Here is a 57038-nt window from a genome sequence, read left to right on the forward strand (position 1 = left end):
TTCTTCTTTCTTGAAAACAATAAAGATGCAATAAATAAATGATCAAAAACTTTTGTATGAAATTAGAATTAAAAACTTGGGAAAAAACAGGCCTTTTCAGATGTGAAAATTCCCTAATCAAACACCTCTAAAGCAGTTTTAAGGATTAAGAATATCTATATAAATATAGTATTTATATGCCCATGGTCTTGTTTGCTCATTATAAGATACTGATTTTGATCTCAGTCTGTTTTATCCCCACATTATCTTAAGCTGCTCACTACACTGCTTGTTTCAACTAAGACATTTGACTGTAAATACAATTAAATGCTGAAGGACCGCTAAAGGAAAATGCAGACACTTTAATGTTATGTAAAATGCTTTTGTATTACAAGTCATTTAAACTGTCAGCTTGATGGCAGAAGATTTGTCCAAACGGAGAATTACAAGTACTGTAGAAGTCAAAAAATGTCACATTAGAAAAGGAAAAGGTCTAGTTAATACAGACATGGCTTGCCATTCACCGAACCAAAATCCTGCACAGTTTAAAGACACTCTGTTGTTCTTGTCGGGACTAGTACCTGGAGGAATCTGACCCTGAATCAGCAGGTCTGACACGAGCGAAGCTTCCTGACAACACAGCAGGAAGAGGCGCCTCACGCTTCGACACAGAATGAAAGTAGATACTGAAAACTGCTAAAAAAAAAAGTTCTGATTGCCATCAAGACGCACTGCAGAGGAAGAAGGGCTCATCAGTTGGCACAGTCACAGGAGTTTTTCTTGGGAAGGCACTTGACATGGGGTTGTGGCGTTCCCCATGCAGCGACAGCAATGCACTATGGTCCTTTTGTTTGTGCACACTGAGGGGAGGGGAGACACCTTCAGCTAAGTGCAAGATCCATGATAAATCCACTTTCCCACACCAGAACTCGAACAATATTCAGGACACCACCACAGTCCACGGCTTTCAACACAGTCTCAGTGGTGGGGTCTTTGAGGGGAGGGGGGTTGTGTTGATCAGATTTGTGTAACCTGTGCAAAGGCTTGAGTGGTGATTGATACTTTTAGGAGATTTTTAAGCACTTTTAAGTTTCCTGCTCTGTAATTTAAGCCATAAAGATCCCAAAAATGACCAATCCCAAAACCAGGACCACCCAAAGACAAGACTGACCCAGCCCAAAGGGTGTAACAGTAACAACTTAATAATTAAAAATAAAACCACCAAACTAACGTATACAAAAAGCAGATGTCTCTTAGGTTTCGTGATAAGACATTCCTATTGAGGCACATTTCCAGAGAAGTATACAAAGCTAAAAGAAAAATCCCAAAACATTCAAGTAACTTTGTCATGTAAACACTTTTTCCAGACTATTATACATGATAGAATGTTGTCATGGTCGATTTTATGTTTGTGTGCAACAATAAGACAACAGTGTGAGGAGAGAAGCCTGCAGGACAAGTAAGAAGCTCAAATCCAGCTGGGATGTGGACTCTGTGTTTGTTTTTAGAGCAGGACACATGAGCAGCACTGGTCTCCACCGCTGGGAACTGTTGTGTAGTTCATCTGTCTGACTATTTCTGCAAACAGTTCATCGACTGATCCTTTATTTTTGGCGGAAGTTTCCATAAACGGGCAGCTCCAGTCCTGAGCCAGCGCCTTGCCTTCCCCGGAAGACACCTCTCTTTCACCCTCCAGGTCCACCTTGTTCCCCACCAGGATCATGGGCACCCTCTCGTACCTCTTCACCCGGATGATCTGGTCTCTCATGGGCTTGATGTCCTGGAAGCTCTGCTGGTTGACCAGGCTGTAGACCAGGATGAAGCCCTGCCCGTTTTTGATGTACAGGTCTCGCATGGAGGCGAACTGCTCGGTCCCCGCCGTGTCCAGGATCTCCAGCACGGACGGAGACGAGTCCACCTCGATCTCCTTCCTGTAGAAATCTTCTATCGTGGGGTCGTACTTCTCGATGAAGGAGCCCGTCACGAACTGCACCGTCAGCGCGGATTTCCCCACCCCTCCTGACCCCAAAACAACCACTTTGTACTCCCTCATGGCCTGGGTGGGTGGTGGAAAGGGGGAGAAAAGAAAAAAAAAGGCAGACACCTCCTTTTTTTCCGCGACGAAGCCTCCTCTCTATCTGTCTTCCTCGCTGTCCCACCCGCTGACCAGCCCCGATGTTTTCACCGCGAGCAGGCTGGGAAGGCTGCTCCCTCGCTCGGCTAGCAGTCAAACCCCACGCCGGCAAATCCTCTGCGACGGCCACGGAGTCCGGATCCGACCGCTCCTGGACATCAGCGTGGCGGATTACAGCTCATTTTGATCGCACTGTATTGTGCAGAAGCTGTTGCTGCTGCTGGGAAGCGTGATCGTGTCTCTGCTTCGCTCTTGCACAGCGTTTCCTGCCCACCACATCCTCAGCACGTCAAACAGCGACGCTCAGTTCCGCTTTCTTAAAGGAGCCGTCAGCCGAAACTCCTCAGTCAGCTGACCAGACTGATACTGCAGCCGCGTGCGTGTCTGTGACCCAGTCTGCGTGGCCTCTGACCTCATACACTCACCCACGGTCAATGCTCGCAGTAAGGGGCTCCTGAGCTTCCCACTGTGCCTCTGTGCGATTGTACATTAGTATGCATACTAATGAGGTCATTCATTAAAACAATTTACATTCCCATGCACAAGTGGATAAAATATTTACATTCTTCACCTGATTAAACTCTGAATTAAATTCCCACAGAAACTATGTGTCTGACATTACCGCAAAGCAGTATCAATAAAATATGTTAAGAATGACAAAAAGTACTGCAAGACCCACACTGTAACATACTGTCATACATGACTTCACATTAAGAGGAAATGGTAACACTTAGATGTTATTTCACCTTAAAGACAGATCTTTCCAGATTACACTCATCAGAGACAAATACACTCACTTGTCTTTGGCACTCGTCCAGTTATTGCCTCAAATTTCAATGAATCACAAATGTGACCTAAATAGTTTCAGTCGGTCATAAATATTCAAGTTTTTCCTCCTTGGAAATTCCTCCTCCATTCAGTCACTCTTTATAATTTACAGCATTTATAATAATTACAGCCAATTAAGCACAACTTATCGCCTCAGATCATTTTTTCATTTAATCTGCGCTTAATTACACTGATGTTTCAGAGATGTATTTGCACATCACAGGTCCTGTATGAAAAAGTGTTGTCACTTAGAGTGCAGTTAGTGGTTAACACTGAAGTGATCATAGTATAACCTTGTTTAATGATGCAGTATGTTTTGTTTAGTAGAACTAACTTTGGTGTGTAATATGAATTATAGATAGATAGATAGATAGATAGATAGATAGATAGATAGATAGATAGATAGATAGATAGATAAAATACTTTACTAATCCCTAATATATATATATATATATATATATATATATATATATATATATATATATATATATATATATATATATATATATATATATATATATATATATATATATATATATAAGAAGCAAAGCATGATTTGAGGTCAGGATTTTGCACACATCACTGTGTCTATGACAAAGATGGTCTGTCTTCCCTAAATAACAGCAGAATGGGGCATGTAATTTTGTCTCAATAAGGTCATACTGAATGATTTGCCATCTTATTTGTGCTTCTTACTGACTCTTTGTCAGGTTGTCGCCGGCTGTAGCCTTCGGTGAAACGGTCAGATTCTATTTGTTGTTCCTGAAACTCGCTCTGTCTTTAGTCAAAGAGCTTTGAGTGTTTTTGCTCCTTCATCTTGGTCTAAGCTACAAGGCCATCAGGAACAGGACAATCTTGTTAGCTGCTGTTTTGGCCAGGACTTCCTTGAAAAAGAGATTTTGCATCTCAATGGGATTATTCCTGGTAAAGGTTAAACAAAATATTATAAAATTACCTGGATATTAAAAAAACCCGTTTTTTTTCTTATTACATTTTTCTTATCATTTTTTTTTTAAATTTTTAAGAATTTACCTAAAGGAGACGCCTATTTACAGAAGACGCCATCTAGTGCAGACAAACTAGTAATGTACACTTTTTTAGTGACTGATGTTTTAGATGTTGCTCCACCAAAGGCAGGGGGGAGCTTGGGAGTGTTTCAACCAGGACTTTGACTAGATACCTGAAAATATTCCAGTTCCTATACCATCATCTTTGACTCTGTATAATATCTGTCATCACTGTGTGGGAGTGAATGTCACACATTAAAATTTGGCTCTCCAAAATAATCTCAATGTTTCCTCAAAGGGACATTTATTGAGCTGTGAGAGTCTAAATCAATAAAGTTGTATTTTCTTTTTGCACCCCACAGCAGACAGGAACATTTTTTGTTATTGTTCTTTATGAAATACAACAGTTTTAGAGTCAACTGTAGTCATATTTGGTCTCAATCTGATATCAAAATATTTTCATCAGTAACATTTTTTTTTCATTAGTTTTCTTCAGTTACAGCCCAGAACTGGGTGAGTGTTGAGCTTGTTTATGGATTTGTGTTAATGTTCCTCAAACTAGACATTTGCAATGGGTTATGTGTTTGGGCAATGTGTTTTCACAGTGTTCTTTTGTTTGAGGCTTACCACCTAATGAGATGTCAAAATAAAACCCCAGAGGAAACCCCAGATTTGAATCTCAGTCTAGCCTTATATCCAATGAGACTGAAATTTTTTCTATTGAAGTAAAAAAAAAAAAAGATGTTTATATACATGCTGTTGGAAGAAAAATCACTCACGACCCAGATATTGTTCACAGTCTCAGGATGATTGCACAATCAGTTTGACCTTCCACCTCTGTCGGACACTGCATCAGTCTCTGTGGAGCTGCTCCCGTCTCCTGACTGAACCCTCGAGGCGACAATAATGTGTTCATGAGGCTGAAGTTCAGAAACATGTCACACCCTGACCTTGATGCATCTCTTCACATCTGAATTAAAAAAGACACTTCCATGCTAACCAGCAGGATGCAGCAGATGTATTTTCCAGAGAAAAAGTTTTAATATCAATTTATCCATGAATAAAATCACAACACAGAGACTACAAAGTTGTTGCATGAGCAAATCAAATATTGTTTTATTCAGATTTTTTTTTTCATCCATACAGCAAGAGTCAATTATGGCAACAATAAAATGTGCATAAACAAATCTGAAGTCAGAATAGTACATTATTGTGTGGCATCTGTTGGCAAATACATAACTGGTGGTTGCACTTACGAGTAAAAAGCAGTCAAAGCGTACATGTGCCCTCAGCAGGGAAGAAGAAGAAGAAGACGAAACCTTGGTTGCAGCCGGGCAGGCTGAACATCTGGTTTGGAGAAACGTGATGCTTTGGTTCTGTAGCGACTAAACAGCAGCCTCAAGTCACAAACATGTTGAATGGTGACTGTTACATTCATTTTAAAAGACTAAATATGCCAAATACGCATTTGGTGTGTTGAGCCTTCTCCTGCTGAGAGCACAGATATGATAGCACAAACATATTCCTGTGAGTCAGAGTGGACTGTTATAATATGGCTATGAGAAAGTATCCGGGGTGGACGAGTGCTAATATTTTATCATTCTTTAAAGAGCATGTTTGATAAAAAATTATCTTTTTTCACACAAGAGTAAGATGACTTGTTTCTGAAGTATTATTTCTCCCCACTGTGGATGTTATCTACTGTATGTATACTTGATAAAAAATAAACATATTACTGTGTGTACTCTGTACTCTGAATGTGTTATCTCTCTTTACATATCTACGCAGTATCTTTTGTTTACATGTTTGTACTTTTACATGCAGTCAAATCAAACTAGAATAGAATATAAATTTTGATAGTTGAATGTATAACCTGTACCATGGGAGCTGCAATACTGCATGACCAAGTCCAACAAAATGATAAATGGACTTCACTGAGTGTGTAATCCTACAGGAGGGGTGGAGTTAGCGTGACAAGGGGAAAGCTACTCCCCTGCGACATTCCCTGGCAAAACAAACCACTGAAAAATAAAACAAAAAAGCGCGTAGCTTTCTCTGAATGCGTTGGCCAAGAAACTAGTGCCCTTCTCTGCAAGCAATTTTTTTTAGCTGGTCTTCTAATTTAAGAATTTAAATTAATCTAGCAAAATTCCTTATAATTATAGATCTTTTTTTATTCAAAATAATATCTCAATATGATACACATTTTTTCTCTGTTCATTTGACTATATACAGAAGTGCAAAAAGTCAACCTTCGTCCCTTAGGTTAGAACTCATCGTCTGCAGCATTTCTGACTCCTCCTCTCCAGAGGGAGTCTTTGCTTTCTCGCTCCTAATCTCACTATCCACCCAACATCCAAACACCCGTCAAACTCACTGCTCGTTTTGGCCTGACATTCAGGGCAAACTTAAGAAATATTCAAACAAAAGTACATATCTTTTTTGAAATGGATACAGTAGAAAATAATTTTTACTCTAAAACATGGCAATCTATATATCATACAATATATTTTCAAACATGATCTTGACATGTTACAAGGAAACCTCACGGTTGGTTAAAACATTAGTTTTTTTGTCTTTTCAGAAGTGCTGCGGTGACAGCAGATTAACTGATCTCATTCCTTGTATCAAAAACAAACTCATCAACAAATCAACTGATAATGTAACATCAACTGAAAAAGACATCCAGCTATATGAATGAAGTGAATATTTAAAACTGACTCAACACATTATCATTTATATGGTTTGAAAAAGTTATGAATGTCATACTACCTCAAAATCTACAACGGCTATATCATTGTTGTCAAGTAATATATAGTAAGGCAAAAATAAAGAAAAATCTACAACTACATACCTCAAATAGATTCAAATCCTTAAGTAGTACATAACACATGAAATTTAAGAGAGTAATTGTTACTTTTACATAGAGAGAAAGAACAAAAAGAGATCGTAAGCGGCATGTGAGAGAACTATAAAACATCATTGGTGTTCTTTACCTGCATGGTGATTGAAAGTACATTGTTTGGGCTGTGACCCATTAATTGTAATCTAAGGCTTTATTAGGTACATTACAATCGGTAAAGATGAACTACACTCCTCTGTGGAAACAGAAAAAGAAGTGATGATGAAATGACAGATGAATGTAAGATGATTAACATGTTTCTGTAATTGTTAAAGCCTGCTGAGAGATGCTGCTGAACCCGACATGGAGAAAAACTGTGCTTTGGTTTGTCGTCAGATCTACGTGTGAATGAGGACTCATTCTTTCTCTTGGATACTGACACACACGTGATGTGCTGTATCTCCTCAGAAGTGAAAGCCGACTCAGGATGGCTTGTGTGGTGAAAACAGAGTGAGCGGACAAACAATCATTGAAGTGCACATGTGGTTTGAATGACCTAATAGACCTTTGGGTCCGTTCATTTCCATTCCCGAGGCAATGCTCAACAGTGCTTCTTGGAGAGACACAGTTTGAGAGTCGCTCCTCTTTGAAAGAGGGGAAGGGGGACACAGTAACACACCGTCAATCAAAGCTACACCCTCCACCAGGCTTTAGAGTCAATGGACTTTCTCAATCTCAACAAACAAAAACAACACTCGTCTATGAAAAGAGGTACGACAAACTTTAGAAAAAACACTCAATTTCTGATTTAAAAGAAAAAAAAGATTAAAAAAGGCAAAACCCCACTTCTAAAACTGATTAATTAGAGAAACAAACAAGTTAAAAAAAAACACTCACAATGGAGATTCTGAAACAGAACAATACAAAAAGAGCCATACAAAACTTGAACCTTCGGTAAACAAATAACACTGCTGAGATAACACTCTGGTTTTTTAGCTGTATGGCCTCAATGGCACATGACAAGGTGAGAAAAGAAAGCTAGCCTGGCTGTGCTTTCAAGGTACACAGGTATGTTGGTTTACCCAGAACATTCATATGTCCAAGACCCTCATTTCAATATCTAGTTTCACTAGTAGCCATAATAACACAATACTGTACATGCCTAATTCTTTTGGCGAATAAAATTCCTGTTTTAATCATTGTGCCTTTTAGAGTTCAAATTCAAGGTGCATGTTTGCATTTCACGTGTAAACTATGAGATATGGCTATCAATTTAAAAAAGAATAAAATAAAGCAGAACGAATAAAAAAGGAAAGAAAGAATCTTGGTCTACTAACGTACCAGCACGGGATGTTGCTTTGTGCAACCACACTCTTGACCTTGTGTGTGTGCAGTAATGATAATAATTAGAGCTAATCGAGTGCTTTGCTTTAGTCGGACACAGAGGTGTTATGTTTCACACACTAACCGCAGCACCAAGATTTCCTCCTCTCTTTCTCTCTCTTGGCTGAATGTTGAATTTGACGACAGATTCTTCTCGACGTTGATATGTGGGAAGATGGCACAGATCATGTGTTGCACCCTTGATGTTGACTCGTGTGATGAGACCATCGTCGTGGACCGGCTGAGAGATGGCAGACCCTCCTTTTCGTCCCGCTGCTCGACATTCTGAAGGTTATGTACATAAAGGCTGAACTCTTGGCTTGGACGGTGCCAGCACACATTCATTTGATCTGAAAGAAATCACAGGTTCGGCTTGTGAGAGATAACAAAAAGACGCGTTTAAGTGTGAACAATTTGTAACTGAACCAAACATTAAGGACATTTACGAGTCGTGTATAAAAAGCCCATAGATCAGCGTTAAACCAGAGCTAAAACAATTCATACATCAACTCAGGAATGAATAGAGAGAATGTGTGGATTGAAATAGGAACTCACTGTTCTCGAGAGGAACTACATTTGAGTCAAGTACTTGTGACTACTCAGATGATCTGCAGATATTATTGGAATCTGGGGGATAAGAAAACAGACCAAGGGATCAAAGAGAGAATCCCAAACTCAGAATACTCAAAGTGGAAGTTAGCCGGCAGCACAATCACATTTTTGCGACATCTTTTTATGGTAAGATGGGTTAATTTTCTGGAAAAAGCAAAGATGAAAAGGTTGAGAAAGCTTCTTAGCTACAGTTTCATTGCAATGTGAGATGACAATAAGAATTAACAGACACTCCTGGGCAGCAGTGAGAGGAGGAGAGGAGGAATGTAGGGAAGGAAGAGATGAGGGGATCAAAGGGAGACTGTCAGTGAGGTGGCTTCCCCATGCAAAACTAAGTCCTCCATGTTGTTGACCTGCACAGCTCGATGAAATGCAGAAAACTGGCCCTGGATCATGACTAGCAACACGATGAGTCATCCTCTACTCTCAGGAGCCTCTTGTGCAATGTAGCTTACAAAACACTATGACCAGAAGTGAAATCAGAGCTGTGAATCTCCAGTTTGAAAATCTTATCCTGACTTTGTTTTTGTTTTAATGAAGGTGTCTGTGTCTGCTTTACGTGCTGGAAGCAGCAGCGAAAAAAGGAAAACAAAAATGAAAAGCCAAGCACAAAAGGGCACAGATAGCGACTGTAGCACAAGCTGTGCGAATGGCTCTTTGAAAAATGTAAAAAAACCCAGCTACCTCATACATACCAATTGCATGTATTCGTTGGTAGTCAACTTTGATAAGGAAGAGTCCTCAAAATGGGAAAGGACAAGAATCGAGGTTACAATGAGGACAAACATTAAATGCAGTACAGTGTGAAAGATAGACTGAGAAACATTCTGTGTGTAAATGGTCTTTAGAGTTAAAACGGAGGCCAGAGCCTCAGGAGCTGTCACATGAAGAATTAAGTTAGTGTTGGACTCTAGTGTAGGCCAACAAGAGGGAGTACTGCCTTTAACCCCACCCACCCCTGGCTGTAAGACACAAGCACCCCCAGATCATTCAAGTGCATCACGAGGGACAGAGACAGAGAGAGTGAGGCGGTAGAGGTGCAAACCTGATTGGTGGAGGCAGTTGCGAAGGGAACGCTTGTGGCAGATGTGGTGGCTGCAGACACAGTGGCTGGAGTACCACCGTGCATCATGGGAACTTTTTTTGGAAGGAAAATCATGTAAGCCAAAAAATTCACAGAGGTGCAGTGTAGGCACATACACACACCAGGCAAATGAGGAGAGGAAGAGGAGGAGGAGGAGGAGGAGGGAGGAGGGAGGAGGGAGAGTGAGGGAGTTCAAGGGGGAATTCGATTAAACTGGTTCCCTTTTCTTCCTATGCTGTCACAGATAACAGGGTCATGTGACGGGAGAACTTGAAGTGTACACCATGGAGCTGTGGCAGCAGCAGAAGCAAAGGCTTACACGTTTATTTGAGTATAGGTCATAAAAATATTTATATTCTGCGCCCTCTCGGTGATGTGAACTTTGATGAAGTTCATCAAACTAGGTGTCATGAGGCCGTTTTCCACTAGCATGCCTTGGCCCTACTCTGCTCGACCCTACTTGATTTGCAGCGTGTTTCCACTGACCTGGTACCTCCTAAAACAAGCTAGTTTTAGTACCTACTCCGCTCTGGTTCCTGCCGGCTACTGATTGGTCAGACAATGTTATCATCAATGCCTCCAAGTCCTCCATTGTTTGCGATTTTTGTGTCGCGCTGAAAATGACATGGACGTGGTGTCGCCCACCTGTTTTATGTTTTATATTTTACTCTGCCCCCCAGTGGTCAAAGAACAGGGCTAGAGGAAAACCATCACAAAATGAGTCAGGCCAAGGTGTGCTAGTGCAAATGGGCCAATAGGGGTGGGTACCAAATTAGGTACTTTTAAAAGTACCGACCAAATTCTGTCTGTAGTACCGAGAACCGAGTACTGAAAAGTCAAAAGGTACCAATGTTTAGGTACCTAAAACCATCCTTGTGACTGTGAGAGACAGAAGGCGATTTTCCATAATGGACGCAAACACAGCACTGCTAGGTTATATGTTGAAGAATGAATATGTTATTCAAGAAACGCTGAGATTTTGTCAAGAAAAAAAATATATATATATACCAAAAACATATTATATATTACATATTGTTTCAAATGTGAAAGGTACCCATCCCTAAGGAGTCATCATGGCAGTGAAGATAAGGGGAGAGGTTATAATTGAACTCCCTCTATGTTATATGTTTTTAAAGGGGTTTCAGTGGGTGTCAGGTTAGATCAGCCAGAAGCCAAGTTTAGACTGAGCATGAGAACAAGAGGGGTCAAGCCTTATACACAGAAATGTACACAGATATCAAAACATTCAGAGGTCATTACAAACAATAACAGCTGTCATAGTCATAAACAACATTTAAAGTCAAAGATCTGTCTCTCTCCTGTGGATTCCTCTCTATGCTTCATAACAACATCAAATCTCTCAGGTCACCAAAACTACAAGTGAACTCAAAGAAAGTGTCTCTGAGAACCAGACAGCACATTTCATGGTTGAGTAATTGGATGGCGTGCGAGTCACAGACATGAAGTAACAGGTAACTGAAGAAGGAAAGCTTGAACCTACCAACGCTGGCTGCAGGTGTCATGCACAATATTGAGCCTGCCCATCATGCAGTGCAACAGGAAGTGGATTGGATAGGGGAGAGAAATCAAAACAGGCCCATCACAAGGTTTCGTTAGAGTGAGGGGAGAGATAAGGTTGGGAAAAAAAGGTTAATATCTCTTGGACACAGGAATAAAAGGCGAAGTGGTGAACTCATTATCACAAAGCAATCTGTTAATTGAATGAGAGTGTGAATCTGAACTTTTGTCTGAAGTGCAATGCATATAAATGTGTAATACAACAAGAGTGATAGCGTGTTTGTGGCTGGAACTATCAAGTATTAAACATTATACACACACTGGAGACAGAAGTGAGGAGAACAGCAGATGTACAGAAGCCAGACTTTGCAGCGTGCTGCCTGGTGCCAAACTGACGCATCTTGTGAGAAACCTTTACCATAAGACCCATCCTCTCAGCCCAAGCCAAAGCCCCTGCAGTGATGTCTGACCAGAATATGTTTGATCACACGGTAACAGAGCTTTCTGTATTCAGCTTTGAGGAACAAAGTCAGTGGCTCTGACACCATTTTCAGCTCTGAGGAATATTTTTTAGTAAAGTAACCTCTGACTAGAAAAGAAGATTTGCAATAAAGAAAGCTGACATGAAAAGGGGCAGATTTTCAATAGACATCAGTGCCAGGTTTTGTAAACAACTCTTAAAACTTCAAAAGACAAAGCCCAGACAGGGTTTAAACTAGTAGTGCAGCTTACTCCTCCTTACACTGATGGCTCTATTCTTCCCTTTGTTTTTCACATTGAGATTTTAACAGATCAGGTATTACATTCAAAACAGCATTAAATATTCAAACTGTTCTTGTTTTAAAATAGAGTATAACAGCTTAATATTTGAGATAAATGTGCCTTGTTACAGCCATATACTGAAAATGCGAATGTTAAAACTGTTACTTGTTTGACCTTACATTACTCTTTTTACTGAACTACTTTATGATATACTTTCTAAAATGAACTTTTATGAAATCTCACTTCCTAAAAACTTCCCCAGAAGTACGAGGAGTGCCTCATTTTTTGACTATTTTAGGAGGGATTTCACAGAAGCATACTGCATTCACTTGAGAAAGAAATCTGCTCTCTTCTTCCAAATTAATGAGAAACAGATCCTCAGTGGCACTCTGTGGGCTCCCTGTATTTACATTGTGTTTCTTATCGTCTTTAAATCTTCATGAAATCTGAATTCATTCCAGATGCATCAAGATCTTCTATCAGCTAAGCACACCAACATATTGAAAACCAGATTGGGCTTTACATTTAAGAAAAAATCAAAGAGCCCATGCAAAATCTGCAATCTCATACTTAGGGATAGGTACTGAATTAAGTACTTTTATAGGTACCAACCAAATTCTGTCAAAAGTATCCAGTACTGATTCATGTAAAATCAAAAAGTACCATGTTAGGTACCTAAACGCATCCTTGTGACTGTAAGGGAGTAGAAGAGTAGGAAATTTTCCATACTGGACATGAACACAGCATTGCAAGGTTATATATTGAGAAATAAATATCTTAAACTGAAAAAAAATCTTATACTTTATTATGAAACAAATCGATATTTTTTACCACATAAACACAAAAAAGTACCAAAAATTGGTACCCTTGAGTATCGGTACCCATTGCCAGGTACCAGGTGTCTAGTACCGTATCGTTTCAAATGTTAAAGGTACCCATCCCTCCTCACTAATACCTAACATTAACCATGTTACTGTAACCAAGCACTCAGGGCAGCTCTGCTTCCATTAGTCAGGATTATCTTGTCAATTTAGGAAAACAGATGAATCTATTGTCCTCAAGTGGATGCATTATATTTCTGTTTAGAAGTCATTACTACAGTGATAGCTGTTTTTAGGGGGTCCCTGCAAAAGTAATTGAGTAGTTATGTGAGGCATGTGGCGATAGAAAGACATTTTAACCCATCCTAACTCTTCATGGCCATGCAATGCCAAACAAAGCGTAATGCACACATTTGTTGAAACAGTCTTATCTATAAAATTGCTTCTAGAAACAGAAGTGTAATCCTCCCTGGCTTGAAACTGTATGTAATTTCACTCTATCTGTTATCAAATACTAATAAGTATCATGACTAGACTGCTCTGTACTGCAATCTACTACTCGGGCTAAGCTTGGGCCAGGTTAGACAGATCCTGGCCTCCTCTGGTGCTCAGAGCTCTAGTGGTGGTTTCTTTGGGATCCATACCTGAAGGGAGGAAAGCAGCCTGCTGCTGAAACTGCATGCTTGCCAGGGCCTGTTGGTACTGGAGCATGCCGGTGTTAAACATGGCAGAGGCCCCGTTGGCCTTCTCCAGGGCTGCCCGCTTGGGCAGGGGAGCCATGACACTAGGGGCGATGCCCTGCCCAGCCAGACAGAAGGGGGGTCAGTGAGAAAGAAAATAACAAAAACAGAGACAGGAAGAGGCAGAGAGGGAGAGAGAAAGAGAAGTGCGTGGAGAGGAGAGAAAGAGAGAAGGTGTGTTGGAAAGAAGCAAAATAAAAAATAGGAAAGAAAACAAAAAAAGTACATACGTTAGAGGACAAAGAAACAGCATCACGACAACCTTGTGTGTTCAACAACAACAACATCAACAATATCATCATATCATCAGTAGCAAGCAAGCAGCAGTCTGACACGAGTACTACACAAGCAGAAGCATGGTGCTTACTGGAGCAACTGGCTAACAAGCATTCATATATTCATTATTATCACAGGAAGCTGACTTGGATCATTAACTTTGTCCTCCTAGGGCTGACTAAATGCAACATATGCAAGCATTAACTATTAAACAATAAGGCTGCTGCTAACAAGAGGTGGAACAGGTAGGAAGCACAGAGAGAGGGAGGCTGCACTGCTAGCTCCATGATAAACTGTGTAAGCCATGTTTAAGTGATGGTTCACTCTCAGACAAAGGTCAAGGATGGTCTCAGGCCAAAGGACAGGAGGAAGGTGTCATCAAAGTTATTTCCAATGTCTGTGTTTCAGACGTGAAACGCTCTGTGAGTGATTTCTCATCTTGGCATGAGGCCACCCTCGAGGTCTGAATATCAGTGACAAGATTTGATGATGGAGTGAACAATCATTTGAACTGTAGTCATCTGTTATGGTGGGATCACTCCTGCATGGTTGTAAAGACTGTTCCTCTTAGCCCCACCCTTATTTATTGTCTGACATGCACTAGTAACACACACATGCACACATTTGATTGAGCTGCTCCACAACACTGATCACTGACTCGGACGTAAGACTGAAGCCATGCCATCATTATAGAAGCTCTGCTTCCCTAGCCCTCACTGACTTTGGTTAAATAGGCTACAGGTGATGAATTGATTGTGGCTCCACATCTGAACATGTGGTGGTTGTTAAATAAAGGACGTCGTCCTCTGGGGTTGAACGCAAAGAGCTAAATTCAGAGAACCACAATCATTTCATCACAGGCAGTTATAATGACAGATCAACAGGAGGAAGAAACAGACATTGCACTGAGACAACGACAACAAAAATAGCTAGGTATCTTTGGTTAAACACACTGCTTTACAACAAAGCCACATGCCAAGCTAAAAGGTGAAAGGTCATAGTACCAGGTCAAAGGTTGCGTCGAGGGGTCGCTTCAGTGATTTGACAGCCGACTGAGTCTTAATTAGCAGGCAGCGAGCACATGATGGCAATGGGCCAATGGGGTTCAAGCGCATTAACATAAACCAGCAAGCAGAGGTGCATCATGGGGGCAGCAGTGCAGTTTGGGTATAGGTGAGAAAAAACAAAAACAAATAAAAAAACAAATCATTGGAATGCAATATACAAGGGGATAACAGGACTAAGGCATGCACAGTGTGGACACTAGCTCTACTGCTAGACAGCTTTAATGATCATCAATAATTAATGGTAGCTACCAATCTACATTAGTTACTGTCACACAACCAAGGATGAACATAGCATGAGAATACGCTTCACTTATGAGTCTCTGTTACCTTATTCAACAAAAAATTATATGGAAGCACAATTCACAGGTTTCTATCTCACTGTGCACATCATAGTCAGTGTCACATTATCAATGATTCACTGCTTTACTACGTCAATAAAGGCAAGTCCAAAAACACAGTGTGTGGCTGTGCTATTATTCACAGGTGCAGTTACTGAGAGACAAGACTGAAAGCACAACATTTAATAATGTCAAGAGGAAGAGAAGTAATAGATAGGAAGGACAGAAACAATGGTGTCACAAATAGAAGCAGGCTGTCAGAAACAGAGAGAAAGAGGGGAACTGGTCTACTGTTTGTGGTCTTGGATGAAATGAAAAAGGAACAGACAATGTTCAAACTTTGAACTGATCAGGAAGAAAACAGCATGAATAATCAGAATCATGTTCCATTGCCTCTTTCTTTTTCCATGACATCCTGTTCCCCACAGATTTTACCCACACCAGTTTGTTATCTTAAAATTTGACCTGATAAAAGCAGAAGTGACAGAAAAGCTACCCGTAAAGTGAGACTAAAATGAAAACATAAAGCTGGCCCATTTCAAATAGAAGGTCCTGGTATAAATTTGAAAAACTTCCTCATCTTGTGCTGTGCGTGTTAGCGAGTGTGACCCTGCGCATACAGACTGCTCACCATGGCCGCGGCGGCTGTGGCCTGGTTCACCTGGTGCTGGGTTGCCTTAATTTTGGCCTGCAGGTGGGCCGGCGGGTGGAAGTACTTGCACTTTTCCCGGGAGCAGCGGCCCTTGATGTAGTCCATGCACACGGTGACGGTATTGTCGTTGTTGTCGATCATGGTGCTGTCAGCAGGGTGGGCGAAGCGGCAGTCGTTCTCCCCTCGAGAGCAGTTGCCCCTCTGATACTCCCGACACACCTGGAAATGAAAAGAGGTGACAGAATAAATGTGGTGACTGGTTTTATCAAAATTAGGACTGTTTGACTTTTGGCACACTGCAGTGTCTTCCTGCTTCCTGCAGCCACAGTGATGAAAAACAAAGTCTTATCAGTGCTTGAATGACACACTTCATTTAAAAACTCTAAGAAGAGTCAAAAGTACATGAACAAGTACATCACACAATTTGTTTAACAGAATAAAAAGATCACAAGTGCTTTGAGTTTGAGATACCATCTACAAGCTAAGTACACAAACTCAGCCAAAAAGATGTCAGTGGGTAACTGCATCTTAAAAGCCAACAGTGCGCTTTTTAGAGTGTGCCACAGAGCTGTGGAGGAAACACTTTGGTCTCCTACCTTTAAGTCATGGTTTCAGACCACACTGGTGTAGCAATGCAGCTTTAAATTGAATTATAAATCTTACAGTCAATCATAGAGGATGTTTCAGTGCATTCATTTTTACATTTTTTATTCTCCAAGAAAACACGGATACGATTTTTTAAATGTTGTTAATTTGGAATTTTAATTGTTTGGAAAAAGCAAAATAATGGAATTTAAATATGCAATTAAAAAATGAACAATGCTAATGAACAACTATTGAAATGAGTTATTATTCATTTTAAAATGGATTGGCTGACTGCCTGAAAAAATGCAGCCAATAAATTGTTTAAGGAGGAAAAGCTCCTGCCGTGTGTGTTTGTGCCTTTAAGAATTCATCAAGCAGAGCTTGTCCAGCTTTGACTTTGTCCTTTCAGAGCGTGAGGCTAAACATTAATATAACTAAAAAAATTCACGACAGCTGCAGTTGAATGAATACATTCAAATGCTCAGCTTGCTTTTTAAAAGAACATCATTAAGTTTATTTTCTGATTAACTGCAGTTACATATTGAGTATCTAATGAAGTATAACCCAAATTAAAGAGCAGCGCTATGCAGAGGCTTTATTATTATTATTATTATTAATAATAATAATAAAAATTATAATTATAAGTATAATTATAATTATAATAAAAAACAGATTTATATAGCCCTGTTTAGAGATACTCAAAGACGCTTTATGGAAAAGAAACAAAACAAATTTGTTTTAATTTTTTTTAAAAAAGGTAGTTTTTCTTTGTTGCATGTGAGTTCCAGATATGTTTGAAAATCTACAGGTGAGACACCAGAGGGCAGCACCATCTTTGTAATAAGAGGTGTCACGAGCACATGGGCATTGCTTATCTCCTTTCCACTCTTCTGCTCTGAGTGTGTCAACGGTGCTAGCTGAACAGATATGTATTTTGACAACCATTGTTTGGTAGTTTATCTTGAGGACATGTGTGTGTCTGTATTTATTTTTGAAAGACACAATGATGCTATTGGAATAAGCAATGTGACGATAATACAGATGTTTTCACTTCAGCAGCCATAATGTTTCATTTTGTTTGGAGATCAGAATCAGAGCACAAAGACTTCTTTCTGAGCACAACACCGGCAGCCACAGGAGAGGAAGAAGATGCAGTAATTTCTGTGTCGACAGTAGCCTTGAAAGACCAGAATGCAATGCTGCCGCAGCAAATGTCTTCCTTTGAGCAGTGAATTTTTTTTCTCTTTTCTGTAATAGAAAGAATGTGTTCATTTGCTTCTGCTTTACTATCAGCGCGTCGATGGAAATCATTAGTGCACTACCCACTCAAATAAATATTCAACAAGTTCAGGCTCATCTCTTGTTCTTGTCTAATGGCATTTTAGAGGAGAGTACTGTACAAAAGTACAAAGTGTGCTCGCACTAAACAAGGCAGAGTGAGGCAGAGAGAAAGAGCGGGTTCATTAAAAGTAAACAACTCTTAATTACAAACTAACTTGAATGCACTCTACATCATGAGCCAGAAATATATTGCAGTTTATGAACGTCTGTTTTGTTTTCATCCCTTTTAAATAAGCTTCCACTTTGCATAGTGTTCCCACAATTAATAATTTAATTAACTTTCAAAAACAGTTTATGCAAGTCCAAAAACTGGGCCTATCATGTGTGGCTTGTTAAACCTCTTGTTAACACTTGTCTTGTTTACAGACTCATTATCTTCCTGTGTGTCTCCACCCCCACCATGAAGGAAAACAGTAACCATGAGGTAACTCTTTGGAGGTGTGCGTTACTTCTATGCAACACAATGCACCAAAAGCTGCTTCATTCATGGCTGAGTTTGTTACCTCAAGTCTGTCTGTTCTCAGCAGTTTCTGGGCTGCAGCAGCAGCAGCGTTGGGGACTTGGCTGACGGTTGGGCTGGAGGCCATGAGGACAGGGGTGCTGGGCATGATCTCTGGAGGCATCAGACCGGGTGAGACAGGGCTCAGGTAGGGATTAAAGGCCGCGGCTGCAGCTGCTGCTGCACTGGCGTTGGTGGCCAGGCCTGGCGTCACCGAGAACATGGGCTGGAAAATAAAAGCAGAGGGATGAATGGCTGTGGATAGGATACACTTTTTGATGTGAATTTCCTTTTGAAAGCGAAACACAGACTGGGAAAGGAAACAAGGAGCCACGCAGACAGTGAGAGCGCTGCTGTATGTGTGAGCCTTTACATGTATCTGGCCTCACTGCTGGCAGCAGCTGTGGTGTGTTCGTATGTGTGTGTCCTCTCACCATAGGTGGTAGCTGTGTCCCGGGCATCATGGCGTTGGCGAGCTGCATCTGCTGGGCCAGCATGGCCATGTTCTTCTGCTGGATCAGGTTGTTCCTGCCATTGATCTCAAGCTGGGTCTTTAGGTGGGGAGGAGGATGCAGGTACTTGCAGTTCTCTCTGGAGCAACGGCCCTGAAAGGAGAACAAGAGGATGAGGCACTGGATGTATGTCCGGCTGCTTTCATGTGGTGGTCGCACAAGTAATGGACAATTATGTTTTGGAATAACAGTGGTACAATTTCTGAGTGAGGATCTAGGGAGCAGTTCTTAATAGATGGGGTCCCCAACCTTTTTTGCGCCACGGACCAGTTTAATGTCAGACAATATTTTCATGGACTGGGTCTTCTTCTGTCTCCTCACTGGCTCTTTTACCCTGCCTAAAGAAACTTTCCAAAAATGTTTGTTTTTTGTCCATTTTGCTAGCTTGGGGATTTAGACCCCGGGGTTGTGGACCACTGTTTTATAGGATCATGATTTGGTTGATTTCATCTAGTTTTCCTCAAAGTTGTAGTTCTGGTCTGTCAGCTGTCCCACCTCTTCAACCACATTGAGAAGAACAAGCAACTTTTCAAGAATCCAATTCATAAATTATTATAAAAAATGGTAAATAAATCACGTGAAACTCTGCTCTTATGCTAATTAGCATGTTAGCAAGCAAACTCAATGTAATGTTTAGGGTTGGGAATCAAAAACCAGTTCCTGTTGAGAATCAATAAGAAATGTTCCAATCCATCGATATCGTTAGCCTTTGTGCTTAACGATTCTCTTATTGATTCTTTACACTATGCCAGAGCTGCAGGACCTTATATGACTAGTCTGCCTTAGCTAGTTTTTCTTAGCTTGGCAGCTAGATAACATTTCTCAAGAAAACCCTGTTTAAGGATTTCTAGCTTGAAATTTTACTGATGAACTGAACACTCAAAGAAATCTACATTACTCTCTCACAGGAGATTCCTATTTAATACATTCAAAATAAACAAAATAGTGCTAGCTTGATGCTAATGTATACAGGAAATTGCATTGATACACTAGTGGTTAGCATACACTGGTATAACTTTGGCTTCAGAGTAGAATTTCAACTTTCGGGCATTTTACAGTTACTCTTTTTAAACAATACTGAGAACTCCAAATGTCAAAATACTTTCAAGCAAATGAAAGAAAAGTTAGGCTCATGGTTGGCTTCATAACTACGGCAAGGCTCCAAACAACTTGGAATAATGCTATTACCATTTTGAGACACTAAATGGCCTACTTTAGTCAATAACATTAAAAAACTGTACATCAACGTCACATGACGTGCAATTTTACTAATTTCTTTATATCTACGCCGGGAAACATTCAGATCCAGTGACTAATTACATATTTATCCACTTGAAAAAGAAGGAATTGATAAGGGAATCAATAAAAAATTGAATTGATAAGCAGAATCCATATCGATAAAATCTTATCAGTGTCCATCCCTAGTAATGTTACACTTGAGTGTAGCCCAACATGTCAGCTTGCGTGGCATGTCATGAATTAAATGGGGATCTCCCTTTACTCAGTCTGTTTCTGTCATCCCTCAGACAATAAAAGAAGCACACTGAGAGAAAACAAATCACACATTGTCATGTAAAATGGAGATCATAACCCGGGTTAATTTTTTTCTAAATTGAAGATTAAACTTTGATTTGAAGGCTGGAGTGAGCAGATACAGTCAATGACAGCATGCTTCCTTGTTTATAGTGAGCTCAATGTCAGACACTCATTAGGTCTGGGCTCAGTCGAGCACTAATTGTTAACAACTTGCTATTTTTGTCGGTCCCAGCAGGGACACGTCTGTGTGTCAGTGTGTGCTCAGGAAGTCATGACTGACACCACGCTGCTGCTCTCCAGACGTTTCAGTTTATCTACATGTCTAACCGCCTCTATAAATACTGTCCACTCATATCGTCCGTATATATCGTATCAGCAGCCATTCAGAGGTCAAAGTCTTCAGATAATTGTCTAAGACAGGGATCCCTGACCCCAGTCTGGAGAGGCAGAGTTTAAGAAGAAGTCAGACACACACACACACATTCTCACACTCGAAGGAATGCACACACATTAATGCATGCACGTCAGGGTCATGCTCCTGTAGCAGGTGGTAGGAAGACGTGACGCAAAATGCGCAGCCCAGGCCAGAGTTTGGAAAAGACATGTATTTACTTTCAGCCCTTTGGCACAGCTGAGCTGACACTGGTGGACTGTGCTCTCCCCCGGCCGCTGACAGAGCTGTCCCCACTGGGATTCATCTCTGCACCCCGTCATGACTTCATCCCCCTCTCCCATCTCCTTCACTTTCAGCGACACCAGAGCAGCAGACAGGTGCAGGGAAGAGGAGGGGGAGACGAGGACACTTAAATGGCAGAGGGGGCCTCTTCAAGATATTTTGTTTTGTCCACTTGTCTGAAGTTGCTAGCTTAAGTTCTTATTGGGTTTCTATTAAAAATATTTTCAGATTGTGTTGCAGGGGAGGCAGACAAAAATACATTAAGGATCACCAGGATTAAGGAGTATGTCTGTATTATCTTTACTACTGCTTTAGTAGGAAAAAAGAGCACAAATTGTCAGCTTCCGTATTAAATCTTAGTTAGATATTTAACTCACACAGGATGTTACATATAAAGATATCTTTTTTTTTTGGTGCAGATAAAATCAAATGCTTTGTTTGTGATGAATATTCAGAAACTGATTCATTGATTTAATGATTCAATTAATCAGTTTCAAAAAATGAACAGACATAACTTTCTATGCTAAGAGGAAATGTCTGACGCTGAGAGGTGTGTGTGTGTTCATGTGGGAGAAAGTGTGCCGTGTGTGTGTGTGTGTATGTGAGAGATGAGAGGGGCTGAAAGCAGGTTCTAATAGCACTCATCCAGAGAGTGACAATGGCATGCAGTAGGGGAGGGTGTGAGTGCGTGGAGAGATAGTGTGTGTGTGCATGTGTGTGTGTGTGTGTGTGTGTGTGTGCAGAGAGGGCAGCAAAGGCATGGAGGATCGTGTTGCGTTCACCCTACATGAACCTGTCTGTCGACCCCTGGATTAACGGCTGTGTGTACCAAGGTGTGTTTTAAGGTTGGAGGGTCATGTTTGAGGTAGCAACACGTGGGTTTGACTTTAGCTCTCGCCATTTACCACATCATGCAAAGCTAAAAAACAAACAAACAAAGTAAAAAAAGGCCCCCACCAGAAACTGGCAGAGTTTCTGAATAAAAAAAGGAGCCCCAGAGGAGAAAACGTCAGGCTGCATGAGTGGAAAAGAGAGACAGTCTTTATAGTGAGAGCTGCGTAAGGGAAACTGTAGAACTTGCAGGAGCAGTGATTACTCGGGTCATCGCATGCAGGGAGGCGAGGAAGAAATGGAGATGCACAGAGGAGGAGGAGGAGGAGGAAGACAGTGCTCCTCCAGCTTCATGTTTGTGACTGTTATTGTGACATCAGCAGCCTTGAGGCGCAGCTAGAGACTGTGTCCAAGGCAACAAAGCAGCCAGACACTCCTGCTCCAACAACAGAGGGATTCCTGGAAACTTCCTGAACATTTGGAGATCCATGAACTCAGAAGAAAACACAGTACCACTATTCCAAGAGTGCCCCTTTGTTTTCATGTGCTCTGGATTCCCCCTCTGTGCAGAGTCAGTGATACAATCTGCAACATTTCTTATCTTTGACCTGCTCTTTCTGTGAAGGACTGGAGCAAACGCGAGCAGAGGATTGCATTATCTCATTCAACCTAAACAACCTTAAAGAGATAGTTTAGATATTTTTGGAGTAGGGTTATATAAGGTTTAAATGTGAGTGAACTATGTACGATAGATAACAGTCAGCACGGCCCCTATCTGAAGAAACTGGCAGCAAAGCTGACTCAGACGCTAAGCTGTGTTATGGAGTCCAAAAAAGTCTCTTAAGCAAAACAAAGTCTGAATGAAATCTAGGTTAAAGCTCCTGTGATGAACTTTTGAAGTATATTGCCTTTATGCCCTCTTAAATATTACATTTTTTTTCTTTGCTGATTTTGTCCAGTACATTTAAAGATAATTATTTTGGAGAAGAAATCCTCCTTTGAACAACCAAATGTATTGCTTACTTTGACTAGGCGCTGCCATGTTGGTTATGGCTGCCTGTCACAGCAGCTCTGTCTTCTTTGTCTGTTTCTTGTAATTTTTTCATCTCTTTTTCGTAATCTTTGTATTTGGAGTGGATCATTACTTTGTATGGCTCATTTGTTGGTCATGGACACCAAACTTTTTGTGTCTTCAGTGATATTTTTACTACTTCTGCTCCTATGTTCGTCTGGAGATCCTACATGTAACCATGGCCTCAATGTTTACATGTGAAATCAGCTGTTAGCAGCCTGTAGCATGTCAATGCTAACTTGTGCAAGGCCTGATGTTTCCCCACAAGGTGAGGAGAAGGAGGTGAGGACGAAATGCTGGTTCTCAGGTGTGAGCTAAGAAGTGACAACATGGACCTGTCCTTCCATCCATCGTTATTGGGAACGTAACATGTATTTCCAATAAAACAGACAAGCTAGCTGTGCTAACCCAGCAACAGAGGGAATACCAGAGGGCAGAGTAGCATCATGCTATTCACAGACATGGCTAACAGAGCTAACTCCAGACACCAACGCCACATTGGAAGAGCTTCACCTGCTGAGAGCAGACAGGATCCAGGAGACAGAGACTGAACAGACTGCTGAAGAAGCTCAGTCCTGGACCCTGTGGAGGTGGAGGCTGGCTGAACTGGACAATGATGGACAAGCTGTCATCATATATTTTCTTATGGAGCTTTTTCCCCTTTCTATACACTTTCTTACTTTTGTTTTCTTAACTGCTGCTGTGACTCCACCTGAATTTCCCCTCGGAGATAAATAAAGTGTTTTCTATTCTATTCTATTTGGAGGGGGAAAAAAAGCTATTCCTGCAAAAGCCTGTAACTCATTTTGCCTGACACCTCCATGACGACAGAAGTCACAGGCGTTAAAAATGACAAAAGTAAGATTTTCCCTGCTATCACTGGTGGTCTTCTTTAATTTTCATTCATTTTTCATGTGTATTTGCGTTCCCTCATTACTAAAGAGCTGTTACGACTAAATCCAAATTTCTCCAAGTCCAGGTTTCTTTAGAAATACAGCAGAAGTCATATTGTTGCATTGCCAACTCTCCAGCAAAGCCAACCTCGTTTTCCTCTCTCTTGCTGCCAGTTGAACTTCCCGTCCGTTCTTGTAACTTCAGCCATCATTGTGTTTTGTATTATTGGTGGGGGGGTGGGGGTTCAGTTTCTCCTGGTGAGATCAGTCTTGCCAAAGTCTGGGGCCAAACAGGGAACAATAATCCCACTGCTACCGTGCAGTCTGATTGATGATAAGTTGTAACAACATGTCCCACCCTGATCGCTCTCCCTTCTGACTCTCATCCACACTCCCCTGCCTTTCTGACTGTGTGGGATTTACACAAACAATGAACCAATGTGTAAAGAATGCTGGGTGGGGCTGCATCCCATCCTTTAAAGGGGAAGAGATGATGCATCCAGAGTGCTGAGCTTATTCGCATGAGTGTGTGTGTGAGGTGATGAGGTATCGGGAATGTGACGACAACCAGGGTTCTGATGAAGAGTTGGAGGAAAAAAAAAATTGCTGAAGGGTTAGAGAGAAAAAAAAAAAACGTAAACCAATACTGTTAAGGCTTCATGCCATGTGACACCTCAATATTGTTAATAAATCCCTAAATAGATAAAGGCTAAATCAGCTCCAAACTGGTGCTATGTTTTCAGCTTAGTAGATGTAACAGGTGGTCTAAGACAGGTTTACTTACTGCTCACAGGGTTCAAACAAAATGTGGCAAAGCACCTACCATTTCACCTAGGGATTGGTACCTTTCGCATTTGAAACAATACAGTACTGATTCCAAATGCAATTGATATTGATACTCGACGGTACCAATTTTTGGTACTTTTTTGTGTTTATGTGGTAAAAATATCATTTTTTAAAAAATAATAAATGTAAATTATTGTCAATTTAACATATTTATTCTCCAATATATAACCTTGTAATGGTGTGTTCATGTCAAGCATGAAAAATCTCTGACTCTTTTACTCCCCTGCAGTCACAAGGATGCATTCAGGTACTGAAACATGGTGCCTCTTGACTTCATATGAATTGGTAACTGGTACTTTTGGCAGAATTTCGGTCGGTACCCATGAAAAGTACCTAATTCAGTACCCATCCCTAATTTCACTATTCAACAAATGCATTTTTAAAAAATGGCACTCAGTCTTAATAATGCTATAATATTATGTGTTTGATTAAACATTTTTTTAAATATGTTTCAATTGTATCTTATCAGATGCTTCATTTAGATCCTTTTTGTTGAAAGTGAGTGTATTCAAAAATTTTAAGCTACAATTTTGACAGCCAGTTCAACCATTCCCTTATTTCACACCTCAAATTTCTGTATTAAAATAATCTAAAAAGACCTATGAGGGTCAACTATCTTGCAGTAAATAAAAAATATATAACCCCCGTGGTTGACTTTTTGCTTGTGTCAGTTTCAGGGCTGCAAAAGTTGAGCTAAATTAGCTTTTCCTGTGAATATAAAGCAGTGGTTACAAGCGTTAATAATGCTGTACAAAGAGTTCTGTCTCTCATGGTCTTGTTCACTTTTTCATGCCACAGCATTATTAATTCCAGTCTGTTTCATTACCAGCTAAAAAAAAACTGAGAACAGGAACTTTAAAAATGTTAAATAGGTTTGGTCTAAAAAATGCTGCTCCTTTACTTCCCTTAACTGTTAAACTTCTCATGAGCTCTGGGATCTTTCCTTTGACTTCTTAAGGAATTACTGGTAATTCAAATGTCACTGACAAAAACGCCATTTTCCCTACTTAAGGAAAAAACTCACCCCTGAAACGCAAACCTTTGCGAGTGTATTTCAGTTATGTCTATTAAAAATATATATATCTATGAGAATTAATATAGGCCACATTTAACTGATAAGACAGGAGTAGGACCTTATTTTAAGATGGTATAAGCTGAAAATGCATTAGGGGCAGAAAGCAAAGTCTAGTTTAGATTCTTGTGATTGGACTACCAACTTATTTGAAGAAACTTAAGTAAATCATACTTTGATTTTTATGTTTGTAATATCTAAATATGATATTATAAAATGTTTCAGACCTCATATAAGTTTTAATTTTGCAAGTGTCAAAGTCATTTCTACATGAACCGTAAGCTACTGCGTCTCTTTTCTGAACCCCAAATTTGAGATGTCAGTTATGAATACAAAGTGCCCAGCATGTGGTCATGTTTCTTGTGTCTTCTAATCGTCTTATCTCCCATTCCCCGCTGTCGTGGTGTGATGTTATGGCGTGAGCCCGGGTCCTGTTGGGTGTTCTGGTGTGACGCTGCTCTGTTCTCTGCCCTGCGTTCCAGTGACTTCTGTCTAAACATACACAGAGATGAAAGCCCTTTCTCCTCACACACACGCTGTGAATGAAGCTTTGTTTTGCCGGAGAGCAGTGGAGACTCAAAGGGCCGGGCTCAGTGGTTGGTCTCTTTGTCTACTGTGTGCTCAAATATGCCTTGAAATACTAAAATTGTTTGAATCAGCCAAATGCTGCGTATGAGGGGATCATCTTACATTGTATGCAAAGTGAAATTTCTTTAATCTTAGCAAAGCAAATGTTACAGGCGATGTATGTTTGCAAGCATTAAGCTTACAAAGCAGCCATGAGTAATTCACGATCACCATGTGCCTTTCTTTGCTGAGTGTCTTTAGTATCTAAATTTAGATTTAATTTAGTATTACTCAGAATTGGGTGAGGAACACATGAGACTTTTGCAGTATTAGATATCAGCGTTTTCTGCTTTTCATCTCTGTGTTGGACCACAAGCACAAACTCATTCCCTTGTGAATAAATCCATATCTCTCTGATGGGACGAAATGTCCAAAGTGATCTGTGCTGCACAGCTTTGTGGTCAGGGAGCCGATCTGACCGGTGCAGCTTATTGGGATATGGTGGAGGGAGTGTTAATCTACGATAATAGTTACAATATGCCCCTGGTGACGCATTACCACCCTCACAAAACAACGACAGAGAGAAAAAGGATTATAGGCTACAACACGGACCACACAGGGAGCCATGAGGTTAGCCACATGAAAAGGACATGTTTGTGTGGATGGAAAATTCGAGGGGGTTTTAAAAGTTTTGAAAGGTAGATGAATTCTAAGCAAGCTAGTGACTACAGCGATCCCAGGTAGAAAAATACACTGATGCATTAGAGGCAGGGGCAGCCACACAAACCTGTGACACAAACAGACCGATGCACACAGCAACGAGTTATTCACACTTGAGAGGGTGTTGGTTCTCAGAAATGCCTCGGGTCAGATGTCACGTACACAAGAGCCAGGATCCAAACTTAGACCTCTTTGACTTGGACCTTTTTTCTTTTTTTTTAAACAACACCCCCTTCCCCTCCTCTATCCCGCTATCTCTCCACACAAACATGCTCTCATGTGACTTTATTTACAGCAGATTTCTCTCTCTCCACATTCTTTGATCAGTGCAGCGTTGCACCTTTTCCTGGAAGGGATAACAAGTTTTTCTTTCACGCTTTTCATTATCAGTAATAACACAGCTACAGCGAAGGTATCGATTTGAGAAGCAGCACTTTATGAAAGCCATCCACGGTGTGAGTGCGTGAGGCGGCCTGGGAACATTCATTTAATCGTCTCTGAGCCTCTCTTTCCAGTGGGAGACAGAGAGAAGAGTCATTGAGCAGAAATCACAAGGTCCGGGCAGCAGCGAGGCGTCAATAACTGCGTTGTTGTTTCTGAAATGACTGAGGTGTGCTCTTTTCTCTGAGTAGGTAGGCCTCACATGCCGAGATTCAAAGCCTGAGATTCCTCTCAGTGAGATAATTTGAAACTATAAAAGATGAGTACTCTGGTGACTTTGACACTAAATTTCTCATGGTATTAGATCATTCTTGTTTAAGAGGAGCACAAGCTGAGCAAACGTAGCTAAAGTGTTTGATTTACTACCACAAAGACTTTAATATGTAACTAAATCTATTAAAATCAATAAGAGCCACACTTTAGGGCAAGAGTAGGACACCTTCACAATCCCACTGAGCAGTAAAATTAACACACAGGTAGGGGGAAAAAGATATCAGTAATGAAGAAAGTGAACATAAATAAATAAATAAGTAGGATGTTTTTCTTCTCCTTTACGCAGACGACACAGCGTCCTTCAGCGCAGCTTTGTCATATGTCTTTAAACGCTTAAAATTCTATTAAAAACTGGACATAAGTATATGTCACTCCTTTTCTTTTTGACACAAACTGTCTTTGATCCAGGCCTTCTGCGCTCCCTTTGCATCCCTCTCTTCCAACAAGCCAACACTACCCGCTCAGAGTTCACATCCCTCTCTGTTCTGGGACACCTGGATTGTAGAAACAAACACAAAGAGTCTCCTCCAACAGAGGACGTGCTCTAACCAGCGGGCAGATGATATTATTTGCAGCACTAACAGATTAAATCTGGCATGTATTATGCTAATCTGATCTCACAAACTGTAATCCTATCCACAGCTCTAATCCCACTGTCAACTGGCCTAATCCTGTTTAGGGGTGCGATTATCTCCTTCAGCCTTGGCGCTGGGACAGACTAGATGCTTTCATTTTTCTCTCTTTTTTCTCATTCTCTCTTTTCTTATTTGCATTCTGTGAAGTTGTTTTGCTTTTCATATCTTTAGCTGTTTTTCTCTGAAGGTATAAAGGGATCAATTTTTTTTTCTGAGGTATGTTTCAAGAGTTCTGCTTTCTGTGGTGATGCTCTTTTAAAAGGAAGACAGCATCAATCGTTGTTCTAAATTATTCATAATTTTTCTTTTTCTTTTGCTAAAAAAGGCATATGCAGTTATCGTTACATTGCAAATATGTTGCAATTTTAAATTAAAGGCAGACAAACTGTATCATGTAAATCTAAACTGTGTGCAGAATATTAGCAATTTTAAAACATGCTTTAGTAGTAAATCAGCTTTTTCCAGTGGATATCAGTAAATTATACAGAAACGATGATCCTAGACGATGCAGTGTGTGCAGTGCAATACAAAACAGTGTAAACAGAGACTCCAGCAGTCTGTGCTTGACACACAAAAGTAATTAGGGCTAATGCTAATTGGACCTCAGGTGGTGGCACTGTTTCAGGTCAAAAAACAAGGACGCATGACAAATCTGGGCTTGCAACAGACGGGGCATCATTTGTGAGCACTGCAGAAATGCTCAAACAAGTGTTTGGTCACGGCACTTCATTAAATGTGTTTGCTTTACACGTGTTTTAATCTTGAAGGTTTGTATTTCTATAACTTTGGGAGCAGTTTTTCCCTTTTCCAAAACATTAAAGTCCTCATAACATGAACACAGAATTGACAAGCCTGGACACTGTTGCTCCAAGAAGGAATGCTCAATAAAACAAGAAAGCACCTCGGACGAGGAAAACAGACGGACAACCTCACGCTACGTGTTTCCTTGTTGCCTAACGTTCTGCATGGCTTTCACAACCCCCAGCAGGCATCTAACTGTGCAGCTTCTCTTTCACTTTTTGGCATTAACATAGAGATAAGGAGCGGGGTGAACTTGAATGATGGACCTAACAGCTGGTGAGAGGGAGGAGCAGAGTGAAAAGGTGCTGAGAGAGGAGAGTCTAAGTGGTTAGCTCTGCCCTCAAGCTCCTTCCTCACCTGTCTAATGGGAGGATAATGGCTGAGATGACTGACTGTTTGCGTGTGAAGGGGAGGAAAAACTGATGGAAAGAGAAAGAAAAACAGAATATTACATCTCTATAATCTCTTTTCAACCAATTTGCGGTCCAAATTCCCATTAAGTAACTTTTAAGTTGTAATTTCTGCATAACCCAATCGAAATGCTGTGTAAGGTTCATTTTATCTGCTGCAGCAACTATGAGTGAAAGTATTCACATTCAATATTGATTTCTTCATAAACAATTTATTCTAAGTAGCAGAATCTGCACATTTTTAACAGGATTACATCACCTCCTTTACCATAAAGGGTTTAAAGGAAACAGACACATACATTTCTAGAAATGCATTGTTTGTGTCACAGCAGTTAGTTATGACTACAACAGGATGGTTATGTCTCCTTTTTGTTGGAATTAGATATGTTTGTTTGACTGCACTGTGAATCAGTATGTTTTCTCTTCTTCTCATAACTTGTACATTAGCTTCTCATATGTTTGTCTTATACTCCATTTGGTTTGGAAGATTTTTTTTCAAACTTATCTTTTGATAGAATAGAATAGAGTAGAATAGAAAATACTTTATTTATCCCCAAGGGGAAATTCAGGAGTCACCGCAGCATTTAAGAAAACAAAAGTAAGAAAGAGTATAGAAAGTGCAAAAAGGTCCATAAGAAATTAGATGACGACATCCCGTCCACCACTCGTCCACCACTCTCCAGCCCAGCCAGTCTCCACCTCCACAGGGTCCAGGACTGAGCCTCCCCAGCAGTCTGTTCAGTCTCTGTCTCCTGGATCCTGTCTGCTCACAGCAGGCGAAGCTCCTCCGATGTGTCGCGGCGTCCGATGTCAGCTCCATCAGCCACGTCCGTGAACAGCACGATGCCGTTGGGTTAGCACGGCTAGCTCGTCCATCCCCCGGGGCTAGATCCCACGTTCCCAACAACGATGGATGGAAGGACAGGTCCACGTCGTCACCTCCCAGCTCACATCCGAGAACCAGCACGTCGTCCTCACCGCCTCCTCCTCAGCTCGAGGGAAATCATCAAGCCCTACACTAGTTAGCATTGACATGCTACGGGCTGCTAACAGCTAATTTCGCATGTAAACAATGCAGCCATGGTTACATGTAGGATCTCCAGACAAACACAGGAGAAAAGTAGTAAAAAATATCGCCGAAGCCACAAAAAGTTTGGTGTCCGTGACCAACAATGAACCATACAAAGTGATGATCCACTCCAAATACAAAGATGACGAAAAAGAGACGAAAAAATTACAAGAAACGGACAAAGACGAGAGAGCTGCTGCAACAGGCAGCTACTTGGGCAGCGCCTAGCGATGCCACTGTGTCAAACTGCATCACACTGTATTTTAGCTTACCATCTTGCATTGTATCATGTCATTGTGTATTGTATCACCTGATAATCTATTGTTCATTTCCTACCCTACAACATTTTATCATGTCATATTGTACTGTACTTTACCAAATTGTATCCTATCACATATAACATTGTATCATGACTTACTGTACTGCACAGCATCATGTCGCATCATATCATATTATAGCAGACTGCACTGTATGATATAGTGGGAGTCTATTGGTGTGTAGAACTGTAACAGATTGTATCATATCGCACCTTATCCTTTAGCGCATCATACCATGTCCTATCTCATCATTTCATATAGCATGATGCAGTGTAAAGTTTTCATCCTATCCTATCCTATCCTATCCTATCCTATCCTATCCTATCCTATCCTATCCTATCCTTTCATATCCTATCCTATCCTATCCTATCCTATCCTATCCTATCCTATCCTATCCTTTCATATCCTATCCTATCCTATCCTATCCTATCCTATCCTATCCTATCCTATCCTATCCTACTGTATCATATCATATCATATCATATCATATCATATCATATCATATCATATCATATCATATCATATCATATCATATCATATCATATCATATCAAATCATATCATATCATATCATATCATATCATATCATATCATATCATATCATATCATATCCTATCATACTGTATCATATCATATCATATCATATCATATCATATCATATCATATCATATCATATCATATCAAATCATATCCTATCCTATCCTATCCTACTGTATCATATCATATCATATCATATCATATCATATCATATCATATCATATCATATCATATCATATCATATCATAATGTATCCTATCATATTGTATGCTATCATACTGTATGCTATCGTATCATTTTTATATCACATTACACTGCATCGTATTGTATCGCATCGCATCACATCGCATTGCATCGCATCGTATTGCATCGCATCGTATCATATCGTATCATGTCGTATCGTATCGTAGCATGTGGCATGCCACATTTTTTTAAAGGTTTTTTTTTTGTGGCTTTTGGAGAGTGGATGGAGACGGAAACAGGGTGAGTGTAGGGAACGACATGCGGGAAACAGGCCCCAGGTTGGACTGAAACCAGGGGGACCTGCTCTAGAGCGAACCTCATGGGCGCGACCTAGACCACAAGGCCATCTGCGCACCATCATGCAGTATCATATCATACTGTATCACAAAGAATCACATCGTCACATATCATATTGCATCGTATCTTACTGTACTAATATTTTAATGTTACTGATCTATTATCCATGCCTCTCAGCTGGAGCACCCAGAGAAAACTAACATACACATTGGGAGAACACGCTAACGCTACATAAACTCGGCCTCTGTCAAGATTGTAACCAAAAACCTTTTAGCTGTAAGGCAATCATAGACCGTTCCAGTCTCCATTAAACTCCTTCACCTGAGTTAACAAATGCAAAGTAAATGAGACAAGCAGTGAATGGTAATTATGTACTAAGTGTAATATTATTTAATACTTGGCTTTAGTCTTTCAATTTCTGTTACCTGATGAAGCAGATCAACCCTGAGGCTGTGCACGGTTTTATGGTATATCTGCATGTTAAAGAGAGAGGCAGGGAGAGGGCAGGGAAAGCGAGGGGTGAGAGAAGTAATCATTGTATCAGTGGTGGTATAAAGGGGCTCAGTGTGAAGGGGGGACAGGGACGGCTGACACTGAGAAGAAAAGACAGGCTGTTGTTGCTGATCTTCCGTCACATAAGCTCACAGAGAAGACGCACAGCCGCACTGATCCGACAAGGATGCACACACCGTCGAATGAGCAGACCAAAGGATGTGTGTAAGAGTCTGTCCGTCTGCCAGTGAGTGAGTATGTGTGTGTGTGTGTGTGAGTGTGTGGGCCTGGATTAGACTGCTCTAACCAGAAATCTCTCTGGCGTGAAAGTGAGAAAGATGTCAGAATAAACCCATCAGCACCAGGAGACAGAGACGTAAAAGATCCTGCTTATTTGTATAAAAGCCCCTTGAATATGACTCAGCTGTTATCCAGGGAAGTCTGCACATTTTCATCAGCGACAGAGAAGACTGAGCACAGGAAAACCGGGCACAATGCGATATGAACGTCCCTCTTCTAGTAAAACGTAAATCATATGGATCACTGAATCCTTCTCTTGTTAATTTAAAGGAGAGAAGATATCCCATTAAAAATCCAATTAGAATGGAGATCCCATCATTGACTGCAGAAGAAGAGAGACCCAGTCTCTGTCTGATTTATAGCCTCACTGCAGAGTGCTGACTGAGGGGAAGCATTGTGCCACTGAAAACAATCCCCTCCAAACACAGGTGTGAGGAAACCTGAAAACAAGTCTGTCTTGGTCAGATAATGACATCATCACAGTGTGGACAGGTGTCCAATTTCCTCTGCTTCTCAATGTTTTCTTTTGGCTTGTCGTTTTTGGCGAAAAGCCTGAAAGGCTGACGATGTGAGGATCAGACGTCTACGAGCAGCTCTGGATTCTGCACGCCCATCTGGACAAATAAACAGAGCATTTGGATGGTGTCTGAATCTGGCACAGTCCTATTAGAGAAAGTTTTATCAGTAGAATAAAACACTTTATGGCAAATTAAATGTGTTGCAATTGAGAGACAATCTGTTCATGTAACACCCTGTTAGACGAAAAGATCAGCTTTCACTCTGATGAGTTTCAGACTATGTGAAGCTAAGCTAAGTTAAGATGACACAAATTAGGCTGTTTTGCTGTGGTTTCATGAGTGTATCACTGGTCAGAGAAAAGAAAAGACAGCTTTATCAAACACACATTGGCCTTTTGAACTGATAACCATACACAGCATGTCTTCTTGCTCCATTTGCCCAGTGATTGGCTGAATGATTTGTTTAAAGATGCTGTGACGAGGATCTGTTTTAATTGGACTGCCTCGCTACCTTCTTTAACCAGGAGTGTGTTTGTTTTGGAACAAATTTTTTTTGTCCAAGACAACTTTTTACCATAAACAGTGCAACAAGGTAAGGCATTTGTCATTACAGTTACGTATTGCTGTTGTGTAAAGCATGACAACAAGTAAGTTTGTACCATACAACTATCAGCTATATTTAGCGCTACAAGCAGCCCAGTGCTACATAGGGATGGGTACCTTTCACATTTGAATCAATATGGTGCTAATACCCGGTACCTGGCAATCGGTATAGATACTCATTGGTACCAATTATTAGCACTTTTGTGTGTGTTTATGTGGTAATAATTTTATTTTATTTTTTTAACAACAAAATCTCAACGTAATTCAATGTAACATCTTTTTACCCAATAAACTTGCAATGCTGTGTTCATGTCCGGTAGGAAAATCCCACTCCCTCACAGTCACAAGGATGCATTCAGATGGAACTTGGTCGGTACCTATAAAAGTACCTAATTCAGTGCCTATCCCCGGTGTTACGGCGTATCTGTAGGCTATTATGTCAACAAGCTAACTATCAGTTTGTACAGTAGTTAAGTAGCTGTCCATATGTAGGGCTGGCAGCCCGGCATGTCATAACAGACATGTCTGTAATGTGTTATGTTAGTGAATCCTGGTTCTGTCCTGCCAGTCATCTACCAATCAGAGCTAACGTAACCTCACTCTTCATTTTATTGATAGAGTCTCAAGTTTGAACAGACCACTGCAGAATAACTGCTGACTGTGGGTTGGAGTGAACACTATCACAAACAGTTTAGCTCCTGTGTTAGCCTTTAGCTTGGGCCGTATCACTCTCCCAGTTAGCTTTTTTCTGCTCTTCTGTCCTTTTTCAATCTGACAGTTTGGCTCCTGTGTCCACCATCACTACAAAATTAATCACAGAAACTGTTTTCAAGCACTTCTAAACTTCGTCAGCTGGTGTGGTGTTGTCATAGAGACCTGGATGTGCCGTAAATCAATCCAGTGTTGCTTGACCCGATCAGGAAGCCACAAAGTAATATTTCAAAATAACCTACACTGGCGCTGATAATCGCATTTTAAAGTGTGGATTACAATCAGGAACATATCTAGAAGGGAGACTTTTCCAAGATCACTTTCAAACTCCTCACAGCTCTTTTAACATAGTAAAAAAAAAAAAAAAACACTGTAGACTAGCAACGCTGCTAATATTTACCCCACATGTCTGTCTGGCCAACCACCCCTCAATCTGTGTGTGTGTTTAATCCTGCTCCATGCTTCCACTGCACATAAACATGCCATCATAATATGGTCAGGAAAATGAGAGGAAAGAAAGATAGAGACACAGACAGCTAGAGAGTTGGAGAGATAGAGACACAGAGAGATAAATAAGAGGTATTTTACCCGCCCTCTGCTCTGCTGGAATGTAATCTTGGCTCACAACTGTGTGGTAACACAAAGGAACCCGCTGCAACAGCACTACTAATACAGATATAGCACACACAACACACATACGTACATGCACGCACGCACACTCTGTGTGTTACTCAGAGCTCAGACATGATGACAGTGGGTGTGTCCAGTTGGCAGGTAGACAAAGGACAAAGTCTAAGCTGTGCTAAAATGTGTGTGTATGTTCAAACTGTTCCCCATGGCAGACGGATACAACTTCTTTTTATGACCTGGGCTGTGTTGGGTGTAAACAAAGACTTGCCGCCACTCTTGGGTTCACACGAGGTCAGAGCTCTGCAGCCCCCAGACTAACTCCACGGTTTATGTTTGAGTGTGAATGTGTACGTATCTATCAGGGTGTAATGTGAACCGTCTCGTCCAGGGATGGGTGTGGCCTGAGGTAAATGAGGCGAAAACCAGACTGAGCGGGAAATCAAGTAGAGGGAGCAAGATGGGAGGAGAATGAAAAACAAGTGGCTGAGGAAAGGAAAACGACTGAACTGAGAAAGACTTGTGTTAAATGAAAGTAGGAGGGCACAGGAGTTTGAACGAGCTACCTCTACGGGTGTGGTGTTCAGTTACTGTTGTGAAGGTATTATTTCAGACTTATTCTAGTATAAACTAATGAAGCAGGCATTAGCTTACATAACTCTGCAGCCTGAAGTGACTTTTACTCTGTGATAAGGAGTGTTCAGGTGATAAAAGTAGCTAACTTCCCCGTCATGTCACAGACATTTTTAAAAGTTCCCTTATTGCTGCAGTGCCACCCAAATTCTGCTTCATGTGTTCCCACCTGTCTGGATAGTTATCCTGTTTGCACTTGTTCTAAATATTTAGCGCTAAGTATTAATTGCCCTGGACTTGTATCAGTGTATCATTCCTTCCCTGACAGCTCAGTGGTTAATTATTGATAGACAAAGTTGCAAAGCTTATTTCAAATCAGGGAGTTCTGGCTGCAGCTTTCCCTCTCCAAATATTTACCCCACTTTGACATAGCTGAGCTGTCTGTGCTGCACACAGCAGATACACAGACAGCAGATTAGGCTGCACACTAAGGTTAAGGCCGGGTTTAAGGCTGGTAAACATCCACACGAGCATGTATACTGTAGCTGCATAAACACATGCACACAGAGTCGTCATCCTGCGGTCTTGATGAAACACGGTTCGGATTGATTGTCCTGCTTGAGGGTATCTCGTCCACATCTGATTGGTGTCACGTACAACTTCCCATGTAATACTGTGATTCCCTGCTCTAATTCCCTCGACATGGACATGGTTTGTGCAGGACACACGTTTTTTGTGTGTGAAGCTATGTCTGTGTGTGTGTGCGCCATGTGAAAGGAGGCCAGAGAGACATTGAGAGAGCGTGTGTGTGTGTGTGTGTGTGTGTGTGTGGCTGTTGGGGAAATGACTGGGTTTGGGTGTGACCTGCTCAGCTATGCACTGGTGATCATGTGAGACCTGTTCTAATTATACACCTCTCAAGAAAAAGAAGAAGAAGAAGGAGAAGAAGAAGACGGAGAAGGAGACGACTGATCTCCTGTGTGTGTCACTGTGTGAGTGTGTGTGTGTGTGAGAGAGAGAGAGAGAAGGAAAGAGGGTCTAAGGGGTGCAAGACTGGTAATTAGGGGCAATGTGACTTCATGTACGACAACTAAATTGAGAATTTGTCCTATTTAAACCAGTCCAAAGTGAAAGTGAAGTAGGACATGTGATTTTCAGCATGTGGGTGTACGAGTGAAGCCTTACTAATGTGGTGAATGTGTGTCTTTTTTTTCTGGGTTACACAAATGAATCATATAGCCTCTGCTTCTGATTTCCTCCATCCTCTTGTACTCTCGCGCCCCTTCCTACTTTCTCCTACTGTTTCCACTGTGGGTTTCTGAGACCTGCTCTGTTTTTCATTACCAGTGGAAAAAATGGGGCAAACGGTTAAAAAAAGCATCACCCATCTCCATTAATGCACGAGTCCGAGTGGAAAATGAGTCCGAGCTACAGAAATAGGCCCCTTGATTCCTTCAAAAAGCTCCCATATATCTGCCAGCTATTCTTTTCCAGGAGCTGACCTTTATCGCAGCATGAATGACAACATAAACATGTTGAGACCATTCTACCTGTGGGTGTTAAGGCATTAGAGTGATCCCAAGCTGTACACAGTTTAGTCCTTTTATTCACTGCTTTATAACACTGTAATGACCTGACTGTTGTTCTCCTTTTACTTCCTCTACCAATAAGTTCCTTGACCAAAAGTTTTATTTTGAGTCTCTATCTCTATGACTTTTTAAAGCAGTGTTTTCCAAACGTTTTTTCAGGTGACCCACTTTTTGGGGGGAACAAACCACGGCGACCCAATCCAAAATTTGTCCAATCCGTAAACCAGTTGACAGAATAACTGTGAGACAAAAAAGGGTTCTTCATGTTTCTGCATCATCTTACATGTTTTGTACCAGCTAGCAGGCCAAACATATTTTACAAATGCATTACAACTAGGGATGCACAATATTATCGGCACAATATCGGTATTGGCTGATAAAAGCTTAAAAACACGTTTATCAGTATCGGCAGATATGAAAATTTCTGCCGATATGCACAGCCGATAAGGTGCTATTCATTATTATTATTTTCCATCTAAAAAATAAGCTCCTTAAATAAAATGTAGCACTTCATTTATTTGCACTGCAGAGCTCTGTGTCTGTCACCAGGTTGTTACAGTAGCTCTAAAATAATCAAATGCAACTTGGTTATGTTTAAAAATGCATTGTACATTTAAAGTTCATGTGACCTAAAGAAATTACTTTTCTGTATTTCAATACTGAATGTCTTGAGTTTGAAAAAATAATACATTTCTTATTTATGGTAAAATCAAATGGTTTTTTTTGTCTTGTTTTATGTGTGTTTCTTAAACAAATAAGACCGTCACAATAAGAGTAACATATAAGTTCCAGTACAGGATAGACTTAGCTTACTTTACAGTGAAAAAAACAAACAAACTTGTGATTATCGTTATTGGTATCGGCCAAAAGGGGTTTCGATATATCGGCATATCGGATATCAGCAAAAATCCAATGTCGTGCATCCGTAATTACAACTGTGTTAGGCTTATGCTCTGAAAATACTTACATTTTTACTATTCAGGTTGACCTGCTTGCTTTTCAGAATTGTATCCCAGTCCTGTGATATTCAGGACAAGATATTAAGATGCGAGGTTTATCCAGAATAAAGGTAACATGCCTCTTTTTCAGCGTGACGTCACTGTACAGCTGTAATAGCTGTGACAGCTGTTTCTGCAGCTGGTTCCCGTCCAAGATCCAGCGATGACTTTGGATTTTCAAACTCAAAGAAGTTTTGAATCTGACTTCAAATCTTTCTTTTGGAAACTAATGATCAAAGTAATCAATGGATCAGCTCTTTCATTTGTGTGATGGTGACACAGTGACAGTGTTTTACTCTGAGCGCTGTAAAACAATAGGAAACATACGGTAGTTTGAGTAGCGCCAGCTCATGGCTTCAGACTTCTGAAAAACAGTTACATGTTTCCAGTTACAGTAAACGTTGTGGGGATGACCCTTCACAATGAAAACATAATTAGATCTGACAGTGTCAGGAGCCAATCATCAGTCGACAAATCGGGGAGGGGAGACTTCTTCTGGTTAAGGAAAGCATAAATTTCATTTAAACAATTTGAAAACTAATTTGGTGACCCATAAAAAATCTCTGGCGACCCACCTTTGGGTCAGGACCCAGGGTTTGGGAATGACTGTTTTAAAGCTGTTTTCTTCCATGATCTCTCAATGAAAACTGAAGATTACAGAGAATCAAGCAGCGAGATGCTGGTTATCACACTAATAAAAACTAAAGCCAAGAATTTAAACTAGGGCTCGATAAACAGTGATTTAATCGAACACACACAGGCTCAAACTTATTGTAGGGAAACTTGGGAAGAGCTCAGCTTGGGCTTGACAATGTTCCTCTGTCCACATCTGGCTATAAACGCCGTTCTGTGAGTCGACACACACACACGCTGTCCTCATCCTAACCCTGCCCTGCTTGCTCTCTGCCAATGACCACGAGTCACCAGTGTCTGCAGGGGCAGAAGACAAACAGAAGTGAAAAACACACATGGCCCAACCTGTGTGTGCATGTGTGTGTGAATGCTGGAAACTTTCAGATTGGGTCCGCCCATCTCTTGAGATCATGCGCTCCGATAAAAAGACAGATTGTGAAAGAGAGGGGATGAAGTGAGGGGATAAAAAAAGGTGTTTGCTGCTGCCTGAAAATGGAAAACTACTCCAAGTGTTACCCCAAGTCAGCCTCATAACTGGCATGTGTATGCACATAGAAACCACGCGCACACTCAAACCCCCTCTAACTGCCTCTCAGCCTCTGCACAGGAAGTGGTTTGTCTGACTGAGAGCTCCATGATGACGCTATCACCTCCTCTCTGTCTTGCTGTTGCAACATGTTGCGCTCAGGGCATCCATATGAGTCGGTACATGTGACAGCCTATTTGTCTGTTTTGCTCTTCACAGGCTGGTACAGTGCAGTGTTTATAACCAGCAGAAGCACTGAAATGTCTAACTTCTGTTTCCTAAATCTAAAAGCTACTCCTCCTCCTCCTCCTCCTCTTCTTCGTCACAGTCACCTGACCAGAAATAGGTGGGACCAAGAAGAGCACATGCCATGTCCAGATGGTGCTCTCTGGCACGATGCGCGCTGTACAGAGCTCTTATTCCAGCTTTATAACTTCCTTCACTCTGTTTAGCTGCTAGTCTTATCAGCTGCTTATCACTCTGACTGAGATGTGACCTCTACGATGCCTGTTCACACACGCCTCCTCTTTTCTTACCTTAAGTGAATCGAAGCAAGCGATGACCCGTCCGTTGTCGATCTGACAGCTCTTGGCCGGATGAGCGAACTTGCACTCCTGGTCTGTGCGCGAGCACGTGCCCCTCTGGAACTCCCTGCATACCTCCAGAGTCAGCCACTTTGTGTCACGAATATGTGCTATGTTCATCGTCACGGCAAGACGCTGGCGAAAGGTATTCCGAGGTGAAAACTGTTCAAGGGCGAATCAACAACCTCTTGTGTTTTAATCCACGACCTTTCAGTGTTTTTATCTGTTGTTAGAGTCCGTGATACGTGGATATCAGGGTGAAATGAAACATTCAAAATAAAGTTCCTGTTGGTTGAGAGGACTTCTTTTCCAAAGTGAAATGATGCAGGAGGATGCTTCGCAGTGAATGTTTATGGATAATTATCCTCAACAATCAACCGCAGAAGAACTGTTTATAACCTGAGGACAACTCTGCCTTATAATTGATTTGCTCTTGGTTTGAATTTTCTGTCGCTTAGAGATTCTTTTCTGCGACATTCACAAGCCAAAGAGACAAAAAGATGAACAACAGAGTCCTCAGGTTAGGTGCAGTGACGCAGGCAACAAAGGTGAAAGTCTGGGTGTAGCCTACAACAGGAAGGTTAAGGACACTGAGGACCGAGTGGAGGCTTAGAGGGTCAAAGGCGAAGGTTAAAGGCAGGGTGGGTGAGATGCTGCGTGGGCCTGGTTGTGTGTTGGGCTGCTGTGGTAAGGCTGGTCTGTCCGTTGGGAGCGGTTGGCAGCTGGCCGTCGAGCGAGGAGTGGATGGTGATGATGGTGGATGGACGAGCAGGTCGGAGCGCTGGCTGCAGGGAGGGTGTGGTCGCTGTCCTTGTACTCGTGTTACTGTGGCAGCAAGCGAGCTAGGCAGGGGGGAGGGTGGGTGGAGTTTCAGCCGTAGAAGCAGGTCAAAGCTGCAGCAGACATCAGGGAAGGCACTTCCTCTGGAGACAGAGAGGTAGAAAACAGGGAAGACAGAAGATTAGTTTAATGATTCACATCACAAGAAAACTTCTCAGGGTTTAGTTTCTCTTTCATTTCTTTTTTTTCTTTTTTTTTCCCAGAGAGGTTCAGACCTGCAGAATTTTTTAAACCTGTGCCGAAACGAAGCTGTTCAGCTTTGAGAATGAAGAGTAAGTAAAAATGTCTGAAATGCAGGGGTGTCAGCTAAAACAAATAAAACGCTCACCCGCCCTGTGCTCTATACACACATGGTGCGCGCACAGGCTCATCATGCTATGCCACACACACACACACAAATGCACACACACTGAAATGCACAAAGCAGCCATTCACAAGTTTCCCGTTCTCTGGTTGATGCAGGAAAATCTGATCAAATCGTGTATCACTTACAGTCAAGTACAGCGCGCCGGCCATTGCAAATGTGTTTAGAGGTGAAAGAAAGGAAGAGAGTGAAAGCAGAGGGGAAGTCGAGGCAGGGCATGTGGGAGAAGAGGTTAGTCATATCCCTTCTTGCGAAGCGGTGTGAGAGCGGGGACCAATGAGAGCAGGCGGAGTTGCAGCAACATTCTGGGCTGAGCGCCAGGTGAGAGCAGGGGGAGGAGCAAAGAGGAGGCCGACCTGCCCTCTGCTATAGGGAGAAGGAGAGACAGGCTGAGCTGATCGCTTTGCTTATTTTTATTATAACTCACTAGTTCCTCACCAACACATGATCCTTTCAAACAAGCAGCCTCTTCGAAAGATCCTTGAAAATAATAAGTTCCATGAACTGGAGCGTTTTGTAAATAAAAAGAGCCATCAGCATATCCACAGTGTTACTGCGGTTATCTCCCACAGATGTGAACTTCTGATAACACCGTGTTTATTATTGTACACATCTGAAAATTCCCCCTTTATCACATGCTGAACACATCATGGGTTGAAAGTGTTTATCGTTGAGTATTTTGTAATCTTGCTTGTGGTTTCTATTTTTGGTAGAGCCATTGTACAGGGGGGTTTGTGCGCAGAATTTGAATGACTGGGCTCCCGGGGGCCCGCTCTGCTCTTATCGCACAGTTCAGGGTAACCGGCCACACCCTGTGTAGAGAAATCGCTTTTCCCAGAACAGCATGTGCACCTTCAGCAATGCCACGAAACCTCTGCTAACTTTACAGCACTGCAACACTGCAACACGGTATATCAGAGCTCTGCAGCAGCACAGATCAGGTCATGATGACCCAGCATCAGGGATATATGTTACAGAGGGAGACGGAGACAGAGAGAGAGGAAGGACACTGCGTAGGTTCACCTTGGGTGAACCGTATGATTGCAAAAGTTGCATTACTGCTGCAGATGACCTTTGGAGTGCAGGCATAATAATATCACAAAGCTTCAACATGTCCTACCCACATAAAAGTCATACAGTGACACACTCACACACAGACATGGTTAGTTGCCCTCTACTTTGAAAATAATAATTTCAACTAAGTGTTTTTATTTTTCTAAAAAAGAAATAGTATGCCTTTTTCATTTTTTTTTATTTTTGTCATGCAATGGTTCCTTTAAGTTTTTTCTTTTTGTCTGATAAACCTTGTGCCCTTACTTTGTTTACATTTCTAAGAGCATGTTTCTATTCCCATACATGCAGAAATGCTGAGTCAGTCGAGTCTTTTTTAACGCTGTAACTCTGTATCCTCCACGACGTGTGTTTTTGATATCTTGTTACCTTGAAGTTACATGTATGTTTCCCTGCAGCTACATCTGTAATAAGCTGAGTTCAGGTGAGAAACAAGGTTGTAATAGTTAACTAAAAGGAAACTAAAAACAAAAACTGAAATTTAAAATACATTGCAGTTAACTCAAACTAATAAAAACTAGAAAAGAAAACAAAAACGATAAGTAAACTAAAACTGTATCTTGTGTTCACAAAACTAGCTGAAACTAACTAGAATTATAGAGAAAATGCCCTTAGTTATAGTTTTTGACAATATTAATCACCTTTAGGATTTAAATTAATCCGACACATTTTCCGACACAGTTTTAGGCAGTTGTCAGTGCCGCACAGCACCATCATAGCGGCGTATAGGGACGAGCTTGTTTACTGCACTGACTGTGCGCTGTGCTGCGACCAAACCTAGTGGAGCAATGAATCAGAGCATCTGTAATAGTTTAATTGTTACAGAGTCCAAGTTTTTATTGTATTTGAGTCTGCCTTTATTGTTACAGAGTCCAAGTTTTTATTTATTGAAGCGCATATTATATTGTTTTTCTTTAATTTATGTTAATATTTTTTAATGTAATTTATGTCAACATTATTTTATATAATTTATGCTTATATTTTTTATACTAAGTTTATATTATTTTCATGTGTTTAAAGCAGCAGCCAACATTTCAGTATCAGCATTGACTGAGCAGTGAGCACTATGTTGGACTTGAAAATAAACAGTATGACAAAATATTTACTCTGACCTTTTTGAATCCTGCATCTGGTTAATAAGGTATGAAAAAACTAAAACTAAACTAAAACTAAACCAATACTAAACTAAAATTAAGCCTTGTTGCAAAAATCTAAACTAAATAAAAACTAGAATGCCCACTCTAAAACTAATTAAAACTAAACTGTAATGGAATATAATATGTCAAAACTAACTAAAAACTAAACTATAATGACAAATCCAAAACTATTATAACCTTGGTGAGAAAAGGATATATTTTAACTCAGGTTGTCTATAAGTTAATGAGGTGCAACAGAGATCTCTATTAGAGCGTTTTTTGTAAAAAGGAAAACAATAGGGGTTGTCTTCAATCAGATGAGAGAATGTGACGACTCGGTGCATGAAAACAGCTGACGCCCCCTGCGCTCTGTCGGGGTGCCTAATCTGTTTCTATGGTTTCTATTAGAGTCAGATGAGCACAGATCTGCGAGCGCCAGATGATGCAGTGTGGTGTAAGACAGTGCCAGAGTGATAATCTGTGCTCATTATGATCCATCGTGTCTGGACATGGACGTCCTTCCTCTATTGATTCCTTCATCTCTGTGGTCTTTCTTTTCAGTTTGCCACTCCCACGATCTAATTCCACTTCGACTGCTGATGCGCTTTGTCTCCGAGGGATCCATTACAAAAAGATGACTCTTTAATGTGATCTACTGCTCGGTCCTGAGCACTGAATTTAAACTGTGTTTAACTAGTCCATCTGGCTCGACTCAACCCATCATGCTCTGCATAGTGCCCTCAATGTGACTGTCTGGCCTGTATGTGTTCCCTCCCAGCATCCTCAGCAGCAGACTCCAAGGTCTCACAAGCTGGTGCAAGGTCAACCACGCTAGAGGTAGGGGGATGGCGAGTGCAAAGAGGAGACCATGTGCTCCCAATCCTTGCTTAAAACACGAGGCTAAAAAAAACAACATGGCTACAAGAGGTGGTATCAGTGCATAACCATCAGCTCTGGTCATGTGACATCAGCATATGCCTCTGCAGCACAAACAGATTCTGACATGAAAAGAAAACCTGGCAAACTTTTACATTCTCTTGGTTATGAGTCACAAAGCCAATCTGTCCTCAACAAGTGAATGGCACTGTCGAAATCCACTCTTTACTCCTACTGAAAACACAAACTCTGCAGAAAACCTGCCAGCGATTTGCACAGTGTGCTGTGATGGACGGTAGGAACACACTGTGAGAGGTTTCCCTGAGTATAGAGAGCTGTTTTGTTATTAAGGTTGACTGCTTGTTGCCAACCTGGGCCGGTCTTCAAGTTGTCAATGTGACTGACTTCTGGAGACAACCACAAAGAGGGTGCGGCTCACATTAATGGTAAGATTTGTACAAAAATGACACATCGTTTGTCTAGTTTGTAAAGCTTAAAAAAAGATTTTGAAAGCTCTGTTCTGGGTCTTACACCTGTTATAACCTGTGCAGCATATGTGAAGATTTAGCATGAAAACACAGATATGCTTGTGAGATATCGCTTCCTATGGAAAAACCTCATTAATAAACCATAGCTTCCAGCCTGAGGAGTTTTCTTGTACAGCCTTGACCGCAGAGAAAAAGGCATTCATCTCATTTGCTGCTGTTCAGTAAAAGGAGAGCTTTCAGCATATTGACAGAGGTGGAGTCAGGGTGACAGTGTGCTGAGACAGGTCATCACAGCGGAGGACGTTGAAGGAAATGCAACACCCCTGGCCTCTTTGCTGCTGCTGCTCCATGTGCTCAGAATATAGCATGTCAATAATGCCCTTACTGACCTTTCCTTACACACACACACTAGTGCATACGTGTACATGTGAGTGTGTTCTTCTCACACACTCCTGATCTCTCTTGCTGCTACTCTATCCAGCTCCTCCACACCACATACATCCCTGGGTAAACTGCGTTTCTTTTGATGAGGGGACCTTTCATGTTGGTGGAGAGATCTCACCCAGCAAGGTCTGCGTTTAATGGGCAACATCTCATCTGCATTCAAAAGAAGAGCTGAACACAGTTTTCTTAATCTACCTGCAGTTGTGGTTCATAATGAACGCATTATTCACAATGATTATTTACAATAACAGTAATGCTTGAAAGGGTTTCAGAAAAACAAAATCTCTATAATTCCTTCCCAATTTGAGAGTCAGCACAGTTTATATTTGTGTCATCTCCTCGCTTAACTACTTATGTGTCATTGGTTTAAATTACACAGCTCTGAAAGTGAGTCTTATGCTGGGAACGCACAACAAACAATGCCTATTGATTCCTCTGAGAGCAAACCTCTGGGGACAATTAGATCTCTTGTTTAGCATACATGGACAGAGTTACTCACACACACAAACACACAGTGGCAAGACACACAAACGCAAACCTATACAAACACACAAACCTTTATTCCCAAGCTGGGGTGACTGTTGGTGTGTACCACACTGCATCTTTGTCTGGTTATTTTATATGTATGTGTGTTTGTGTGTGTGTGTGTGTGTGTGTGTGTGTGTGTGTGTGTGTGTGTGTGTGTGTTTGTGTGTGTGTGTGTGAGGATGTGGTGAAGTCAACGGACAGTGAGGATAATGGCGGCCTTATGGTTTAATGAGTGGCTCATGGGCTCACATTTATGCTGTCTGTGTCAATGTGCTTAGAGTGAGACATGGTCAGTCTGTACTCCATGTATGGAAGGACTAAAAGATTTTTGAAAAAAAATCTGATTGCTATTAAGATTACAATTTAGCATGTTTTTTTGTTTTTTTTTTGGAAGGGGGATGGCTACCTCTCATATTTGAAACAATACGGTACCAATGCCCAGTACCTGGCAATCGGTACCGGTACTCAACAGCACCAATTTTAGGTACTTTTCTGTGTTATGTGGTAAAAATATCAATTATTTTGATAGTAAAATATATATATATTTTAACTTAACATAATTTTTGTGAATATTTGACCTTGCAATGCTGTGTTCATGTCCAGCATGAAAAAACGCCTACTCCTCCACCCACTCACAGTCACAAGGCTGCGTTTAGGTACCTGAACATGGTACCTGTTGATTTAATATGAATCAGTACCTGGTACTTTTGACAGAATCTGGTACACTGCAAAAACTGAAATCTTATCAAGTGTTTTTGTCTTATTTTCAATAGAAGATGTCTTTTTAGACTTAATATGAGCCACATTCACCTGACAAGTCCAGAAAAATGTCTTGTTTCAAGTCCTTTCAAGACAAAAATGAGGCCTGAATGGCTTATAACAAGAAAATAAAATCTGCCAATGGAATGAGAGAAAAGTGACTAGTATTAAAACATTATTCTAGTCTTAAGCAATTTTTTTTGCTTATTTTTCTTATTCCATTGGAGGATTTTTTTTTTTACTTGTTACAAGCAATTCAGACTTCCTTCTTGTTTTTAAATAACTTGAAACAAGACAGTTTTCTGGACTGATCAGGTGAATGTGGCTCAAATCAAGTATAACAAGACAATTTTCACTTAAAATAAGACAAAAACAGTTTATAAGATTTGTTTTTTTTTCCAGTGTAGGTACCTAGAAAAGTATCTAACTCGGTACCCATCCCTGGGGGGCGGTGTTTATCTTCTGCATTATTCAGTAAGCACAAGCAATAAATCATTCTATAGTACGATCAACCGACAAAGGACGCTGTCAACATTTAAATATTTTTTTCCTGTCGGCCAGGCCTACATATCATGACAAAATGAGATAAACTATTACAATCACAGCAGAGTATTGACTGATTGATTTAACTACAAGCCTTGGTTTTTGCCAGAAAAAACAGCATATTGACTTCTGCTAGTTTTAAGGAAGACAAAGTACAAGTTACTATATTCTCTCCAGGTATGTGTACATAAAACACTTTTTTTTTCTGTTTTCTTTTAGTTGCAGCGTTCGTGATTTGAAAATGTCATTCTGTTACATTACGATGTCAGTTTTAATTTGGATTTGGCAGAGGTAAGGTGTTTGACACATCACATATGAAGGCTGAATAACTTCATGAGTATTAAAATTGTTTGAACAGAATAATATTTTTTTAATGTAACATACTGATAAAGAATCAAAATATGAGTGTAATAGAAAATGCTGTTTCAACAAGGCAGACAAAGGGCTTGTCTTTAGACCCTTTATTAATATGATACACGCAAACTATTCCCCCAACTGGTCATTGTTGTAATTCTTACATCGGGGATCAGGACTGTCTTTCAGATATACTCATTTCATTCATTTACAATTGTGTTTTTCTTTTAATAAATTCAGACCACTAGGACAGAAAGAAAGGTAGCAAGGCATTCAGACTGTAAATGAGAGAATGCAGCTCCTGGGGCAGTGTGTGTTATTAAATGTTATAGCCATCTGTCTTTAGAGACGGTGAGGTTTAAGATGTTAAAGTTGTAAGCAGGAGCTTGGGTTCAGGATAACAAGAGCAGGCTCATGTTAAGGTGTGTATTTCTGTTGTTCTGAAAGCACATAAAGAAGTAAGGAGATATTTAATACCGACTCCAATAACAACAGCTTTGACGAGGTGTAGCTGTTTCTAATTAGCATTGCTCTGTATGTAAAGATGAGTCAACGCTGGGAAATAACACCTGATTGGAAACTGTTGTCTACTTGAACAGAAAAAAAGTTGAGCTGAGCTTGTAATTTCTCTACGTGGAGAGTGTCCTCTTCAGCCACAGAGGTGTCAGTCTGTTGCGGGGTTGCTCAGAGGGTCTGAAACGTGGTAATAACACAGTAGGAACATACAGAGAATGCCTCATGTAATAAAGGCTCAACCTGTCAGCGCAGATTCAGCCATGCACGTAATCCTGTCTGTAGGGCAGATTCTAGGTTAGCAATACTCATAAAAAGCAGCGCAACTGGCACCTGAGTTCACACACACACACACACACACATTCACACACGAATGCACAGGGAGAAATTATCTCTGACCTTATTACACATCTCTTTCACAGTGACACCGACGGCACGTTCTGTCGGTCTTAAATTGACAGTCCACCTGCAGCAGAGCTTCTGTGCGGATTTTACAAAGTCTCAACAATGCAATCTGCTGCACATCTGCCTGAGCTGTGCATGCCCGCATCAGTGTATATGCTTGTGAGTGTGTGTGTGTGTGTGTGTTGCTTCTGTCTGAAGCACCCTGAATCCCTCTAAGTCAAAACAACAACATTCCTCATCACTGCCCCGATCGTGGACACACCACTAAGAAGGCAGCCCAGACAGACGAGGTAGAGGGATGCAGAGGTGCGAGGACGGGGCATGAGCAAGTTTTTAAAGTTCTGAAAATCTCTGAGGTTTCAGATATCCTAGGATTTTACGCGAATGGGCGAAAAGCTTTTGGACTCCGAGTAGAGATTAATGGGTTTTTTAATCTTACAAAAAACAGACTCAATGAACAGTTCGAGTCTGTTTACGTAAATAATGAGCCACAAAGACAAACTTAACTCCTGAAAGAATGAACATCACCATAAAGTATCTCCCTGAAGTCTTGAAAAAGTCAGAAACCACTTACTTTACTCCAGTTTCAACATCGACGAGTAAAATCCCTCCATTTACTTGCTCTCTGTCTTCCTCTCTCGTCCTAAACCCTCTTTTCCTTCTTCAACTTTCTTCCTCTCTCAGTTACTCCCCCTCTGTCAGACGCATGAAAACACTTACTTAGTCACACACACACACACACACTAAAGCACACACTCCCACAGACAGAGTCACCCTCTCACACACTCTCTCCTCCCGCGACCCGGAATGCTTGGCAAGATCCAACTGTACTGAAATACTGTGCTCGCCATATAAGGTAGCAGCAGCTTCACATGTCACACATAATTTACATGCAGCAGGGCGGGAGTTTGCCTTACACAGCACTCACACGGAGAAACACACATGCAAAACCATGCTTCCCCCTTTAGGCTGACGCAGCAAGGCAGGGAAGAGGAGAAAAGAGGAGCAAAATCTGCCGTCCTCGAGTTAAGCAAGCCCTGCAGGATAACTCCCAACATGTCCTGTGTTGAGTCAGACGAAGGGAATGAAAGCTGAGTGGGCGATCTATTGATCCTCTCCACTGCTTCCTGGAACAACCACGGCCCTCAAAACACACACAGACACACACACACAAGGACACACACACACACACTATCAAAATTTTCTTGCTAACTAGCGCTACCCCCAGGAAGGAGCTATTGTGTGACTGTCTGCTTTGAGCCAAGAGTGTGTCCTCTTGTGAGTGCAGGCATGTGTCCATAACTATGAAACAAGACGTGACAGATAGATGTTAACCCTGTGGCTCACATACTAAACACACAGGAGACACCAAAGCAACCAATCCCTCATACCACCACCTCTGCTCCAATGCACAGGGGCTTACTTCAGAAAGTAAAGACTGCAGCGCACACAGGAGGAAAGATCGAGATAAACCAATGAGACAAGGAGGAGGGCTGTGATCCAGGCTCTTACCTCTCACATTGCTCTCCAGGTCTGTGTGTGGTGTGCTTCCGCCTGTCGATTGACTCTGTGTTTATGCGTGTGTTCAGACAGGCCGCGACAGCAGACCCCCAGGCACCGGCTGGACCATTCTCAGGCAGGAAGGCAGAGCGCAGCAAGGCAGAGGAGAGGCAAGCAAGTGAGCCAGTGAATCAGCAGCGAATGAGTAGGGGAGCTGTGCGGAGCCGAGCACCGGAGTGAGAGAGAGGAGGAGGAGTGTTTGTCTGTGTGAGTGTGAGAGTAAGTGTGTGTGTGTGTGTGTGTGTGTGTGCGCGTTGCAGCGTTGGCCGTGTGCGCTAGTGTCTCCCCTCCCCTGCCTCTTGAAGTGGCTGAGCTGGGCTGTGCTGAGCTGGGCTGAGACTGGGCTGTGTCGCCACTGACTCCCCAGCCTCTGGATTGTCTGTCTGCTGCCGCCTGAGGAAAAGTGGCGCTCGCTGGGTGGCAGTAGCAACAGCTGTGAAGGAGGAGGTAGAGGAGGAAGAAGAAGAGGAGGAGGAGGGAGCCCTGTCTGAACTGGGCATTACGGATCCTGCAGTCCCCTCTCCCTCCTTCTCTTCCCTGCTAAAGGCTAGCCACGCCCCCCCTAAAACAACACCAGGAAGTGCTGCTTCAGTTACAGCAACACTGCCCTTGCCTTTCCAATGAAGCTGAGGAAGGAGAGAAGGGGAGAGGAGGAGAGGAGGGAGGAAAATAGGGGAAACGCAGCAAAAAGATTAAAGGAGAACAGAATGAAGTGAGTAGCATACAGGCACTGAGAGGTCATAAAAGTTATAAAAATGGAAGAAATAAAAGCTGGGTGTTGGGAAACGACAACAGAAAGTTGTATACAAAATAGGGAAGCACCAATCCGATCCTGGTATCGGGTATCGGTGCTGATCCAGCCCCTCAAAGCTGGATTGGTCTTAACTTGACAGTAGGGCTAAGTTATGATTTACAGTATGTACCCACCGAAAGCGTCGCAAATTTTTCACGCATTGATATTACATACAAAGTCAATTCAAAACCGCAAATTGATGCTGCGTCGGGGCGAGCATAGAGCGGCGTCAAGCGTTCAAGCCTTGAGCAGTGAGCAGCGAGCGTTTCCAGCGAAAAACGCTCGCTGCTCACCGCTCAACTCTTGACTTTCGAGTTGAAATAATAGAACTTTTTGAGCGAGCGAGCGTCTTGACGCGCCGGGACAGCCTATCAGCGTGGAGATCGTCACCGATGGACAGGCGCTCTGCAGCTGGAAAGGAGCGCCTGTAGTTGGTATCCAGGCGGGAGATCCTGGCACCAACCCTGGATAGCAGGTCTTCAAACTGGGCAACAGTCAGCCTGAGGTACCGCTGGAACCGGCCGTCGTCCAGACGCAGCACCAGCAAGAGACGGTGAAACTCACCGAGCTCACACCGTCTGCGTAGGGTAGCATGCGTCCAGTACCGACGTCGGCGCCTAGCCCGCAACTGACTTCTCGACAGCAGGTACAGAGCAGTGATGGTGGTAATCGGAGCCATGTTCGACGATGAAATGATGATGGCGGACTTTTCGTGCAGTGAAGCCGCAGCGAGCGGTGAGCGTTTTTTGCATATTTGTACCAGCGTCAAAACTTGAGCGTCTAGCGCAGCGCGATTTCACTTGACGCGCAAATACATTCGCTCTCAATGCTTTCGGTGGGTACGCAACGTTAGTCTACAAGGAGTAAAATTTTACATTTAAGTAGTCATTTCTGTAAATTCTGATGCATTTTTTAAACCAAACTGCTGTTAAACATTCAAACACTTCTAACTTCAGCAATTCTATTTGTACTCATTTTTGTCTTTTACTCAAAACATTACCAGTCTTATCCCACAGTAGAGCATGGAGGTTATTATTTAACACTTGTATCAGATCAGGATCGGTATCAGTCGATACCCAAACCCAGGTATTAGTATCAGTATTGGGACCAGAAAAGCTGGATAGGTGCATCCCTGACACAAAAAGTTTGCAAAACATCACACCTGGCTTCCCCCTCTTTCTTTTAAGCTGCCTTTCTGCTTTGACACGCAACCCAAAGATACCTCAGCGCATGCCCACACTATAAAAGCTGGGCACACTGGACTGCACTAAATCAAGCTGGACTTCACCAGTCAGAGATCACACACTCAGCGTAACACAGAGCTTTGTCTTAGTGATTGTAAAAAGACTGTTTGCAGGTCAGGAACGTATAATAAAAAAAGCCCAAACCGGGGAACAATAAGACAACTACTGCCGCCAACTTGCTGTGTTGTTTACTCAAGGCTTCTGCAGCTACAACCTCGTACATCCAGGGGAAAGCCAGAGACGCAGATGGAGCCTCCAAGAATTTGATTTGGACCTGATGCTGCAATATCCGGTAGCCATGGAGATAGTGGCCTTGGCATCTGCAGGAATCTTTATAGATTTTGTGCTGTGTGTTGGCGCCAAGTTTTCTGTCTGATCCCGTGTATTGTCTATGACTTACTTCATGTGATTGCGATTGAGGATGAAGTGCATTCATAAAGCTGCCTGTGCGATGTGAAAGAAAGCTAATTCCGCACACTGACGCTGAATCTGCCTGCACTCAGACCACACCTGCAGCCCTTTTGGTACAGAGCGACACAGAAGGTCTTTCTGTGTTTGGTGTATTTGCATATACATGTATAACGCTGCAAAGAAACGGCCAAATGCCTCCCTCTATGTAAAACGGCCACAGCTGCCTTTCTGTTTCAACCTTGTCCGTGACTCTGGACACGTTTGTGCTGCTGCACTGCTCTGTTCAATACAAAGCCTGTGATAAGTCATCTCTAATTTACACAGCAGGCCCTTAAACCCTGGGTGACAATCTGTGTTAGAGCCCCAGCTACAGTGCTAACCTTCTACCTAGCCACTATTCTGGTACGGTGCATCTGTGTATTCAGACATTACAAAATACAGCTAAAAGACTGATGTCATGCTCTTTGTATTTCCAACTGATCAGTTTCTCATGGAGTTCTACTTTTAGCTCCAACATCAAGGATCATGCATAGATCTATTTCCAAGCATCATCAATTAGTGATTGAAGACGATCTTCTTCATGGAAACAGCCCTCCCAGGACACACGCAGCATTTATTTTAGATTAGCTGAGTAATTTGTTTGACTGCTGATCAATGGAAGCAGCAGGTCACTCCAACCTCATGACGGATTTTTCTTTGACCCATAACGAGGAAACATCCTGATTGATGTCTCTCTGGCTCGAAAGTAGACAAATTAGCAACGCCTCCAAAGATCTGGGTTTTTCTGTGAAAGCCAGTCACTGACGTGGAATTTCCCCTCTTCTGCTGCAGCTGAGAGCATGCCAGTGCTTCTGCTTCTTTCTGTGTCTGACTCCTGCTTTTACTTCTCTGTCCATGTTTCTTTTTCATTTACATTCTATGTGTGTTTACGTCCAGATTTTCATCACATTCTCACACTTATGACTACATCTTAATCCCCCCAACAACCACAACCACTTGTCTATTTTTTCCAACCCACAGACCCTTATTCCTCTTCTCTAATTAGAGCTATAAATGTTGCAGTTACCAGATGGTTTGCTCATTTGTTTCTATGTGTAACACTACAGATTCATTCTACATTTGTTGGATATAATGCACAACAGGAGCCAACTTCTCCTTTTCTACTTCTTTATATGAGGTGGCCATTTTTTTTAACTTCTGCTTTGCGCGTTTATATCTCACAGATAAGAGGACGGTGTGACTGTTGCTCTCTTAGAGATCATTGACGCTGTAGAGCGGTTAAAGTGTGAGCAAAGAGCAACAGGGATACACAAACTGGGGTTGAGCAAGCACATTAATGTGGACCAACTGAAAACAGGAAGAGGTGTGTGTGGCTAGGTTAAAAGGGGAAAACCAACAATCTTACACATTTAGATAAGTGAATTACTCATGGGGACTGCGAGCTTGTTAAAACAGATGCACAATGCAGTCAAAGAAAGTACCTCGAACCATTTTGAGTTGTTTTAAGAAAAGGTAGGGTGCTGTTGTGTTTCATTTTTGGTCGTCTTGCTTTCTGTCCAAACAAGTCTTGAATTATTTAAACATGGGAGAGTAAGAAAAGTATTTTAGAAATTTCCCCACACACTTATTGACCTCACATTCCCAAAAGCCAGCACAGTTTAGCAGAGGAGACCCTCTGCCTCTGTCCAGCAAACAAACCCGTCACCTTCGTCCACTCCTGTTTTCTCCCCCTCCTCCCCCTGATGAATGCAACTTTCCGTCTTCAGCTTCCCTATCATCTCAGCACTCTGCTATTTCCCAGCCCTCTGTAAATGACACTGGCTGGCTGATGTGAACTCTCACTCCACTGAGGAAATGTCCCAGAGCTTTGTGTGCCAAACCCTGACGGCTCATCTATCACTAAGGCCGCAAATACACATTACACTCCCATTACAGACCATCACAGCAACGACTGCAACAGTACACAGCCCTGCAGAAAGGCCCACAGCGGGGAGCTGCATTCACTGTCTTCCATTTCATAGTAACTTATTGAAGTGTTGCTTTACAATCAAAACAATTTACTTTAACGGTTAAAGGAGATGCTTTAAATATCCTACTTATGAGCAAAATGATATTGATGAATTCAGTACTGGGTTAAACTTTTCTAAGTCTGTTTTCCTGCGGCAAAGTTTGTGGTTTTCTCTTTACTTCTTTCCACTCGATGCAGCAAGGGGAAGCAGGTGCAAGCTGTCAGGTTTGAAATACAGAAAGAGGAAATAGCACTATTTCTTGTCCCCATCTGACATTATTGTGAGTGTGCAAATGTGCATGTGCCGTCCAAGCTTGCAGCTTATCTTGGAGATAAAATGGAGGGGAATGGAAACACCCTTTGCAGAGAGGCCTTTCACTGGAGCTTTGAGCAGTACTTTCGTCTGACTGCGGATACACGGCTGAAAACGATAAATACATTTTACCCACATCACAAACTACTTGCAAACTTTCACAACGCCGAAAGACAAACTTAAGTCAAACAAACTACAGAAGAAGTCTGTCACACTGAAAAACTGTCTGTCTTTCTATAAATGTCACAGAGTTTGTTTTGTTGGAAACCAACACCTGATTTTACTTTGTTTTAAACAAATCAAAAGAAAACACAAAGATTATGTCTACACAAGTTCATTCTACAGAGAGGAAGCTTATAGACAGAGAGCTTACCTGTGTGTCTGTCTAATGCTGACGTGCCACTGGGACAGACCAAGCCGCTTCAACACAGGTCACATCGGCGCAATGCATTATGGGATGAACCAGCATGTTCATTTCTCTCTTTCTCTACTTCACTCACTCTCATCTCCCTCTCTCTCATAATAGCACCTTCTGCTTGGCAACGGCCATACCACAAATGTGGTCAGGTTTACAGCGAACCATCACTGCGCAACATCAAGTCTCCATGACAACCGTGTCTTATCTCATTTACATCTTCTGCTTTTGCATTATCTACCAAAGCCAAATATGGTCACCTTGTTACAGTCCCCGCCTCCCTTTTCACAACTGTGTGTTCGGGCTTTGTGTCTGATGTATAGCGCACAGCAGTGTGCAATCACACTCGCAGCCTGTCAGCGTGTGAAAAGAGGAAGTGCCTGTGACTTCAGACCAGTTTGCAGCCGGTGCAATAAGCAGTGAAACTGTTTTGAGAATCAGGAAGTGAGGTGTTGTTAAGGCTGCTGTGGTAGAGGACGTTTAAAAAAGAAAGGAAACTGCTGTATGTTGTCACAATTCTCTCACGGCAGGTACATTGTCACAGTATTTCACTTACCCCCCTCAGTTTGTCTTGGTGCAGGCAGCTACCCTCCTCCTCCTCCTCCTCTCTGTCCGCCAAGGAGTGTGTCCATCAAGCTATCGGTGGAATGTTGAACCAGGCCCCTGGAGCCCACACACAGCAACACTCAGCAGCACTCAGCACCTGTCTCCCACTGCCAGCACAGAGAAAGAGAAACGGTCAATCACACTGGACAGTACAGCACAGGAGAGTGGGAGGCAGATGAGCAATTGATCAGCAGGAAAAACAGGATGAATAGGTTACACGCAAGACACCACGTGGAGATCAAAGCATCTCTTATGGCAAGTTTATATTAATGCATTCAACAAATCAACCATGGTGCAAACTTACAAGACACTGAAAAAGATCAAGACAAGTTGCAATCTCGTATGTCATGCAAGAATAAGATTGTTTCATATGGTAAGAGTGATGTAGCTGGGATTGATGTGAGTGATGTGTTAGGGATGGGTACCGAATTAGGTACTTTTAAAGGTACCGACCGAATTCTGTCAAAAGTACCTGGTACTGATTCATGTAAAATCAAAAGATACCATTTTTAGGTACCTAAATGTATCCTTGTGACTGTGAGGGAGAGTAGACAATTTTCTATGCTGGAGGTGAACAAAGCATTGCAAGATTATATATCGAAGAATGTTTATGTTAAATTTAAAAAAAAAAAGATTTTATTATTATTCAAATTGATTTTTGTACCACATAAACACAAAAAAGTACCGGAAATTGGTACCGTTGAGTACCGATACTGATTGCCAGGTACTGGGCATTGGTACTGTATCATTTAGAATGTGAAAGGTACCCATCCCTTGTTGCAGTTATTCTGCATGTTTAAAGCTATGATGTGAAAATACAATACATTAATTGTTTAGTGCACTAATCTAGGTTTAGAGAGACCTTGTTTTTGGTACTTTGCTAACTTTTTATGCATTGAAGAGGAGTAACTAGCAGGATTTCACAATGTATAACTCAATACCCTGACACACAAGCTTCTTAGTAAACAAAAGAAGCTAATTAGTTAGCTAATTAGCTA

General features: G+C 41.6%; 2 protein-coding genes across 13 annotated transcripts; both read right to left on the reverse strand.

The window, feature by feature from the left end:
- Positions 1–202: 202 nt before the first annotated feature.
- On the reverse strand, positions 203–2406 carry LOC141804760 (ras-related protein Rap-2b-like). Its single transcript, XM_074689374.1, has one exon. The coding sequence runs from the start codon at positions 2030–2032 to the stop codon at positions 1484–1486; it is 549 nt and encodes a 182-aa protein (XP_074545475.1). The 5' UTR covers positions 2033–2406; the 3' UTR covers positions 203–1483.
- A 4422-nt stretch (positions 2407–6828) lies between these two features.
- mbnl1 (muscleblind-like splicing regulator 1) lies at positions 6829–50815 on the reverse strand. Of its 12 annotated transcripts, none has more exons than XM_074689563.1 (12): positions 50203–50814; positions 40322–41292; positions 18903–19073; positions 18473–18694; positions 16023–16262; positions 14991–15044; positions 13615–13768; positions 11371–11406; positions 9831–9922; positions 9481–9507; positions 8729–8800; positions 6829–8523 (listed from the first exon to the last, which is right to left on the reverse strand). In XM_074689563.1, the coding sequence occupies exons 2-11, from the start codon at positions 40487–40489 to the stop codon at positions 8744–8746; spliced, it is 1221 nt and encodes a 406-aa protein (XP_074545664.1). In that variant the 5' UTR covers positions 40490–41292; positions 50203–50814; the 3' UTR covers positions 6829–8523; positions 8729–8743. The 12 variants fall into 12 exon arrangements, with proteins under 12 accessions (XP_074545664.1, XP_074545660.1, XP_074545661.1 ...); XM_074689559.1 differs by having other exon boundaries at positions 9481–9525; XM_074689560.1 differs by lacking the exon at positions 50203–50814 and adding an exon at positions 49265–49535 and having other exon boundaries at positions 9481–9525.
- Between the last annotated feature and the right edge of the window lie 6223 nt (positions 50816–57038).

This window comes from Halichoeres trimaculatus, unplaced genomic scaffold, assembly GCF_033239565.1.
Source record: "Halichoeres trimaculatus isolate MK-OKI-2021-1 unplaced genomic scaffold, fHalTri1.1 fHalTri1_scaffold_15, whole genome shotgun sequence".
Taxonomy (NCBI): domain Eukaryota; kingdom Metazoa; phylum Chordata; class Actinopteri; order Labriformes; family Labridae; genus Halichoeres; species Halichoeres trimaculatus.

What these genes read in the sequence shown, in the direction of transcription:
- LOC141804760 (XM_074689374.1), bottom strand. Translation starts at nt 2,032, where the DNA reads ATGAGGGAGTACAAAGTGGTTGTTTTGGGGTCAGGAGGGGTGGGGAAA.
- mbnl1 (XM_074689559.1), bottom strand. Translation starts at nt 40,489, where the DNA reads ATGAACATAGCACATATTCGTGACACAAAGTGGCTGACTCTGGAGGTA. An exon ending in TCGACGCAACCTTTGACCTG is followed by an intron (nt 13,769 to 14,990) that starts GTACTATGACCT and finishes CTGGCTGGGCAG; the next exon opens with GGCATCGCCCCTAGTGTCAT. An exon ending in GGCTGCTTTCCTCCCTTCAG is followed by an intron (nt 11,407 to 13,614) that starts GTATGGATCCCA and finishes CATGATGGGCAG; the next exon opens with GCTCAATATTGTGCATGACA.